Raw genomic sequence first — 72089 nt, 5'->3', positions numbered from 1 at the left:
CCACAATACATAATCTTTTTACTCTGATATTGTAGCCACTTGGGGTGGTTTCAGCTCTGCACTGGGAATTCCACTTTCCAGCTCCGTTCAGGAAGTAGAAAAGGGGAGTTCAGGCCCTGGACGGAGCCAAACATTACTGGACGGACCTCATTGACTATAGTGTCCGCCTGCTTTCTGCTCAGCTGTCCGGCTTTTGGACAAAAGAGAAAGCGTTGTATGCAGCACTTTATCTTTGGGTATAGTCAGCGGCATTTGTGGCACAACCTCCAGCCAGAGGTTCCAACGCAGACGTGAAAGCGGCCTTACTTATGTCAACGTTACAATCACACAGAGAAAGTTTCTGACAACTCCCCGGGGAGGGATTGTTTTTCCCATGAGTGGACACAGCCATAAAGCTTTTCCTCGGTCTCTCCTGGGACGTCTTCTACAATGAAGTTCTCCATGAAGTTACAAGTAATCATTCACAGGATTTTCGAGCAGAATTTCTGTTCTGCGAGTAGTTATGTAAAATATGTGGATTTGTGCCAGAAGTATGAAGCAACCTGACAGGAACCCAGATTGTGTTTGCAGATGGCTTGCATTTAATTATTAACCCCTTAAGGTCAACCACCCATTTTTCTTTTACATTTTTCAGCCTCAGTTCTTCAGCCATAAGTTTTCTTTTTCCTTCCACATTCCCTGGCAGTCGTTGCCGGCTGGCAGTGCGGTGATAGATGGTCGCCATTCAGACAGATGGTGGTTCTACTAGTAAAAGGCTCTCAAACCTCTTCTTCCGCTTGTGTAGAGCTTGTTGACCACTAGACGTCTCCACGACGCAGAGAAGAGATCTCACCTGTTACCTGAGTCTGAGAGCTATAAATGCTATTGATGTTGAATGATGGGGTTTGTGTCTTGATGCGAAAAGGGCTCTGGTGTTCCAGTCGGCCTCTGCGCCCGGAGCGGTGGTGAGTGGTTACCGTGCAGTGAGACGCGGGTCCCTCAGTGGATGGACTACAGGAGACAGGATGACGGTGGACACAGCAGTTCAAATGTATTTGCATATCTTCAAGAGCAGCTCGGGACAGCTTGTAAAATACACAGTTGTCATCCGGACAGGGTGCTCATTATCCTGGCTTCAATCCAGACACTTTATTCTCTGAGACTCGGACAACTCCTCCTGTCACTTGTGCAGCACTTCGATTCTGTCTTCCCAGCTGCTTCTGGCCGTCTTGAGGTCCTTGAGGTTTAAATGTTACAGACTGACATAAAGTACCCCATGCTGCACTCGCTCATCACCAACCCCATCCGCCCTCTGACTCTACTCACACTACCCCCTCTAGCTGTTCAAACTGACCTATCAGAATCCTGTGGCTGATCACCCCATTTTGTTTCCTCCAATCATACCTTTACTATTCTGAGCCAATCAGGGCTCTTTTCACCTAATGAGAACTAACCAATGACAGGTAATTATTGCCAGCCACCAGGCAGATGTCGTCTGGTTGCTCGGCGAAATAGGTGTAAGTCATCTATCACCATCAACACACAAGGTATTAGTATTTTGGCCAAAGTACATAAGCTCACAAGCCCCCCTCAAGGGTCCTCGTTATCTTTTTAGTCCCTACTCTAACAGGACAACTAAACCCAGGAATGGGAACCTGCCTACAAGCGGTGTGATGAACTCAATAAGGATGGCCCCACACTGGAACCTGGGGACCGCCTGTCTCTTCCTAGATTGGAATAGACAGGAACACCAACATGGGATACAATACACACCAGATGTCTGCACACCCACAAGTAGACACTGAAAAGGTCATTTTTCACACCAGGTGTCTGCAAACCTAAAGACCCCCCTGGAATCCCACCCAGAACCTCGCGCACGCAAATACAGAGACATCTGTGAATGAGTGTCAGACATCACCCATCTGATGGAGAAGGGACAAGGTGTCAAACATCACCCATCTGACGCAGAAGGGACAAGGTGTCAGACATCACCCATCTGATACAGGAGGGACAAGGTGTCAGACATCACCCATCTGACAGAGAAGAAACAAGGTATCAGACAAAACCCATCTGAGACATGAGGGATAAGGTGTCAGACATCAACCATCTGACAGAGAAGAGACAAAGTGTCAGACATCACCCATCTGACGCAGACGGGACAAGGTGTCAGACATCACCCATCTGACAGCCTAAAGGACATCTGATGTCTAGAACCACACCTGACAGAAGGGTAAGGGAAAAAGGGCCGAAGTACATGCAAACAAGGGAATCAGATGTCCAGACCTTCTTCAGGAAAGTTGTGGGATAATGATTCCAAACACCAGACTCTGCGAGACAACGACCAGCACTGTTAGGCTGGGTTCTCATGGGACAGAAATCCTGCAGCTTGGCCGCACCGAAAAGCCACAAGATTTCCGCAGGAGAGCCGCAGCTTCAAAACCCGTGGCATTTCGGATCATGCTGAGGCTATCAATTCCGCGCTGCATTACTGGTTCCACCCGGCTTTGCAACAACGAATTTTTGCTAAATCTTGTCCAAGAGGCTGGCTAATCCCGGGATTAGGAGCCACAGGAGGATTTCCCGCACAATAATTCCGCACTGAATTTCTGCAGCAAATCGGTCCCGTGTGACCCCAGCCTTATATATACCGACACATGGTGATCGGTGGGCTGAAGAACTCCACACCATCAGCCAGACAAATCAACCACACCTGCAGCAGTGTGCGCCCGGAAACCACAGGACTACAGGACCCAGGAGCGCAACGTGACAGATATGTGCCAGGATACCATACAGAACCTGTATTCCTCCATGCCTGCCCATATTACATCTTGTATCCAAGCTGGAGGTGGTACAACAGGGTACTAGAGCCTCCATGCTTGCCCGTATCACATCTTGTATCCAAGCTAGAGGTGGTACAACAGGGTACTAGAGCCTCCATGTCCACCCATATCACATCCTGTATCCAATATAAAGGCGGTACAACAGGGTACTAGAGCCTCCCTGCCTGCCCGTATCACATCTTGTATCCAAGCTAGAGGCGGTACAGCAGGGTACTAGAGCCTCCCTGCCTGCCCGTATCACATCTTGTATCCAAGCTAGAGGTGGTACAACAGGGTACTAAAGCCTCCACAAGCATGGTATTATATAATGCTATGGCATTACATCAGACTGCAGAAGTGATCAAAGTATTGCAAGTCCTTGTTCCCTCTGGGGACTAATAATGAGTAAAAATAAGTTTAAAATACTTTTACTAATTATTATTTAAAAAAATAAAGAGTAATAAAAGTTTAACAAAAAATAATTAATTTTAATTAGTAATAAAATTAAATAATTAAATATCTTTAAAAAAAAATCTAAGTAGTACAGAAAAAAAAGAAAGTTTGGTATCGTAGTAATCGGACTGACCCACCAATAAAATTATCTGGTCATTTTTGTAGCAGTCTGTACGCCTTAGAAACAAGACGCACCCAAAGATGGCAGAATTTCGGGTTTTTTTCCATTTCACTCCACTTAGAATTTTTTAAGGTTTTTCAGTACATTATATGGTACAGGAAATCGAACCACTGAAAAATACAACTCGTCCCATAATAAACGAGCCCTCAGACAGCGACGACGATGGATAAATAAAGAGCTATGAATTTTTTAAAGAGGATGAAGAAAAACTGCAAATTGAAAAAAACGTCTGCTTCCTTAAGGGATTAAGGAATCCATCACACCGCAGTGGAGTCTTACTGGCCACTTTGCCACTGGACACCCATACTTGCAAAAGCCCACTTGTAAATACCCCCAGCATGGCTCTTTTTGGTTGTTTTCCTCAACCACCACCATATTGGCTGCACAGTCCAACAAAGACAAGAAAAAACAAGTCTACCAACTGGACATCACCGTTGTCCTTCGTCTGGACCTTTGTTGCCCCATGGCAACTGCAGTTTCGGCCTCCTGGCCCTTTAAATGCAGCCTGCAGCTTTTTGCGCCATTTACTTCCAGCGCATCCTCCACAATATGTGGAGGATGCCTACCAGATCGCTGTTCTTTCCATCCAGAATGGGCGCCCGCGTACAGAAATGGCTCAGGAGACTTGAATTCTCTTTAAACACTCTGGCGCCTGCTAGTATTTATTTCATACACAGCAAAGTACATTACATCATCAAAGTCGATCCGCACCCCACCAGGGTGAGGGTCTAGGGTCCTCCTCCCAGTCACACTCGAAGCCTCCAGTGGTCCACACTGGAACTCAGGTTTGCAGCTCTTTCAGCTCTGCTGCGCTGTCAACTTTTCCCCTGGGTGTAGCAAGAACTTATACTTTTATGTTACTTCTGTAGTGGCCCGAAACACCTATTCCTGGCCCCTCCATGATTGTCATACATGTCATGTCTTTTATGTGGATGCACTGTGCAAATTGTTCTGTCTTCTGTTATGTGTATTGCTCAGCTGCAGCATGCAAGAGGTTAATGTCTGAAAGTGGCTGGGATATGTCTGAAAAAATAACAAGTCTGTCTCGTCGCGTTATGTCTACCTTCTATAAATATGAGTGATTGGGAGTGAGAGGGGGTCTTTTTATCAGCTTCAATGGTAGACAGGAGTAGGAGTGCCAGCCAGATGGGGGTACCTTCAGCCGCTATTAGTGTATCTTGATGCCACCAGAAAGCTAGGAGTTTGACAGGAGAAACGCCCCTATCACACCCCTACCTCCCCATTGGGTGACTTGTCAAAGGTTCTAGCAGCACAGTGTCTATTGATTGTTGCCCGCCGTGAATGGTTAGTAAGCATTCACGGCGGCCAACAATGAATACACACTGGCATGGATCTGCTGCTACCGGCGTGAAGGACAGAAGCATGACATACCAGTGTTAACAGCCGCTGAAGACACCTTAGAAGTAGCGTAGCTTCGGTCATGTGGAACACCTGCGTACAACGGCTGCTGATGAAAAGACAAGGAGCGGGGAGCAGAGGGCCGGGTGAGCTACCATTGCAGCCGCGAGCAGAGGCATGGAGACATCACAGCAGCAGAGTCCAGCAGACGGGCGGCCACTGCAAAACAGGAGCTGCCAGCAGAGGGCCAGGGACAGCAGAACAGAAGCAGGCAGCAGAGGGCCGGGGACCGTCCAGCAGAAGCGGGGAGGACTGTGCCATGCAGCAGAGGGCTGGGAACGCTGCAGCTGGAGCGGGGAGGATAGCGGCGGCCACAGCAAAGATGGAGCGGCCAGCAGAGGGCCGTGGAGCGTCCAGCAGGAGTGGGGAGTACTGTGCCGTGCAGCAGAGGGCCGAGAACGCTGCAACAGGAGCAGGGAGAACAGCGCCGGGGAGCAGAGGGCCGGCCAGCCAACATCATCAGCAGTGGGGATCACAGCGGCGGAGACAAATGAGCCGCTGCTGCCTTGTGAGGGCCAGGAACGCGACAACAGCAGCGACGACCACTCTGAACGGCCAGGGGGCGTGCCCAGGAATGCTGCAGAAGAAGTGGCGAGCACTGTGAATGGCCTGGGAGCCAGCGAGCCGGGGCACTACAGTTAAACTCTGCCTCCAGAACCTACAGGCAAGCCTTCTTTTGCAGCCAATTAGGTACAGGGGGCGTCACCCCCCTGTCACTCTTGACTCCACCAGGACTTCTTGGTGGCGTCAAGATACACTAATACCCCTTCAACCCTCATGTGGTGAAGTGATGAAAGAGGATGAAAGGTATCCTGATGCCTTCAACACCAGGAACCACCTCTAAGAAGTGATAGAAGTAAATGAGTCCGTCGTGCAGTGTCTACTGAGTGAGTGTCAGCGGAGAGTGGTGTCCCCCTCCGGAGTTATTCGGAGTCACGGAGTGAGTGTGCCCAGCAGCGGAGCATCACAGATAACGTAGACTGTAGGCCCGGTATCATCCCGAGTTGTTCCTCCCTGACCATTTACTGAAAAGCTGTTTTTTCTGCACGTGCGATTAAGCTGTATTTTCTACAACTATACAGTAAAGTTCACTGGTCACTGCCTGTTTGCAGTGATTGAGTTTTCAAGTTCAATTCATGTGTGTGGACTCTCTTTATTCTACCGCCGGAGAATCAATGCTGTGAAGGAACGGTGGGTGGCATCACGCATGACAACTCCTCTACTATACTTATTCAGGTAACCACCACCCGGCCTAGCAGTGCCTTGGCCGAGGTTCTGTGTGCCCCACTGGTGGAGGAGCCTGGTAGAGCCACCGTGACAAGTGCTTCCTCTACCCCGCCAGCTCTTCAGCGTGATTCTCATGTCCCGGTCGCTACTTGACACCACACTTACTGCCACACCCACAGTATATATATATATATATATATATATATATACTTCTAGGGTAGGGATTTAGTAATAGTGTCCCTCACAGTGGCCTCAGAAGTAATAGTGACACCCCCACAGTGGCCTCAGTAGTAATAGTGACCCCCACAGTGGCCTAGGTAGAAATAGTGACCCCCACAGTGTTCTTAATAGTAATAGTGACAACTATATCATCCCCAGTAGTGATAGTGACCCCCACAGTGGCCTCAGTAGTAATAGTGACATCTATATCAGTCCCAGAAGTAATAGTGAGCACCACAGTGGCCCCAGTAGGAATAGTGTCCCCCACAGTGGCCTCAGTAGTAATAGTTACCCCCACAGTGGCCTCAGTAGTAATAGTGACACCTGTATCAGACCAAGTTGTAATAGAGACACTCACAGTGGCCCCAGTAGTAATAGTGACCCCCACAGTGGTCTCAGAAGTAATAGTGACCCTCACAGTGGCCTCAGTAGTAATAGTGATCCCCACAGTGGCCTCTGAAGTAATAGTGACCCTCACAGTGGCCCCAGTAGTAATAGTGATCCCCACAGTGGTCTCAGAAGTAATAGTGACCCTCACAGTGGCCTCAGTAGTAATAGTGATCCCCACAGTGGCCGCCGAAGTAATAGTGACCCTCACAGTGGCCTCAGTAGTAATAGTAACACCTATATCAGCCCCAGTAGTGATAGTGACCCCACAGTGGCCTCAGTAGTAATAGTAACACCTATATCAGCCCCAGTAGTGATAGTGACCCCACAGTGGCCATCCTGCAGCAGTGCCAGTGGGTGATTACCAGCAAGGTAGCCTGGCACACCGTAAATCGTGACATCTGGTCACCTTAAAATACTCCTACTAGGGATGTTACCGATAATAATAATAATAATAATCTTTATTTGTATAGCGCCAACTTATTCCGCAGCGCTTTCAGGCATGGATAAATGCAAAACAATACAACAATTACAACAAATACAATATAAGGTACATTGGGTTAGACACAAATGGGTTGGGGGTGGTGCAGGAGGTGCAGGGGGTGGGGAACACAGGCAATAGGAAATTTCATGTACAGATCAGTTATTAGAATGAGTGTATATATATATATATATATATATATATATATATATATATATATATATATACACACACATATATATTGTTTCTAGGGAAGGGATATTACTGACAATGAGTGTATATTATACACTCGACGTCAGTAACATCCCCCCGTAGAAGGAGTATATATATTATTTCAAGGGGAGGGATATTACTGACAAGGAGTGTATATACATGCAGTGACCGAGGCTCAGGGCCCACAGCTGAGGTGATGGCAGGGTAGCTGTTAGGGATGTCACTGTGGCACTACCATCTCCTGCCCCAAGAGACGCGTGCAACCCTTTGCCAAGACCCTGGCCAGCCTCTCTGGGCAACGCTGATGATGCAGTTACCTGTAAAAAAACTCAGCATTAAAATTTTGGTATTTGTCACGGGTGACGCCACCGTTCCATCCACTGCGGTGAACTCCGACGATGGCGCGATAAATAGTCCACACACACAGGGCTGTACTTTACATAGACTGAACCGGGAAGGGTCGGTAAAGCCTTTCTTTACTAGAACACCCAGCAGGGATAATACGTGACAGTTCTTGGAGGATTGGCTTAGAGAACTTCTATCTGTGAGGAGGCAGGGAGGCTACTCGGGGTATCTTGGTGTAAACAGTCCTGGTTATCTGTAGGATCACTATCCCAGATGACTTCTCTCACTCTCTACCGGCGAACACTCACTGTTTGGTTGTTTGTTACGGCACTCTCTCAATCCTTCCATGATGACTTACAAACTCTGAACCAACTGGTGGTACGACGGGGTATTCTCTATTTTCAGTTAGAAGGAATACCTCTCTGCTTCCTCCATCTTGGAAAGGCCTAGGTGGGACTTTCTCCTGACTGTCACACTTCTTTCAGATGGATTGTAATGCACAAGGAGACATGCAGGCTCATCCAGAGACTGTCTAGACTCTCTGTCTCTACCTCGGTTGACTCCTTAATTAACTGTCTCTCCTTCTTGACTACAAAGATGAAGACCCACTTGCACACCTCGCAAACACATATATCTTTTGATGCTCAGGTGACAGCATTGGATACACACAAACTGTTACATTTTCCAGATATACCCAGACATTAACCTCTTAGATGCCGCAGCTGTGCAATACACATATTCACTGACAAGACACTTGCACAGTGCATCCACACTAAAGGCCCATTTAGACACAAAGATTATCGCTCAAAAGATGTCTTTTGAGAGATTTTTAAGCGATAATCGTTGTGTCATTTAAGTGCAAGGTGATCGCTCAAACGTTGAGCTCTCAGCGGAGAACACAGAGGACAAGCGGGGGGACGATGGTTCTCTGCATCCAGCTGTTCCCCGCTGGGAGCGTCTGGCTGTCATACAGCTGAGCGCTCCCAATGAAAGAATGCAGAAGACAAGTGGGGTGGCCCCGATTGTCTTCTGCATCCAGCTGTTTTCTGCACGGAGCGCCCAGGTGTTCTACAGCCGAGCGCTCCATGCCGGGTATGGAGAACAGAACTGGACCTCTCTGTTCTTCATACCCAGCCTGTCATCAGGGAGCAGGATACAGCGGAAACAATAGTATCAGCTGTATTCCGTTGTGAATCCCTGATAAAGCTCACTGATAAGGCATGCTGAAAGATGAGTGATGGTTTAACAAAAACTGCAGGATGTCAGTGCAGCTACACACAACGATTATCGCTCAAAAGACGGCTTTAAGAGATTTTTGAGCGATAATTGTTGTGTCTAAATGGGCCTTAAAGACATCACAATTATGGAAGGGCCGGACTTGTATACTTCAGGCCACTACATGTATATACTCCTTCTAGGGAAGGAATGTTACTGGCAATGAGTGTGCGTATGAATACGTATATATATATATATATATATATATATATATATATATATATATATATATATATATATATATATACATACTAGCTGATATACCCGGCTTCGCCCGAGTTAATTCGGTACTGGTGTTTATCTGGTGTTCACACGGAAAATCTTATGAAGTCGTGCTTACTTTAGAGATACCGGGAAAAAAATACGTTCACCATTTTGCATGGTTCATGCGTTACCCAGGAAACACCACGGCGAGATAACCATGCGACGTTTCCTTTATATAAAATAACATCAGGAAGTGAGAGAATTAGATTACGTACATAAAATTTGGATGTTAATTCTTTTGCGCATAGAATTGAATAATCGAGTTGGGACTCATTAACTTTTCCTATTTATGACATAATCCATGCTTGTGCCAAATTTCATGTTTCTACGACATCGGGAAGGTGGAGAATTAGTGGCGAGTCAGTCAGTCAGTCAGTGAGTCAGTCAGTGAGGGCTTTCGTCTTTATATATATAGTGGCCCTTATTTCTCTACTCTCCAACAGTTCATCTCCCACCCCCTGATCTCGCTCCAATCACCAAAAGAATGATCTGTGAAAATTTTTAACTCAATCAGACAACTGCGAGGCGACGCTCGTTGACCAGGAAGTTTTGAAATTTTTGCCTGAAAATTTATTTTTCAGATATATTTTTTTCTTAGATATTTTACTTATAATGACTTGTAAGCAGTAATGGAAATTAATGCGAGTTTTCATGCCATGAATGTGGAAGCTTATGCTGATGATGTCACCATCCTTGTCTCTTCTCAGGAGGAGGCAGGATGAGTGGTGTCCGAGGTTAGCAGGTATTGAAAAGCTTCCGGATCCCAAGTTAACTGGGAGAAGTGTGAAAGTCTCTGGCGGGAAGAAGGAAATCCTGATCTTAGTCTCTCAGACACCGTCCCAGAGCCCCAGGAATCAGCAAAAGTATTGGGCATCTATTTTGGCCAAGGTGATTACCCCGCAAAAATTGAGGGTAAGCTGAAAGGTGCCAGTCAGAAGGTTGACCAATATAAGGCATGGTCATTGTCCCTGAGGGAAAGGGTGAGCCTTATCAAAACTTCCCTGCTCCTCTTATTCATCTATTTGAGCAGCCTTTGCATTTTGCCAGAGCCTCTTTAGACATTGGTCTACAGTCTGTTTTTTTCATCTATTATGGGAAAACAGGCTGAACTTAGTGAAGTTGGAAGTCATATACCGCACAAGGAGACTAGGGGGATTGGTGGGTAGTCTCCTCAAAGACATGGTTTCAGCCTTTCTTCCAGAAATGGGAGATCGAAGGGTGTATTGAAGACTTCTGCACATCACACATGGGCATCTCCCGGCTTATGTTGCTCTGGCTCTGAAGCTTATCCCCCACTGGGGATTGGGGCTGGGAGATCAGAACTTTGTCAAGGTGACTCGTTGACGAGAGAGTCTTGGCCTCCTGCTTCCAAAAACCATTGGTCCTCAGGGGCTGCTCAGGCCAGGACCTAGAGGGGGGGATAATTTTGTTTAACTCTAAGAGGATCAGTCCTGTTGAAGTTTTGGGATTTTGTCTGGTGCTCTATTTATGGTATGTGAGGGACAACCTGAAGTACAGGAAAATGGAGGAAAGATATTGCCCCCATTAAGAGTGTGAATTCCCGGTGGAGACCATGGAGCATTTCCTACTTTAGTGCCCCTTTAATTCAGAGGTATATAGAAGGGTAGGGGTTTCTATCAGCTGTCCTTTCTTACCCGTAGTGGGTCTATGGGGACTTTAGAGTTTTAGGGTGACTACCCACTACAGTTTTTTTTCACTGCAAAATTCGCAGCGTTTTTTTTTTTTCTGCAGGGGTCTATGGGACTTGTAATGTTAAAATCGCGATTGCGCAAAATCGCAATTTACCGCAAAATCACGATTTTGCGCGATAGCAATTTTAACATTACAAGTTGCATAGACCCCTGCAGAAAAAAAAATGCTGCGAATTTCGCAGTGAAAAAGAACTGTAGTGGGTAGTCACCCTTAGGTGGTAGAGATAAGTACACTTTATATCTCGTTAGTCTAGTGGACAGGTATTATACCTGGCATGTGAGGTGTTTAGTATCGACGCGCCAGAAAATCCTCCCGGTGGATCTGATTAGTAGGGACGTTATTGGTGACCTGGTGAAGGTGCGCTCTTTGGAGTCTAACAGGATGGGAGCACCCAGGGCCTCTCAGCTGTGGAGGGGTTTCTCTGTTGGGGTGCCCTAACAGGGAACCTCCAATCTTGGTAATTGGGCTATAAACTTTCATATCGCATTAATAGCTTTTTGTTTTGTTTTGAGGAAAAGCGATAGCGAAGGAGCTTGCAAATGCAGAACCTGGATCTAAGTGGTGAGAGTGTAAATCCAAGGTATTGTAGAGTATTGTATGTAGGTGAAAGGAAAAAAACATAGATGGTCTGCGTTTTAGTGAATTCTCATTTTCTAATTTTGGTTAGGAAAAAAAATTTATTTTTTCTTTAAGTATATAAATATGTAAAGTTGTGTAAAATAATAATATAAGTATAGATGGACCCGGCATAGAATTTGACCCTTTCTTGCGATTTACATCCTTGCAAAAATTTGCCTTAAGAAGTTTTTTTTCTCTCCTCGGATTGAGGAAATCAGCAAAGAACCGAGTACCAATAACCAGTATCCAGTGAGCAGTATCCAGGGGGCGCTCTAATAACTATGTATAATATATCAGGGGCCATTACAGAGATCTCTCCCATCATCTATTTATACCCAGAACTGTAACAAGGGGGCGCTCTAATAGCTATGTATAATATGTTAGGGGACAATACAGAGATCTCTCCCATCATCTATTTATACCCAGTACTGTAACAAGGGGGCGATCTAATAACTATGTATCGATATATCAGGGTCAGTACAGAGATCTCTCCCATCATCTATTTATACCCAGGATTGTAACAATGGGGCGATCTAATAACTATGTATAGATATATCAGGGGTCAGTACAGAGATCTCTCCCATCTATTTATACCCAGGACTGTAACAAGGGGGCGATCTAATAACTATGTATAGATATATCAGGGGTCAGTACAGAGATCTCTCCCATCATCTATTTATACCCAGGATTGTAACAATGGGGCGATCTAATAACTATGTATAGATATATCAGGGGTCAGTACAGAGATCTCTCCCATCTATTTATACCCAGGACTGTAACAAGGGGGCGATCTAATAACTATGTATAGATATATCAGGGGTCAGTACAGAGATCTCTCCCATCTATTTATACCCAGGATTGTAACAATGGGGCGATCTAATAACTATGTATAAATATATCAAGGGTCAGTACAGAGATCTCTCCCATCATCTATTTATTCCCAGGACTGTTATAAGGGGGCGCTCTAATAACCATGTATAAATATATGAGAAGACAATACAGAGATCTCTCCCATCATCTATTTATACCTAGGACTGTAAGAAGGGGGCGCTCTAATAACTATGTATAGATATATCAGGGGTCAGTACAGAGATCTCTCCCATGATCTATTTATTCCCAGGACTGTTATAAGGGGGCGCTCAAATAACCATGTATAAATATATGAGAAGACAATACAGAGATCTCGATCATCATCTATTTGTAACCAGCACTGTAAGGCTGCCTGTCCACGGGAAAGATGTCATAGCAAGATCCACGGCGAAAAATCGCCTGCGGAGCTCGCATGACATGCTTTCCATAGGATAACTATGGAAAGCGCAGCCCGACATCCACAAGTGAAGAATCATAGCAATTCTCCGCTCACGTAATTAAAATCACGGCATGCCACGATTTTCTATAATGACCGCGGTGAGCCTTCCAATTAGATAGGTTCATCGCGGAGACCTTACAGTGCTCCCCCCTCCTCCCCCGTGGTGGAATAACGCTCATCACCTCCCATGGTAGCCTGTTCCACTCATTGGTAAGTTCCATAGAAGGGGAGGCACTGGTGTGAGAAACTTGCTGCTTTATTGTTTAAAAATTGTGCATATTCACAGAAATATCTGCACTGTGACAGCCCGTCAGATATTTGTAGATCGCTATTGACTCTCCTCTCAGCCTTCTTCTTTGCAAGCTAAACATTCCCAGATCCTTTAACCGTTCCTCACAGGACATGATTTGCAGATCGCTCACCATCTTGGTAACTCTTCTCTGAACTTGCTCCAGTTTGTCTATGTCTTTTTAAAGTGGGGTGCCCAGAATTGGGCACAATATTCCAGATAAGGTCTGCTAAGGCCTCTTTCACATGGCCGTAGCCGTAGGACCAGAAAAACATGAGTGCTTTCTTTGTGAGGGAGTTAATGAGAAGTTACTTGATAAATCTTCTGTAGAAGTTTGAGAAACCGATCAGGCACTGTACTTTCTTCAAATTTCTTGCAATGGGCCAATGCAGGATGGCTTTAGTCTTGCTAGGATCCTTACTTAAGCTGTCTTGGGAGATAATGTATCCCAGGAATAGTATTTGGGTCTGGTCAAACTCACACTTCTCTAGCTTGATGTAGTGATGATTCTTTTGGAGTTGTTTCAAGACCACGTAAACAGGGTCCAAAATTCCTCCAAATTGTGAGAGAGGATGATGATGTCGTCAAGACATGCCACTCTGAATTGATCCAACAGGTCTCAAAATACGTCATTGATAAAGTGCTGGAAGGTGCCGGGAGCATTGCAGAAACCGAATGGCATTACTAAAGATTTGAAGTGTCCATAACAGATCCGTACCAGATTATATGCTCCTCTGAGCTATGGTGCTGGCGAAAGCAGCTGCATATACCCTGGACAGCAAGAGTAACAAACAGAGAAGTCCTGAATCGTATAAGACCCGATATATCACAGGAGGGCAAGATGATCGGACTCAGACATATGTATTTTGGGGGTATGTCAAAAGCAAAAGAAAAGTCAAAGATGCTATTGGATGCCTACAAGATGAAAATGGTGAATTGGTTAAGAATGATGTTGAGAAGGCCGAACTTTTAAATTCCTATTTTGTATCTATTTTCTCTCAGAAAGTAGATGTAACATCAGCTGATCTTCCCTGTGCTATTGGGGGAATAAAAGAATGCAGGCTATCTATAAGCAGAGAGATGGTGAGGGAACACTTAGTTAACTTATGTTTAATATGTTTTTATTAAAGTTTTGATATATTTATACAAACATACAAGAAGAAAAAAGAAAACCAACCTATTGCAAGTTGTGTAGGACCGCAACACTGACTTAAAAATTTTGCAAAAAAAACAGGTGTCATTGCAATCAAAGCAGCAAACATCTCCACTAACAATCTTTCTGGCACGTCCTTAGCGACTGCACATATAAAATATGATATTTTGATGTGGCACCAGATCTTCCGGACTGACACTTCTACGTGTTTACAACAACAAATGCAAATTTCAAATATCATATTTTTAAAAAACTATAAAAACAGAGACTAGAAACTATAACCTTCAGAAACTCGGATGTGTTCCACAGTACTCATGCGTGCCCACTCAAGCAGAGCCCCTCTGTATCTTCATCACCCAGCTCCTCCATATACATGAGTTGGTTCAACTCCTGAACAAATTCCAGGGTTGGGGGAACGATGTTGCTTCGCCAATGACGTGGGATCACAGCTCTGACTGCGGTAAGAAAATGCCGAAAGAGCAGCGAAAGGGTCAGGAATGACAGACAGCAACGCCAGCTGTGGGCTGGCCTCCACCATGCGACACGCCCTCATACAGCTCAAATACTCTCTTCCGGAAAGGTTGAATGAGTGGGATATCCCACCAAATATGTAGCATGGTACCAAGCTCTGACCCACACCTCAAACACTCCTCTGGGACTGAGGGAAAAATGCAGTGGATCAGAACTGTACCACCTGGAAAAAAGCTTAAAATTTTTCTCCTGTGCCGCGCAGGCCAAGGGTAACTTGTGTGCAAATGTGAAAGCCCTCTCCCAATCAGAGTCCTGCAATTCCAAGGCCAGATCCCTCTCCCAACCTTTGACATACCATGGGAGGCCCCGTGTGAGCCTTTCCAGAATGATTCTATATATCTTAGAGAGGACCCAAGCTGGAAGGCCTGCTCACAAAAATAATTGTTCGATGGGTTCAGGGGGATTCCTGAAGAGACACGACCCCAACTGGGTCCTCCAGAATGAAGACAACTGGAGATACTCCATCCACAGCAGTCTCTGCTCCAGACAAGACGCCTGTAGTTCATTAAATGACAGAAAACCCCTGGAACTCCCGATCTGGCAGCACCGCGTATCCTCCTCCCTCCAGCCAAGGAAGCTCAATCTTTCCTGTCCTGGGGGGAAAGCTGTATTATGGAGTATGGGAGTCACTGCTCCCCTACGAATTGTCACATCTTCCCTGGTAGTCAGTCTGCTCCACACTTCTAAGCAATTCTGAGTAATTGGAGTATGAGGCAAGGCTATTGGTCTATCCTCCGCTGGGATCCACGGCAATAGTCGCAGGTGGGGCCAGATCAAAGTGGACTCCAGACCCACCCACTGCTTTGAGGCTGCATGATGATGCCAGTCCACAAGTCTAGTCTCCTCCTCCCCTGCGTTTAGTGCGTGACATGGTCCGGTAACTAATGTGGCTATCCCCCCCCCCCCCCCCCCCCACACACACACACACAAATCTGTGAAAGATTTGTTCAAACTGCTTAAAGTAGTGTGCCGGTAATCACTTAGCTAACTTAAATGAATTCAAGTCTCAAGGTCCAGATGAATTACATTACAAGGAAGCAGCAGATGTAATTGCTGAACCACTTGGCATAATCTTTGAAAATTCCAGGGGAACAGAAGAAGTCCCAGAAGATTGGAAAAGGGCAAATGTCCCTATCTTCAAAAAGGGGAAGAAGGTGGATCCAGGAAACTATAGGCCTGTGAGCCTGACTTCTATACTGGGAAAGATCTTTGAACAAATTATTAAACAGCATGTATGCAAGTACTTGGATGAAAATGGAGTAAATAACCAGGGCTAGCATGTGTTTGTAACAAACAAGTCATGCCAGACTAATCTAATTTCCTTCTATGACAGAATCACCAACTGGGTTGATCAGGGAAATGTGGTGGATATGGTATATCTTGACTTTAGTAAATCATTTGACAAAGTATCTCATACCATCCTTATCGAAGAAATGACCAAATATGTGATTGACAAGGCAACTGTTAGGTGGATTCACAACTGGCTGAGTGATCGTACTCAAAGAGTGGTCATAAATGGCTGCACATCCAAGTGGAAGAATGTAGTGAGATACCACAAGGCTGTGTCTAGGCCCAGTATTGGTCAACATTTTTAAAAATGATCTGGAGGAGGGAATTGATGGAAAACTGATCAAATTTGCTGACGACACAAAGCTAGAAGGGATAGCTAACACTAGGGAAGAGAGAGAGATCTAGAAAAGCTTGAACAGTGGGCGACGACTAACAGAATGGTATTTAACAAGGAGAAATGCAAAGTCCTACATATGGGCAAGAAAAATGAAGAAAGCACATACAGAACGGGAGGAATTGGGCTAAGCAACAGCACATGTGAAAAAGACTTGGGTATACTAATAGATCATAGACTGAACATGAGTCAACAATGTGATGCAGCAGACAAAAAGGCAAACACAGTTCTGGGATGTATTAAGAGAAGCATAGAGTCTAGATCACGTGAGGTAATTATCCCCCTCTACTCTCCCTTAGTCAGGCCTCATCTGGAATGTTGTGTCCAGTTCTGGGCACCCCACTTTAAAAAAGACATAGGCAAACTGGAGCAAGTTCAGAGAAGAGTTACCAAGATGGTGAGCGGTCTGCAAATCATGTCCTATGAGGAACGGTTAAAGGATCTGGAAATGTTTAGCTTGCAGAAGAGAAGGCTGAGAGGAGACTTAATAGCGGTCTACAAATATCTGAAGGGCTGTCACACTGCAGAGGGATCAGCCCTATTCTCATCTGTACAAGGTATGACTAGAAGCAATGGGATGAAACTGAAAGGGAGGAGACACAGATTAGATATTAGACAGTGAGGGGGATCAATGAGTGGAACAGGTAACCATGGGAGGTGGGGAGTTTTCCCTCAATGGAAGTGTTCAAACAAAGGCTGGACAAACATCTGTCTGGGATGATTTAGTGATCTTACACTGAGCAGGGGGTTGGACCCGATGATCTCAGGGGCCTCTTACAACTTTACCATTCTATGATTCCATGAACTACATTCGTGTGCATTTCTGTACTGCAACTTAACACTCATAAAGAAAAACTATGGCATTGGGAACAAGGAGCTTCTGGCCATCAAAGTGGCTTTCACCGAGTGGAGACACCTCTTGGGAGGAGTCCATCATCCAGTAACGGGTCTTACTGACCATAAAAATTTGGAATTTCTCCGTACTGCCAAGAGGTTATTGGTGAGACAAGTATGATCGACCCTGTTCTTCTCTAGGTTTACTTTCACTGTGTCCTATCGCCCCAGTTCCCAAAAGGAAAAAGGCGGATGCATTGTCCAGGATATTTTTGGAGCCTGAAGAGAAGTCAAGTACAGACCACACAATTCAGTCCAAAATTCTTTTTGTGTATCCTGCATTCTGAGGACCTCCTAACAAAGCTTAAAGGGGTTGTCCCGCGCCGAAACGGTTTTTTGTTTTTTTTTTAACCCCCCCCCCCCCCCGTTCGGCACGAGACAACCCTGATGCAGGGGTTAAAAAAACAAACCGCTCAGCGCTTACCTAAATCCCGGCGGTCCGGCGTCTTAATACTTACCTGCTGAAGATGGCCGCCGGGGTCTGCTCCCTCCGTGGACCGCAGCTCTTCTGTGCGGTCCATTGCCGATTCCAGCCTCCTGATTGGCTGGAATCGGCACGTGACGGGGCGGAGCTACACGGAGTCGGCATTCTGCACGAGCGGCTCCATTGAAGAGAGCAGAAGACCCGGACTGCGCAAGCGCGGCTAATTTGGCCATCGGAGGGCGAAAATTAGTCGGCTCCATGGGAACGAGGATGCTAGCAACGGAGCAGGTAAGTAAAAAACTTTTTATAACTTCTGTATGGCTCATAATTAATGCACAATGTATATTACAAAGTGCATTATTATGGCCATACAGAAGTGTATAGACCCACTTGCTGCCGCGGGACAACCCCTTTAAGGGAGTCGTCCTTCTAAGGATGTGAGGCTCTCTTTTAAGAATGGACTTCGGAGGTGAGAACACTAACTATACGTTCCTGAGGCTGATCGACACGAGGTCCTCAAACTGGTCCACGATTCCAAGCTGGCTGGCCACCTTGGGGTCACAAAGACTCTGGAAGTCCTGCTTCGTTCCTTCTGGTGGCTCGACTGCAGGAAGGCTGTGAAGACATATGTCGCCTCTTGCAAGGTATGTGCCTGAAACAAGACCCCAAGAGCTCGCCCTCTGGGATTCCTACAGCCTCTTCCGGTCCTATCAAAGACCTGGGGATCTGTATCGATGGACTGTATAGTGGACCTGCCCCTTTGAAAGGGATGACTACCATCCTTGTAGTCATGGACCGATTCACGAAGATGGCTCACTCCCACTGCCGAGCACCCCGTGGAGTTGATGATCCGGGAAGTTTTCAGATGACCGTATACACACAGGTATTTCCGTATGTTAGAAAGTCGCACATATAACGCGGCCGTGCCATGCATTGGATTTCAATTGCTTCATTCAAACAAACATGTTCTTTCTGCGCAAAATATTCACGCGAGAAAAAAACGGACCCGCTCTCTCTTTCTCGGCGTCTTTTGTAAAGATAGGTCTTGCTCTATGTTTTGACGTGATGCGCAGCAAGCTCCCATAGACTTCAATGGCAGCTGGAAAAAACGGAGGCAGTAATCGCTTCAGTGTTTTTTTGTATTCGCGCTGCGGCGCCGCTGTGAACGACTGTCAGAGTGCCAATGACGATCAGGAGACGAGCTGGTTAAACATTAGTTCATGCGAATATACATTGCGAAGGGGCGTATGCATCTACCAGACGGTCGTGTGAGGGAGCCATTAAGCTTTACGTATTATGCACGTAAAGATAAGCTCGTTAGGGGGTTATTGAGCCAGCCGTACGTCCAAGAGCGCTCGTCGCGGCGCAATGTGTTTGCGCATGTACAAGGGTGATGTACATTTGCGAGCATGTTTGTGCAGATCATTGTACTTTTAGCGCACGCAGAGCCAGTTCACACGTGTGCGACACACCGCTTCTGTGGATTAAAAGTCTAATTAGCCTAATGAGCTCCAGAGGTGTTCTTTTGCGCAGTGTCTCACGCTTCCCCTGCGTATTCGCGCACCTCCTTCAGACTTCTATGGCGGCCATTGTGCACAAATACGCAGGAACATACAGCAGATCCGAGGTTTTATCACACAAGCAAAACTACTGAGAGCGCCGGCAGTGAGGTCTGCGGGGGGCGTCCTCTGTGTCCGCGCACGGAAAGATCCACGCGAACACGGTCATGTGGAGAAGCCCTACTAGAGAGCGCAAATACGCCTGTGCGAACCAGCGCTTACAAGCAGCCTGTGAAGGCGACCGCGGCGCTGCTTCCCACGGGCGGAAGGGTATTGCATTTGTGCTGTTTTTGTGCGCTGCCTACTTACGTGCACAAGAACCACACAAGCCGCGCCCACGGATTACAAGAGGTAATTACATCACCTGGTTTAAACGCAAAACGCACGAAAATAGGATGCGGTGGATTTCTTGCCAAAAACACGTAGCTGAGCCCACTGACATCAATGGCTGCTATTCCCTGTGTATGGTGTGCGCAAATTTGGTACAGGTAATAAACAGCACAAATGTGTTTGTGTGAATAAGCCCCTAGGCCCGGCGCACAGTGTGTTGTAAAACGTAACATGTATAACGCCGGCGCATGGCAGCGTATCTCACGCACGTATCTCACGCACATATCTCACGCACGTATCTCACGCACATATCTCACGCACGCGGTCACGCGCAGTCTTCCTGTTTTTTGTTTCATTTCCCGCTCTGTTGCTTAGCAATGCTGCGTGTAAACGCCGCACATACGTGATCAGTTGTACAGTGTTTGTTACACGCCTGTACAGAACACTAGGCCCCAGCGCACGTAAAACGCGGTAAATTAGAACACACTGCGCTCATCTCTACACACAACTATATACGTGGGTGTGATACGCGTTATACGCTATTATGTTACGGCGGTGCGAATAAGCCGCAGGTGAAGAGCAGTGCGCCCCCTGCAGGCCGCAGTTACCAGACGAAGCCTGCAGCCCCCATACAGTCCGGCCGGCTGTGTCACACACTACTCCTTCCCCAGCAGCTGCTGCTCCTCTCCTCACCCTCCACTCTGTATCCCCAGGCCGCCCAGAAAGGGGAGGAGCCTATGGGAGGGCTGTGTATATAGCAGACCCTGGCAGAGGAGGGAGTGCAGCTCTGAGGACAGCCGGACAGCAGTAAGCTGGGGCCATCTGTGTGTCATGTCTGTCTGGGGGGCGGCAGGTGTTGTCGTACGGGGGCCCGGGGCCACTACTAGCCCTTGGTGGTCGCCCGTCTGCTGGTGACTAGAGGAGTTATGGAGCCGCCGCCAGTCTACTTCTGGGAAGTTGTTTTAGGGGAATCGCTGCTGCGGATTAACCCCTTCAGGGCTGCGGGGAATCACCGTCGTAAATAACCGTATTCACGCGGCATCTGATCAGCTGCGCACTTCTTCTGCAGCTTTCTGGCTCGTGCGATGCGTTTGCGTTCGTCATCGCTGTGCCGGCGGTTTTTCATGCGTTGTTCCACCTGTTGGGTCGTATTCGCACGGATAACGAGCCCGTTCGCCTGAATGCTGCGCGGCGTTAACTCCTTCCATGCTGAATCCTCACGGCTGCAGAGTTTAGTGTTGGGCCAGCGGCACACGGGCGAATGAGTATTTTTGCGTGTTCCGTGTTTGCGTGCCGTCTTTACTGTACATTTTGCGCGCCGGAGCCCGCTGGGACGGCCGGTTAGTTTGCGTGTCGTCTTTACTGTACATTTTGCGCGCCGAAGCCCGCTGTGACGGCCGGTTAGTTTGCGTGCCGTCTTTCCGTTTTGCGCGCGCGCCGGAGCCCGCTGGGACGGCCGGTTAGTTTGCGCTCCGGATGAGTTACTTACGTTGCAGTAAAATAGAGCGGCTGCGGGTCTTTTGCGCAATACAACTGCACGTGCAAAATACGTGTTTGTGAGCGAACCCGCTGAAGGGAACGGCGTGGACTGCGTATTGTGCGTGCAAAGGTAATCCTGCGCAAATACGCCGCTGTGACGCAGGCCTTGGGGCGGCTCCGGCTTCTCTGCGCGGTGTTAACCCTATCCATGCTGCATCCTCACGGCGTTCGGTCTCCTGTATGTCCGCTGGCCTCCTGCTGCCGTCTGGGGGCTCTCTTCTGTTTCCATTACGACAAATTTACGCGGCTGAGAAAACTGCGTGAGATTTGTGCGTTGTGGGACGCTGGCGCACGTGAAACCTGCTGACGAGGGTCGTACGTCCCGGACATGTGATGCGTTTGTGCCTGAAGAATGCCTCGTAGCTGCGGGTAAATCGCGTGTTCACGGCCCGGTACCGCGCTCGCCGTGGGTAGGTAGTCTTGGGGTGCGTTCACACATTAATGTCGCCCCGTAGCCGTGTAGGTGGCACTAAGGCGTGAAAATAACATTGATTGGGATGTGCTTATTCACACAAGCGACTCCTCTCCTCCAACGCGCTGCGAGCTCGTACAACGCCGTGTCCGCGCAAGGGATCCCCGTTATTTCTTACAGGAGTGTTTTTTGTTTTTTTTCTTAGGTAAAGGTCAATGGGACCTTCTAATGTTGATAAAAGGAACTCCCGCCCCGTCACCCCCCCCCCCCCCCCATCTCTTGGCCCTCGGCCGCCCTGCGTCGGCCCCCTATGTCTCCTTTCATCACCCATACACGGGTCACACACTTGTCACTTTTCTAAACCCCGTGAAACCCTTAATCTCTCGACCCTCCTCCTGCAAACTTAACCCTCTCGACCCTCCCCCGATCTCCCTTAACCCTTGCGTTAACCTTGGGCTGCATGCTCTATCTTGGCGTGTATGCGCATGTAATACGTGCCAAGATATTGCATGCTGCAACTTTTGTTTTAAGCGCAATTTGTTTCAGCGGCAACATGGCCGCCTATGGGGTCTTGGTGCAGTGAAACCCGTGCACGGAATACGGTATACAGCATACTCTTGTGACAGCCATTGACTTTAACTTTTTATCTGCCCCACTAAGAAACCCCTCCAGTCTGGTCAATATTTGCTGTACACCCTCTCCCCTCAGTCAGCATGGAACAAGCCCCTCACTGGTCATGACTGCTGGCTCTGACTGAGACATGGGTCCAACTGTCAGAGCAGCGAGGGAAGCGGTGTAGTCTAATGGTGGGCCGCACTTCTCCCATACCCCCCTCCCCAGTCCTGAGAACGGGCATGGTGGAGGAGTAGGTGTTTTCTCTCCCCGATGTACCTTCCAGATCCCTCCCCACATCCTCTTCTTCCCCTGTCTGCCTTTCCACTCCCAAACTTATCTTCACCAAGGGCCCCATCATAACGGTCGTCTTCAAAGGGGCGTTTGTAATTGTAAGTGTATTTTAAAGGATATATTAAAAAGTAGGGGAGAACAGACTGGTCAGGGCAAGGTTGTGGTCCGGAAAAAATTGGGGCGCAAGTCCCCCGATAGACACTTGACTGCCAGGTAGTCAGAGAAAAGGAAAGATTATGGAATTTAGCAGAACCTGGTGAAGGTTCCCCAAAACATTCCTTGGGGTAGAGCCCTTACAGCAGGGTGTCCAAAAAAGACGCATGTACCCCAATTTGTCCTTGGGTCCAAAAGAGGTGGCATCACCAAGGGGTTACTAAGACGTAGGGGCACATGAGTTATAATCTGTATCCCAGACTACTGATTGACAAAATATGCACCAAAATTGGGAGCTTTTAGACTTTTTATGCTGGACCATGGTGCATTTCTAATAAGGGGGTGGAGCCAAGCATCGCCCATCAGGTCTACTATAAACTGGCGCAAGCTATAGCTGAAACCTACACGAGCTGCCAGCTGGCGGGTGCGGTGTGACGGTGATGTCTGTAGCGCCAGTTTCAGTAAACATGCCCCATTGATGGCAGTGCTGCTGTACACCCTGATGGTAGGTGACGGCACACCGTGACCGCCTGGGGTGAGGCTGGTTTCTCATCTGTGTTCGGGGGTCCCGCTGTCCTACTCCATTATGGTAGCGAGAAAAGGGGAATCCCCTGGATTGATATAAGGGGGTCTGTTTGGTTTATGGGCCCTACTTGCAGTTTGCCTAATCCGCTGTGTGGCCCCCAGACGGGGCCCTGGTTACTACTATAACCTTCTCGGCCCGGACTGCTCAGTCGTTGCGTGTAAACTGTATATTTATGTACAAACATATTTATTACCCTTCTACATTCTGTAGACTCTCGAATGAAACTTCTTGGAGCCGCTCCAATTATTCGCTTTCTGATCCCAAAACTACAAGAGACCATGAGCCGAACTCTGAGCACCGGAACGTTCCAGAACTCCCAGCCCCTCAATTACCGGGCAGGAAGTAGAGTGCAACCCATAGACTCCGTGGGGCAGGAACAAGCCTACGAGCCGTCCACGGGTAAGTGTGCCTCTTCCGTATCCCTTCCAGTGTCTTGTATTCTGTTCTAGTCAGTCTTCGGCAACCGCTTGAGTTTCCAACAGTTCCTCTTCTAACAATCTCATTGGAGGAGTAAAGCCTGGCGTCGGCGGGCCGGAGTGTCCGGCGGCATCAACTAGCATAGAAGACGTCTTCGGGCTCCACCGGCACCTCGGCCCCTACAGGGGGATAGATGGCTGTTGGCCCGTCTTCATCATGTGTAGCCCTCCATAACCCCACTGCTCGGGGCGCCCGTAGACCAACTGGTCACACGTAGTTCTGTAGTGCCCACTGTTGGCTGTCTGACCTTAGATGGTGCTCTTCTGTCCCACCAAACTGCGAGCTTCACGTAGACCTCTTATTCTGCATTAGTCAGTAAGAGATGAGGGCCTCTGCGTCTCTAGATGTTTAGCATTCATTATTCTCGAATACCGAAGGGGGTAAAAAGGCTTAACAAACCTCACAGTGAAAGACTTGAGGCCCGTTTACACGTAACGATTATCACCTAAATGTGTTCAAACAAAGCGATAATCGTTCAGTGTGAAAGCAAAAAAGGCATCGCTCACTCTTCAGTCAGCCTAAAACCCTCGCTGGCTCCGCGTTCCGTGTGAAAGCTCCCACTTACCATAGGAGGTGAAGCGCTGAGCAAGAAGCGGGCGAGGAGCCGACGGCAGTCTCTTCTCAAATACTCCGCACAAGCGGTGACATCGGCACTCCTGCAATTGTTAAAAGACCTTCGGCCCGTGTAAGAGGCTGTTAATGTATAGCTAGACATGGAATGCGTATGCTAGAGAGAATACAGGGGAGCATGGAGGCTCTAGCACCCTGTAGTACTGCCTCTAGCGTGGATACAAGATGTGATACGGGCAGGCATGGAGGCTCTAGCACCCTGTAGTACTGCCTCTAGCGTGGATACAAGATGTGATACGGGCGGGCATGGAGGCTCTAGCACCCTGTAGTACTGCCTCTAGCGTGGATACAAGATGTGATACGGCTAGGCATGGATGCTCTAGTACCCTGTTGTACCACCTCTAGCTTGGATACAAGATGTGATACGGGCGGGCATGGAGGCTCTAGTGCCCTGTTGTACCACCTCTAGCTTGGATACAAGATGTGATACGGGCAGGCATGGAGGCTCTAGTACCCTGTTGTACCGTCTCTAGCTTGGATACAAGATGTGATACGGGGAGCATGGAGGCTCTAGTACCCTGTTGTACCGCCTCTAGCTTGGATACAAGATGTGATACGGGGAGCATGGAGGCTCTAGTACCCTGTAGTACTGCCTCTAGCTTGGATACAAGATGTGATACGGGCGGGCATGGAGGTATACAGGTTCTGTATGGTATCCCTGTGATTTTCCCCCCCCCCCCCCTCTTGTGTGTGCGGCCATGGAGTGTGACCATGTTGTGGAGGCTCCCGTGTGCGGCCATGGAGGGGTGACCGTGCTGTGGGGGCTCCCGTGTGCGGCCATGGAGTGTGACCGTGTTGTGGAGGCTCCCGTATGCGGCCATGGAGGGGTGACCGTGTTGTGGAGGCTCCCGTATGCGGCCATGGAGGGGTGACCGTGCTGTGGAGGCTCCCGTGTGCGGCCATGGAGTGTGACCGTGTTGTGGAGGCTCCCGTGTGCGGCCATGGAGGGGTGACCGTGTTGTGGAGGCTCCCGTGTGCGGCCATTGAGGGGTGACCGTGCTGTGGAGGCCCCCGTGTGCGGCCATGGAGTGTGACCGTGTTGTGGGGGCCCCCGTGTGCGGCCATGGAGTGTGACCGTGTTGTGGGGGCTCCCGTGTGCAGCCATGGAGTGTGACCGTGTTGTGGGGGCTCCCGTGTGCGGCCATGGAGTGTGACCGTGTTGTGGGGGCTCCCGTGTGCGGCCATGGAGTGTGACCGTGTTGTGGAGGCTCCCGTATGCGGCCATGGAGGGGTGACCGTGCTGTGGAGGCTCCCGTGTGCGGCCATGGAGTGTGACCGTGTTGTGGGGGCTCCCGTGTGCGGCCATTGAGGGGTGACCGTGCTGTGGAGGCTCCCGTGTGCGACCATGGAGTGTGACCGTGTTGTGGGGGCTCCCGTGTGCGGCCATGGAGGGGTGACCGTGCTGTGGAGGCTCCCGTGTGCGGCCATGGAGTGTGACCGTGTTGTGGAGGCTCCCGTATGCGGCCATGGAGGGGTGACCGTGCTGTGGAGGCTCCCGTGTGCGGCCATGGAGTGTGACCGTGTTGTGGGGGCTCCCGTGTGCGGCCATTGAGGGGTGACCGTGCTGTGGAGGCTCCCGTGTGCGGCCATGGAGTGTGACCGTGTTGTGGGGGCTCCCGTGTGCGGCCATGGAGTGTGACCGTGTTGTGGGGGCTCCCGTGTGCGGCCATGGAGTGTGACCGTGTTGTGGGGGCTCCCGTGTGCGGCCATGGAGTGTGACCGTGTTGTGGGGGCTCCCGTGTGCGGCCATGGAGTGTGACCGTGTTGTGGGGGCTCCCGTGTGCGGCCATGGAGTGTGACCGTGTTGTGGAGGCTCCCGTATGCGGCCATGGAGGGGTGACCGTGCTGTGGAGGCTCCCGTGTGCGGCCATGGAGTGTGACCGTGTTGTGGGGGCTCCCGTGTGCGGCCATGGAGGGGTGACCGTGCTGTGGGGGCTCCCGTGTGCGGCCATGGAGGGGTGACACTGTTGTGGGGGCTCCCGTGTGCGGCATCCTCCTGCTGGAGGGACACGTGGCTGCGGGACGCCCTGCAGACTTTGAGTTCTATGACGGGACCTGTGCCAGCGGTCTGTGCCAGTGGTCTGTGCCAGCGGTCTGCAGTAACCTGGCGGTAACCCGGTTTGTGTTTGCAGATGGTTTGCATCTCACTATTAACCCCTTAAGGTTAACCACCCATGTTCCTTTTACATTTCAGGCTCCCCGCTCGCACCGTGACTTATATGTCCTTCCACATTCCCTGGCAGTCGTGGCCGGCCGGCAGTGCGGTGATAGATGGTCGCCATTCAGACTGATGGTGGTTCTACTAAATGATGGATGGCTTGAGCCTGTCAGTAGGGGGAGACAGCTTATACTAAGCAGTACTGCATTCTGGCTCATAGCAGTGGGGGGCTACCGAGCTGGGACCCCCTGCCCCTCTGCTTGAGAACCCATTGTCCTTATTCCTATATAAGGGTTCTTGGACAGGATAGCCTCAGGCTTTACAGAGGGTACCCCAGGCTCCCCTCCTGAAGCACAGGGGTCCGAGGCTTCTAGATGGAAGAGAATGTGGTAAAGTGCTGGTGGCACGCTGGAGGTCGGAGCTGCGAGGGTGAAAGCACTTCTCTTTAACATAAAGAACCAGCCAGTATTTCCCCACTCTTTGGCTATCCTCACGCCCGCCTTGGTGGAGCGCCATCTGGTTGGCCGCACCTCCATCGTTAAACCCTTGTTACTCCAGAACTAGTTCACCCCTCTCGCTGGGTCGCACTCCACCCTTATCTTTGTTCTTCTAGATGGAAGGCCCTGCAGGGTTCAAGGACTACTTCTTCTCCCCCTATTATGCACTGGTGTCAGTCTGACTATCACCTAAGGCATATTTCTGATTTCAGCCGCACTTAAGCAGCGCTGCTGATTAGAGCCACCTGATTGGCTCTTCGGTACCACGTGACTACACAGCGTGCACGCGGATTGCCTTCAGCAGCCGTGCACTACACACTACACTTAAGCAGCACGGGGTTAGGTTTAGGGTTAACTAAACCTAACCCTAACCTGCACTTTCTCCGTCGGCTGTTTTTTGGCTCCTTCCTGTAGCTAAAGGCAGCCCCATATTAACCCATTCCAATCCAGTGTTGGGCATCATCCCACATCAAGTTTTGCCTACATGGCTCCAATGTCATAGGAGGGTGACGCCTGTCTAACAGTATGCAGGACAGCGCTCTGATGTGGGAGGAGGAGTGACGTGTCTAACGGTATGCAGGACATCTCTCCGATGTAGGAGGGGGGGGTGACGTGTCTAACAGTATGCAGGACAGCGTTCTGATGTAGGAGGGAGACGCCTGTCTAACAGTATGCAGGACAGCGTTCTGATGTAGAAGGAGGGAGACGCCTGTCTAACAGTATGCAGGACAGCGCTCCGATGTGGGAGGAGGAGTGATGTGTCTAACAGTATGCAGGACAGCGCTCCGATGTGGGAGGAGGAGTGATGTGTCTAACAGTATGCAGGACAGTGCTCCGATGTGGGAGGAGGAGTGATGTGACTAACAGTATGCAGGACAGCGCTCCGATGTGGGAGGAGGAGTGATGTGTCTAACAGTATGCAGGACAGCGCTCCGATGTGGGAGGAGGGTGATGTGTCTAACAGTATGCAGGACAGCGCTCCGATGTGGGAGGAGGGTGATGTGTCTAACAGTATGCAGGACAGCGCTCCGATGTGGGAGGAGGGTGATGTGTCTAACAGTATGCAGGACAGCGCTCCGATGTGGGAGGAGGGGGACGTGTCTAACGGTATGCAGGACAGCGCTCCGATGTGGGAGGAGGGTGATGTGTCTAGAGAGCGTACAGCAAGTTCCGTGGCAGTGATTATATCACTCATACCAAAACACCGACATAGACGGGTCCTCCTCCACCACGTCCAGACCCGTCCCTGATTCATGGAGCCGGCGGTAGACAGTCGGCTGAACACCTACAGCTCAGGTCCCGGGTTGTATAGAATGGGCTGCGGAGGTCACTGGCGGATCACGGAGGGGGAAAGGAAGGGGCGAGATGGGGGTCCGGGGCGCAACTAATATATATGAGCACAGAGTAGGAGAAAAACAGGTTTATTATCTCTAGAGTCAAATATCCCAGAGGTGGAACTGGAGACTGGAAACCAGTGTCCATGACGGGAGGATCACCGCACGCTACGTGGATGAAGGAGCCCCGTACGACTCGCAGGCATCTGCCATTGTCAGAGATATTCCATCTTAACCCCTTAGTAACGCCAATACGTCTTTTTACTGACCCTACTAATGGGCTGTACATACATCTTGTTAAGGCGGTGGCTTCGCTGACTGACAGCCAGGCTCCTGCTCTAACCGCCAGGAGAGGAGAAACCTCAAATCAGGCAGTTTAACCCCTTAGATGCCACAACCAATAGCAACTACTGGATGTAAGCAAATGACAGTAAGGGGGCTCCTTCTGTCAGCCCCCTGCACCCCACAGTGGGATCACAAGGTACTAATGTGTTCCCATGGCTGACCCTGACAAAGGCCCTGGTGTCTGCCATGTGGCTCACCTGTCTGACCCCCGGCTGCGGCAGTGTAGTACACTGATGCCATAGGATTGGTAGAATGCAGTACAGAAGTAATGCAGTGTACTCTTACCGACTGAACATCACATTTTCAAGTCCCCTGCAGGGACAAAAGTGTCAAGGGTTTTAATAAAGTTACATTTTTAAAAAATACAGTTAAAATAGTATTTTCCCCACAAGACTTTTTTAAATGGATAGAATGCAAAAACCCCCTTAAGCCGCACATAACCCGTATTACTTCATTCCTAACGGCCGAGACAAGAGAATATTATCTCATATGGTTGACATAATAAAACGATTAAATGCCAGAATGACTTTTTTTCGCCTCCCAATACCCGCCGCTCTTAAGGCCTTTTCCCCTGTCGGCTGGCAGCCTTTGCCATGCTTTGGGAGTTTTAGCCTACTAGGGCTTTTGATGGCGGGTTACCCCCATGTTCCCCATCCCTTCTGTAGTAGAAAGGGAGAGGGGTGGAGCAATCCAATGGAGTTGGAGGCTTTGGTCCCAGATGAATGTCTAGAGACCAGAAAGCTTTAGGAACGGTTGTGAAGAATGAACTGTGGTGCTACTGCCAACCAGGAGAACCCACCAAGGTGGGCACGGCCGGTGTGTGAAGAGCTAGAGAAAGAAAAGACTGGAGGCTAGGCGCAACTCTCCAGAAAAGATGGCGGGAGGGCAGGATACTTATCCAACTTTTCTTAAGTATATTTAAACAAAACCCAGCATAGAATACGCGTTTCATCCTCCCCTTCTCCTGCTGTCTCAGCCCCATCATTGGTACCTCCAGCACTTTTGGGTCCCATATCTTAGTCCCAGAAGTGATGCCCCACTCAGCTTGACTGAAGAAGGGGTTCTCCCTGAAACACACATCCTATGCTGTTTTTTTTGTTTGTTTTTTTTCCCCCAAATATACTTAATGAAAGAGAAGTAGCTGAACTCCCATGAGCCTCTAGCCTCGGCCCTGATCCTAATGAGCCCATACAAGTTTACCCTATATACATAAATACTATGTTGGTGCCAGGCCCACCGGGCAGCAGCACTGGATGTCAGTGACTGCAGAGCTGCTCCTGAGACCACTGAGTGACATCAGGGTACACGCCAACCTCACCGGCAGTTGGGTTACTCCATGTACGCCGTTGTCTAACGATTGGGGGGAAGATCCTGAAGATTGATGTGCAAAACACAAGTGTGACACAATATATCATTCACCCCTCTGTGGATCTACCTGAGACCTACCTGTACACCCTGGTGTCACTCTGTGTACCATCAGTGAGTGAATCCATCATGGTCTACTGCAGACTATCGGGTAGCACGGAGGACATTATGGCCGCCATACATCTTACAGATTGAATCTCTGCATATTCTTCAAGTGTCAGTATGGAATGAATTGTCCTTCAGTCTGGTAATATTGCATCAACTCTGGAAACATCGAGGTCCGTCCCAACTTACAGTGTTGGGGTTTGGTGTTTTGACTATTGGCCACTTCAGCAGAGTGTGAAGATGTTCATGTGTGCTTTATAAAGTGTAACCCGTCTGTTCTACCCATGAAGTGCCGGCTGTAATCACATCTCTGGTTCTTCCAGGACGCGTCATCGCAACCTTTGCTTGTTCTGGAGAAAAAGAGGTGAATGAAGCCATTCAGAGCGCCAAGACGGCCTTCAAAGAATGGAGCCAGAGATCGGGGATGGAGCGAAGCCGAGTCTTGTTGGAAGCAGCTCGTATCATCAGGGTTGGTGTTCATGAAGCTCTTACTGTAGAGAATAGCCGCCATTATCTGAAGCCTCATTATCTCCTCACACAGCAGGGTTTCATCACAAATACACTGGTGGCGACTAAGCTGCAGATCATTAACTTCTGAAGGTCCTTTAACAGGGATGTAAGCTGAGGGCAAAGACCTCTTGGAATTACTACTGCAGGGAAAGGAAGGATGGCAATATATGGCATAGGGACTGGTTTAGGGGGGGTGGAGATATGGTGGTGTGGGGGGGGGGGATATGGTGGTGTTGGGGGGGGGGGGGGTATGGATGAGGAAAAGGCCAATGAGAACACATCTTACCATCCTATATTAAACCATATTTCTCATGAACGATCTCCTGCCAGAGGTCTGAGAGTAAGAGACTCAACCGTACAACTCCGTTGGTGAACACCGCTGTAGAGGAAAGGAAAGTTCACCATGGCCATAGGCTGGGATTCTTTACTGTAAGAGCTCTGAGACTAGGAGGCGCTGCTACAGAAGCAGTGATGGGTATAAGAGTTCTAATATGGCCTGGATGTCATAAAGGTGTTTCCAGGCAGCGCCCGTAGTCCGTGCCGGGATACACCAGGGTCAGTATGGACCTCTATAGTGGCCGGTGCTTGTAATTGCAGGCTAAGGTCTCATTGAAATCAGCAGGAGCTGTGCCTGCAATTACAAGCGCCGGCCACTACACCAAGGTTAGAGCAGCTGCTTCCACTCCGACCCTGCTGTATCCTGGCACTGACGGCGGGCGCTGCCTGGAAAACCCCTTTAGTTCTAGGTACATGAATTATAAGGCCTTTTTACTTCTATGTCTGTGAGTAAAAGCCGTGGCCGGAGCGGCGCTGTAGGGCTGCTGCTTTGTGTTATCTGCTAAAGATGGGACAGAAGTTCTACATAAATGTATCACCTTTATTATCGAGCTACCCAATGACTCTACGCTGCTTAACCCCTTAAGGCCGGATTCACACAAGTGTATTTGTACAGGCGCCAAACACAGAAAATGTCGCCCATTGGTTTCCACCGGGACGTTTACATGCGCGGATTTCGTGTGCACAATTGGGTTGCAAAACAAATATGCGCCATGTGCTGTTTCTGCGCCAAAAAAGAACATCTTGAACTCCTTATACTAACTGCCGTCTCATTGGCTCAGAGCAGGACCGCGCGGTGTTATACGTGCGCAATTGTGCAGAGCGTGCCTGAGCAGAAAGTACAGTAAGACACGCTGATGCGCACAAATACACATCGCCCGTTCTGCAAATTCACTTGTGTGAATCTGGCCTGAAGGACGCGGCTCCTTATGTCCTTTCCTGGGTTTCCTCCCCACCGCCATCTTTATGGGGTCTTTAGGTTTTCCCATCAACCTGATTTGCCATTATTTCCATCTTGTGATATAATCCATTACCACTGCTGTTCTAGATGCCTTTCTATCCCTCGGCCCGATCCTGGAAGGGCGCTGACGCTCTCATCCCGCTGCCAGCCGGTGGGCGGCCCTTGTGTAGTACTTGGGGGTGCTGCTCACCGCGGTCCGTAGACTTCAATGGTCTCCAATCACTTTGTCCCTTAAATGTCTTTGTTGCAGGAGCGCAGCGAGGAGCTCGCCACCATGGAGACCATAAACAACGGGAAGTCCATCATAGAGGCCAGAGTGGACATTGATATTTCGTGGCAGACTTTGGAGTATTATGCCGGACTCGCCGGTAGCATGGCAGGTAGGAGCGCCCTGATAGTCTATGGACTTCTGTATACTATATATGAGTATCTCAGACATACGTAAGCGTATATTACAGTATAATTCTACTAGGTGCAGTAAATTACTGCCCGGTGACCAACTGTTAGGGTGGTAGGAAAGTAGGCCAACGGTATAAAGCCATCTTTACACACACACTATTTTTTTTTTTTTTACATTCTGCTCAAAAGGTTTTTTTTTTTAATCAGTTAACTTTAACCCCTTAATGTCACAGGATATAAGTTTACATCCTGAGCGCATATTACTTTCTGCAACAGCCCACGCCATCCCACAGTAGGAGCCGGCTATGACGGTGGGAATCAGTGAGAACGCTGATCCCTGCTGTTAACCCTTTACATGCCGCTATGAATGTAGATTACGGCATGTAAAGGGTTCAGAGGGAGGGCGTTCCCTCTGTGACGTCATCAGTCCTCCGCCACTTAATCACAGAGGGCTGATTATGTCCGGCTCTGCCATGGCCTGCGATCGCTACTGTAAGTGATAATGCATTGAGGTACAGAAGTACACATAACCTTTGTGCACAAAATATAGTTAAAGCAGTCGTGTGCAAAAAAACAAACAAACCATGATGCCAATCGCAGAGATACACAGAGCACCCATGTGACATCAGCCTTAAACTAGATGCACATGACTCTGAGTTGTGGCCAAGAATCCGACACCAGCTGGCACCCGTCTGTGCTGCGCGGTCGGTGGACACCACATGTCCTAGTCTCATATGTGAGACTGAGAAAATAAGACGTGCCGCAAACGTTTTTCAGACTATGGGCATTTGTGTGTGCCACCCCACGGGCTAAAATAGGTCAGACACAGACCAATAATACGGTTGTGTGAATAACCCTTTATGCATCTTCATCTTCCGACTGCTGAAACACATTGTGGTGGCAGATTTTGGTCAGATTCACAAATCCGTATGCGTACTTGCACTGTGTTTTTGCGCATCAGGCGTTGCGTCCTTTATTCTTGCAGCTTCTTCCTTTGTTTCGTGGCTCCTGGACCCTCTCAGCTGGGAGGTCACCACCGTCTCTCCATGTCCCACATTGATGGCTTCCTCTCCAGTCCAGCACTGATTACAGGGAGGGAGAGAACCGTGCCGACACACAGTACTTGGAGTGCCTAACCAGCACTCTGGCTGATCCTTAAAGGGGTTGTCCCGAGGCAGCAAGTGGGTCTATACACTTCTGTATGGCCATATTAATGCACTTTGTAATATACATTGTGCATTAATTATGAGCCATACAGAAGTTATAAAAAGTTTTATACTTACCTGCTCCGTTGCTGGCGTCCTCGTCTCCATGGTGCCGACTAATTTTCGCCCTCCGATGGCCAAATTAGCCGCGCTTGCGCAGTCCGGGTCTTCTCCTCTTCTCTATGGGGCTCCGTGTAGCTCCGTGTAGCTCCGCCCCGTCACGTGCCGATTCCAGCCAATCAGGAGGCTGGAATCGGCAATGGACCGCACAGAAGCCCTGCGGTCCATGAAGACAGAGGATCCCGGCGGCCATCTTCAGCAGGTGAGTATGAAGACGCCGGACCGCCGGGATTCAGGTAAGCGCTGTGCGGGTGGTTTTTTTAACCCCTGCATCGGGGTTGTCTCGCGCCGAACGGGGGGGGGGGTTTAAAAAAAAAAAAAACCCGTTTCGGCGCGGGACATCTCCTTTAAGCAAGCAGTCAGGGGGGTCTGGCACTGCCACATCCTCCTGAAGTCAGGTTACACAACACACACTTGTGGAAAACTGCTTCTTACCATCCAAAACTTACAATTTAACAGCCTTATTCTGTGTAAAACATGAACAGTATAAGAACGGCAACTTTTTTCCTTTCTATCTGCTGCAAAAAAATCTCCCCAACTGCGCAGTGATTTTATATTCACCTTCAAACCTAAAAACTGCCTAAACCTAAAAAATACAGCTACTTCCACATAAAGGCCTGGTGCAGCCGCACACGTGGTGACCTAACCGCTACAATGCAGAGAGGCAGAAGCGGGGTGCGGGAGCACAGCAAGGAGTCAGGAAGGGGTTAAAGACTACCTCAGATGACTCGGCCAATCTGAGGAATTAATAAGTCTTATTCTCAAATCTGAGACATTTAGTGGCTAAATCCGTGTGACTTCAGAGACGGACAGGGAGCTCAGGGGAGTCAACAAGGTTGTGACTGTTTTGGGGGGAACTTCCTGAACTGCACGTTGGTCGTTTTTTATACTGTGATTTCTCCAAATACGTCCAGTCAAGAAGAAAATCCCTAACCTCTTGTTTGTTCTCTGTGCAGGCCAGCATGTGCAGCTCCCGGGGGGGTCGTTCGCTTATACGAGAAGGGAGCCTCTTGGCGTCTGTGTGGGGATCGGAGCCTGGAACTACCCCTTCCAGATCGCGTGCTGGAAGTGCGCTCCGGCGCTGGCGTGTGGTACGTATGGAAGCCAAATGTATTCTACAGCAGCGATGGCCGTCCGACTCCTGACTCGGACCTGGCGGTGTATTATGTTGCATCGGTTAGAGGAAGTTTGTCCCCTACATTTGGCCTCGTAACCTAATAAACAGTTCTGTACGCCCCGTCATAAGGACCCAGCGTTACCCTTATCGTCACACTTTAGCAGAGGATAATCGGCCAATCCGTTTCTCCTGCGCCATAAACTGCATTATGGGGTAATGGAATGGAGCTGCTTCATACTCCCTGGGTGGCCCCTTCCTGCCCCGTTGGCGTATGCACAGCCTGACTCTCCAGCGGGCTCTCATAGAGATGAATGGGAGAGTGTGCACAGAGACCAGATGGGGGTCACCCTGTGTGCACGTGGGGACACGGCGCCGGAATACAGCGCTCCAGGAGTATGAAGCCGATCTCCGGACTCCCCATTCCCTGACCTGACCCCATAATGTAGTATATAGGGCTGAGCTGATGGCCCATTCCTTTTTAAGGTTTCTGTTGTATTTTCCTTCTGCTTGATATGTAGAAGGGGGTCCACGAGAAATCGTGGGGGGGCGAGTCCCTAACTTGTGCGAACAAATGTTCATGCATGCAAATATTCACAGGTGTGAAGCCCGCCCTCTCCGCAGCACGAAGATATGGAAACCGAACCAGATGGACGCCGTCTGCCCTCAGCCCAACATACTATGTTACTGGCAGCTCAGCTGTAACCCTTTCCAACAGCGGGCACCGGGTGTCCTTGTCTACATGTGGCAGGTTTTGGCTGTCTGTGATAGCTGACAGCTGGCCATAATGGCAGGGATCAGAGAACTCCGATCTCCGCCATTAACCCGTTAGATGCTGGAGTCAGTTCTAACAGTGACCTTTAAATGGACTATCAGAGGGAGGAAGCTCCCCTCCGTCACCTCTGTGATCATGGGGGGCCTGGGACCTTCTGAACGCCACCAGACCGGTCATAGATCTCCTATTAAGGCCTGCCCATAAGTGTATGATATATGGCAATACTTCAGTATTGCAGTATGTTGTACAAGTGACCAGACTACCGCTAGTCTTACCAGATGAACAAGTCCGGCATGCACAACCTTTTGTCTGGCGTCTCATGCCAGGTCTGTGCCGGAGGATCTGACCGCAGGTGTGACTGGATCCTCGGCTATACGTTAGTGAGACGTAACCTTCCTGTCTTTGTTTCCTAGGAAACGCTATGGTGTACAAGCCGTCCCCCTTCACGCCGGTCACAGTAGTTCTGCTGGCGGAGATCTTGAAGGAGGCCGGAGCTCCTGCGGGTCTCTTCAACGTGGTGCAGGGCGGCGCGGCCACCGGGGAGCTCCTCTGTAAGCATCCAGATGTGGCCAAAATCTCCTTCACCGGCAGCGTGCCCACCGGCTCCAAGGTAACCGCAGCCGGACGGCGGGAAACGGGTAATAACCAGGCTTTAAGAAATGTATAGAGTAATGGAGATCTAACAGACCTAAAGCAAAAACGCCAACCAACTAGTGCCCCCGCCACCCCTCCCCCCACCCCCCACTCATCCGCCTGACTTCTTACAACCGGGACTGAACATCCCAACAAACTATTCTTCCAGCTTCTGCCAAAACCAGATCCTAAGGAATATCAGATGGTGACTGGCATGCGTTACCCCACAATGTGTTCCTGCTGCTCCGGGTTTAACCCTTTTGCTTCCGGAGGTTTGGACATTTTTCGCATTCAGAAGTTTCACACTTTTGACCGTGTGATGGACCTTAGACTACATAACGCAGGATCTGCACCCCTAAGCCTTATACATACCTGCGGGCAGGGTGCCCGCTGGGTGCAGGTGCCCTGGTGCTGCAGTACGTAACACTGGGACAAATGGAAATCACTTTTTATTGCATTAAAGCACATCTGTGCCAAAAACTTCAACTTTCTAGAAATCATCAGTTCTTAAAAGGGGGTTGAAACTTGTCTGAATATTCTCCCCCCACCCCCACCCCACCCCCCTGTGGCCAAAACAGAACGAAGAGCAGATAGCGCCTCCCGCTGGCAGCTGTGGGTCCCCCTGGGGACAGTCGCCTGAGATGTTCCATAAACCTGCAGCCAATGACTGAGCTCGGCGATGATCGGCTTGTGGGTAGTGTTGGCTCACGGTGGAGTTCTATGTCCGACAACCCCTTTAATCCCAAGTTCTTGGCGCTGCGGTTGTGGCCCTGCTGCCTGCAGTACAGCCGGACATGGAGGGGTCTCTGTCCTTCACTGCTGAAGTGCCGTTCTGCACCTAGGAGATGCATCATGGGCAGGGAAAGGGTTAATATTGGGTGTGTGTAACCCTATATACTGTGCAGGCTCAGACTGGGCTGCATGGGTAGACCCCTAGCCCCCCACAGGATCCGCACATATTGGGTAAATGGGGTCTCCTAGTTGCTGCAGCTGCTCCCCAGACTGCAGTAGAAGGTGGTTTTTGTGTCCGTCTCCTCTGAAGTATGCGGGGCGGGGATCTGTGACCGGGGTCAGGTAATATCTATATCCCCCGGACTGACAGGATATGTGCATAAATATCTGACGCTGTCACTCTGCGATCATATGGGCGATTATGTTCGGAGCCGGGCGCTCTTGCGGGACTCTGAACAATAGTCGCCCCGTGTAAACGGTGCTCCATCTCTGCTTGCTGTCAATGGAGCAGGGGGGAGGAGGGGTAGAGCGCTCCTGAGCCGCCCCCACGCCCATGTCAGCTACGCTAGGAGCAATACTCTCTCGCATGTAACGGCACACGCTGAGCATCACGAGGATGTGTAACGCCCATTTGCCCGACGGCTCGTCCCGTGTGACGGGCACCAGGCTTGTGGTGGGTGCTGGAGAGAAATTGTATCCACATTAATTCTACTGATGTTACTTCTTTACCTGCTTCACAGGAGCTCCCCAACTTCACTTTGCCTTTCCTTTAGTCATCTTCCCCCTACATCCTACCCTATAGGTCCTGCCTCTGTCCTTGGTCCCCCGTGTCCTCCTCTATAGGTCCTGCCTCTGTCCTTGGTACCCCATGTCCTTCCCTATAGGTCCTACCCTCAGTCCTCTGTACAGTGTCCTCCCCTAATCCTCCCTTGGTACCCCATGTCCTCTGTACCCAGTGTCCTCCCCTATAGGTCCTACCCTCGGTCCTTGGTCCCCCGTGTCCTCCCCTATGTCTTCCCCCTACATCCTCCCTCGGTCCTCTGTACTAGATCTTTAGTTTCTCCCACAGTCTAATTTTCTTCATCTCCATGTTTCCCCCTTGATGGTGTGGGGGCGCTCTCCCACGGGACGGGATTGGTCCACATGGACATGTCTGTCACAATGTTCTCCTACGGGCCTTGAATTCTGCATCTGTTAAAATCGCCATCTTTATTTCAAAACCGCAAGATTAAATTGCGCAGCAGAAAAACTTTCTTAATGACGACGTGTGGAGTTGCTGCAGATTTCCAACAGACCGGAGAGTAAAGTCTGCGGGGGAGGGGGGGGGGGGGTACAAATCCACAAGACCTTTCACACAATGCTTTCTGGAGTTAAAAACGCAGCAAAATCTACGTCTGCGCCGCGTCCTGCGGACAGTTCGCCCCGCCTGGACGGTAACCTGATGGTTCTACAAGTGTTGGGGATTCCCTCTGCTCTGTCTACCCATCACATAATGAGCGCGACGCGTCCGGTAAGGGGGGTGGGGGGGCACTGTGATCTCTTCAGGGTGTTCGGCTCCAGATCATGTAGGCAGAGATGGAGCCCAGTAACTAACGGGATGCCTGGCTCCGGCGGGGGGTCTGACCCCCGCTGGTCATTGTGTAGGTGGCCGCTGGTCTGACCCCCGCTGGTCATTGTGTAGGTGGCCGCTGGTCTGACCCCCCGCCGGTCATTGTGTAGGTGGCCGCTGGTCTGACCCCCCCGCCGGTCATTGTGTAGGTGGCCGCTGGTCTGACCCCCCGCCGGTCATTGTGTAGGTGGCCGCTGGTCTGACCCCCCGCCGGTCATTGTGTAGGTGGCCGCTGGTCTGACCCCCCGCCGGTCATTGTGTAGGTGGCCGCTGGTCTGACCCCCCGCCGGTCATTGTGTAGGTGGCCGCTGGTCTGACCCCCCGCCGGTCATTGTGTAGGTGGCCGCTGGTCTGACCCCCCGCCGGTCATTGTGTAGGTGGCCGCTGGTCTGACCCCCGCTGGTCATTGTGTAGGTGGCCGCTGGTCTGACCCCCCCGCCGGTCATTGTGTAGGTGGCCGCTGGTCTGACCCCCCGCCGGTCATTGTGTAGGTGGCCGCTGGTCTGACCCCCCCGCCGGTCATTGTGTAGGTGGCCGCTGGTCTGACCCCCCGCCGGTCATTGTGTAGGTGGCCGCTGGTCTGACCCCCCGCCGGTCATTGTGTAGGTGGCCGCTGGTCTGACCCCCCGCCGGTCATTGTGTAGGTGGCCGCTGGTCTGACCCCCCGCCGGTCATTGTGTAGGTGGCCGCTGGTCTGACCCCCCGCCGGTCATTGTGTAGGTGGCCGCTGGTCTGACCCCCCGCCGGTCATTGTGTAGGTGGCCGCTGGTCTGACCCCCCGCCGGTCATTGTGTAGGCGGCCGCTGGTCTGACCCCCCCCGCCGGTCATTGTGTAGGCGGCCGCTGGTCTGACCCCCCGCCGGTCATTGTGTAGGCGGCCGCTGGTCTGACCCCCGCCGGTCATTGTGTAGGCGGCCGCCGGTCTGACCCCCCCCCCCCCCCCCCCGCCGGTCATTGTGTAGGCGGCCGCTGGTCTGACCCCCCCCCCCGCCGGTCATTGTGTAGGCGGCCGCTGGTCTGACCCCCCCCCCCCCCCCCAACCCCCACCCCCCCGCCGGTCATTGTGTAGGTGGCCGCTGGTCTGACCCCCCGCCCGTCATTGTGTAGGTGGCCGCTGGTCTGACCCCCCCCCGCCGGTCATTGTGTAGGTGGCCGCTGGTCTGACCCCCCCCCCCCCCGCCGGTCATTGTGTAGGCGGCCGCTGGTCTGACCCCGCCGGTCATTGTGTAGGCGGCCGCTGGTCTGACCCCCCGCCCCCGCCGGTCATTGTGTAGGTGGCCGCTGGTCTGACCCCCCGCCCCGCCGTCATTGTGTAGGTGGCCGCTGGTCTGACCCCCCCCCCCCCCCCCCCCCCCCCCGCTGGTCATTGTGTAGGCGGCCGCTGGTCTGACCCCCCCCCCCCGCCGGTCATTGTGTAGGCGGCCGCTGGTCTGCCCCCCTCGCCGGTCATTGTGTAGGTGGCCGCTGTCTGACCCCCCGCCGGTCATTGTGTAGGTGGCCGCCGGTCTGACCCCGCTGGTCATTGTGTAGACTTGTGTTCTGTAACCATTCTTGTGCATCGATGTCTTTTCATATCTAGAAGCTTTACTGCTGGCTTCACAGTTTTTAAAGTGCCAATAATTAACCGTTGGTCTTCCAGATCATGGAGATGGCTTCCAGGGGCATCAAACACGTCACCTTGGAGCTCGGAGGGAAGTCTCCTCTCCTCATCTTCTCAGACTGTGACCTGGAGAATGCCGTCAATGGCGCTATGATGGCGAACTTCCTCACGCAGGGACAAGTAAGATCTGCATAGGCAGTCGTTTAGCTGCTGGAGTAATGGTCTGGGGCCATCACATACGACAGTCTGTCCCCCCCCTAGTAGTGGTAGGAGGGACAATGACAGTTCAGCGATATGTTCAGGACATCCTGCAGCCAAAAGGCTCCCCCCCCCCCCCCCCCCCCCCACCCCTCCCCAAGCAGGATAATGCTCGGCCGCACACAACGGGGTCACAGGAGCCCCCACAACATTGTCCCACTTCAGTGGCTGTCCGATCACCAGATTTATCACCAATACAACATCTGTACGTCCATTTCCATAAACTACGAGTTTACATAATCTAGAGACTCAGTTACAGCGAATGTGGAGCGATATATAGAACCTGTATACCTCCATGCACCCTGTATCACATCTTGTATCCAAGCTACAAGTGGTACAACAGGGTACTAGAGCCTCCATGCCCATCCTGTATCACATCTTGTATCCAAGCTAGAGGCAGTACAACAGGGTACTAGAGCCTCCATGTCTGCGCGTATCACATCTTGTATCCAAGCTAGAGGCGGTACAACAGGGTACTAGAGCCTCCATGCCTGCCCGTATCACATCTTGTATCCAAGCTAGAGGTGGTACAACAGGGTACTAGAGCCTCCATGCCCATCCTGTATCACATCTTGTATCCAAGCTAGAGGTGGTACAGCAGGGTACTAGAGCCTCCATGCCCCTGTATCACATCTTGTATCCAAGCTAGAGGCGGTACAACAGGGTACTAGAGCCTCCATGCCCGCCCGTATCACATCTTGTATCCAAGCTAGAGGCGGTACAACAGGGTACTAGAGCCTCCATGCCCGCCCGTATCACATCTTGTATCCAAGCTAGAGGCGGTACAACAGGGTACTAGCGTGCGTGTAATAATCTTTCTACGGGAGAGATGCTGCTGACATTGGCTATATAATACTCCATCTGCTTATTACATGACTGGGGTTTGCTCGGCTCCTGCCCGGTCGGCACCCAGCATCTCCTCAGCCTCCTCCTCCCTGTGGAATATCCTGTATACTATGAAACTGTTTAATTGGCAATAAACAAGCTACGCCCTGCATGTATCTGACGCTGTATCTCCTGCCCCACCAGGTCTGCTCTAACGGCACTCGGGTCTTTGTCCAACGGGACATTCTGCAGAAGTTCACTGACCAAGTGCTCAAAAAGGTGAAGAAAATTAAAATTGGAGACCCCCTATTGGAAGACACCAGGATGGGGGCGCTCATCAACCGCCCGCAGCTGGACAAAGTGTTTGCCTTTATTAAGGGTGCCAAAGAACAAGTAAGTGGAATGTATAGAGCTAGTACTACGGACACATCGACCACAGCTGGTAACCCTTTAGATGCCGCTGTCAATCCTGTCTTTCACCCAACTCTTCTTGTTCTCATGAGATGCTTCCTTGAGATTTCATCCCATTTATCACCTTAAACCAGTCCTGAGTTCAGCATAGAACCTAAACCCAGAGCAAAGATACAAGAAAGTCCTACAAGTGAACCGATGGTCTAGTACAGGGGTGTCCACTCATGTTTACCAAGGGCCACATTAGCCTTGTGGATGCCTTCAAAGGGTCGATTAGAATTAGAAGCCTGCATAGTAGTAATGGGTCCCCTATAATGGCCCCAATAGTAAGTGACCTCCCTATTGGCCTCTGGCTGTGCAGCATCCCTACAGGTGTGTGACCTCTACCCTCGACATCTGTGCTTTGGGGGAGAGGTCGGCGGTCACCGACTGCACTACCGCCACCGGACCGGAGCTGCAGGCTGGGTGAGTGGATTGCCAATTGGATTGCTGCACGGCTGGCGGGCCACATAACCTGAGTGGCGGGCTGGATTCAGCCGCGGGCCTTGTGCTTGACCTGCTCTAGAGCATCCGGCAGTGCAGCGTTGTGGCGGTCCCCCGACGGCACCGGCAGTGCAGCGTTGTGGCGGTCCCCCGACGGCAGCGGCAGTGCAGCGTTGTGGCGGTCCCCCGACGGCAGCGGCAGTGCAGCGTTGTGGCGGTCCCCCGACGGCAGCGGCAGTGCAGCGTTGTGGCGGTCCCCCGAGGGCACCGGCAGGGCAGCGTTGTGGCGGTCCCCCGAGGGCACCGGCAGGGCAGCGTTGTGGCGGTCCCCCGAGGGCACCGGCAGGGCAGCGTTGTGGCGGTCCCCCGAGGGCACCGGCAGGGCAGCGTTGTGGCGGTCCCCCGAGGGCACCGGCAGGGCAGCGTTGTGGCGGTCCCCCGAGGGCACCGGCAGTAGCCAAGAATTCTCTTGTATAATAATGTTGGCAAAACTAGTTTCTTTATCCATTAATATACTAAGAATAACGTACAACCTCCGTGTGTTCCTCCTAGGGGGCCAAGGTGCTGACTGGAGGGGAGCCGTACGTACCAGAAGATCCCAAACTGAAGGCCGGCTTTTTCATGACCCCCTGTGTACTCGGTAATCTGCCAGTTTGTTTACCTTTAACAAAGTTGTCTAATGTGGCTGATAATGCAATATTGTAAAACTAAGTAGTGGCCCCTGCGCTGGAGGCCCGGGCGCAGCAACGGGCAGAGATCCGGCATGGAAGGCCAGATGGAAGTGCAGGACTTTTCCGTCCGGTTCCTGCACCTGTCTGGTATTTCCGCTGAGCGGACCCCATTAGTCAGGGAGATCCGTTCATCACTGTTTGCTTCCATTATGAGGCGGCTCTGTAATGCATCCAGTCGTGGGGACTGTAATTCAAAGGCTTTATGGAATTTTGGATATAAAGGAGGATGTTATTCCAGGGCTGGACTTTCCTTGTGAACTCTCAGCTAATTCGCTTTCCATCCATGGAAACCTATGGAATGCTGGGTATTCTGATGGTCCACACACTCTATTATATTGGCTTCTTGCCTGTTATATGCCGTTCCCTACAAATTCCTATCGTCTTTTACATGACTTAATGGGGATGTTCAGGGCTTTTACTATTAATGACTTAGCCTCTGGATAGGCTCATAATCCCTGCAAAGCAACTGATTGCCGGGCCGCCGACGGCACTGGCCACGGGTAGAGCTGCCCATGTTGCCGGGCCGCCGGCGGCACTGGCCACGGGTAGAGCTGCCCATGTTGCCGCTGCCTGGTTTGGTCCTGTAAGTGTAGAGGGGTAGCACTCCTGGGTTGTGCCGTTATGATGGGAGAAGATCGATCAATGACCTTAGATGATAAGTACGATCCGTCTGTTTCCTAGAAGCTGGGTTATGTTAATACCTCTGTGGTTTTTATATCTCTGTGATTTGATGCCACTTGGTGGCCAATCCTGAGACTGCTTGCCTTCGTATGGTTATACTAATGGATGTTCTAATAGGCTGGCTAGAGCACATGACGGGCAGTGCCAGAACCGGAAGGTCTGAGCCCCAGAGTGTAGCGGTAGCCGGTGCTGTGAGCGGACGTTGTTCTGTAGTGCGGTTGGTTCCTGTGTCAGGGCCTCCGCCACTAGATCGAGGTTCATCCTAGAGAAGTTGGAGCATCTCCAGTTGAGCGAGTCATACGGAAATTTAATACCTCTTGGAGACCGAATCTGTGCGGCTCCGGTGTGGTGCGGCCTGCCATGTGCTCTTTGCCTGTTGCTGTCTTCTCCTCGGCCTGAGATAAACATTAGACTGCTGTGGATATGCGTATTGGCATGGCTGCACTTCTTGGCTTATACCAGAGTATAGACTAGTCAGCTCCCCCAGCCTTCGAACCACGGGGACAGCGGCTGCACTATGTATGCATCGGGTGCCTGCGCTTAAAGGACGTTGGTTCTATTATCTATTTACAACTGGCCAAGTGGTGCTGGGCCCCCGGATTACGGAAGAGTTCGGTAATAAATCCCCCCGTTTTCAGCACGTCTGATTGGCTCTTCACTTCCCGCCGTCGCCCGTTTTTCCTTTAATGCTACAGGGTTGCGATTAAAAAAACCCTTTCAGACCCCAGACAGCTTGGGCTGGGAAACAGTCCCGGTTACATCAGACCATCTTGGGTGGAGGAAAGTCTTGCTCTTGCACCGCCAATACTCGGTGGCACTCAAGGTGCCAACATCCAGCCAACCGCTGGGGAATCCATTCCACCCTGGGGAATCCTCCATGCTGGGAGCTGCTACCCCGTTGGGGCATCCCACCCAACACAAGCGCGGTTCTCATTTAATTCAGTGGGAGCTGTAGTACCAAATCGGGCCACAGCAATGTTGACAGCGCTATCCGCTGTTGGCAATCTGAAGTGGCGGACTGCCAACCAACAACTGAGGTCCAGTCATCATTAGTCCCTAACGCATTTCCATTTCAACAAGATGAAATAATTTGCTGTGAGCTTGGCCTAACGAGTCCGTCTTATAAATGCTGCTAATCTTTAAAGTTCTGTGATTTTTGATCTCCTTGTCCTCAATAGGAGACTGCAAGGATGACATGACCTGCGTCAAGGAAGAGATCTTTGGTCCTGTGATGTCCATCCTGCCTTTTGATACGGAGGAAGAGGCGTTAGCGAGGGCCAATAACACAACCTATGGCCTGGCTGGAGGCGTCTTTAGCAGGTTTGAACTTTTTTTTTTTTTTAACTTCTACTGTTAAATCTATACATCCCGTCTCTCTGGGGGGGCAATTAGTACAGAGGGGATTAGTACCTCCCTTCTGTACTCTGAATGCATATCTACCTTGCCTGATATCTCTAATCTCTCCTATTTGGAGTAAAGCATCATTTGAGCGATAATTGTTGCGTGTAAATTAAGTCTTTCAGTGATGATCGTTGTGTGTAAATGCTGCCATGGTTTACTTTTTAGCCGAACAATGGATTTTATGCTCACCTAAAAGTCATTGTTCAGCCAGGAAGCTATAGCAGGAACTGCATGCTGTTCTCCATGGGGGAGCACTGATTACATTGTATTCAGCTTGCAGTCCCACGGCAGAACAAAGGGGCTGTATGCAGATAACAGACCACCTGCTGTTCTCTGCATACAGGTCTGGAGGCTCATCTTCATGTAAATTAAGGTAATATGCTGCTAATGTGCATTAGTGCCCATTAGTAACTTATCTTTTGAACGAATTTTGAGCAATCATCTTTGCATCTGCGGTGGAGAGGAGGTAACTGGTGTCTGTCTTCCATCAGGGACATCCAGCGTGCGCACCGGGTGGTGGCTGCGCTGCAGGCGGGCATGTGCTTCATCAACAACTACAACGTGAGCCCCGTGGAGATGCCTTTCGGAGGCTACAAGAAGTCCGGTACGTTATTTCTGCTCTATAGAGACTATTTGTACAGGTATGCCAGCAATTAAACCCCTTAAAGCTATATAACTTAAGTTTACATTGTGGACGGCGGGCACTTGCTGCAACAGGACGTAAAGTTACAACCTGTGCATGGCATGGGCTCAAACTGTACCCATGCCATCCGCAGTGGGAGTCTGCTGTGACTAACAGCTTGCCTTCTGCTGCAACAGCAGGCATGGGTGAGAACCCCAATCCCCACTGATAAGCCCATACATGCTGCGGCGAAGCCGCACTTTCCTGAGCGTGATATCAGGCAGAGGTACACAGCCAAATATCGCACTCGCCCATGTGAAATTGGCCAAGGGATTACAGGAAACCTGGCAGCAGGATTGACACCGAACCGCCACACCAGCTGTTGGATTTGTTAATCTGCCCTGGTGCCCACACTGTGGCTTTACTATGCTCCGTTAAGAAGTCTACTAACTAATCCCAGGGCTATGAAACCCATAAGGAAGATGTGGAAGAATGCTGAAGTAAGCAAAGCATAGAGGAAACCCTTATTACCATTTAACTAGAACAACTTAGAGGAAATCACACAATACGACGCAGACCTTCCAGGACAACCTGCAAAAAAAACCGTATGTGTCTCCACCGGTCCTAACAGTCTGGTCAGACGCTCCTCTCTACTGGTGGTCTGTCGGGTCTTGAGCCCGGTCACCATGTGTGCCCTCACACATCCACTGGTCCCAACACCCCCTAACAGTCTGGTCAGATGCTTCTCTCTACTGGTGGTCTGTAGGGGGCGGCCTGAGCCCGATCACCTTGTGTGCCCCCATCCACTGGTCCCAACACCTCCTAACAGTCTGGTCTGTGTATAATCCAACCACTAATGAAGTGAAAGGAGACCCGCCAGCAGCGTCACCAAGTCATCCCTTGTACTGTATTGTCTTATGAGTGTAATGTTGTAGGGACGTCACCACCTTGTGATTCTGCTGCATGTTCAGTAGATGGAGGGTCGGCTGCTTACAAGAAGCCATCTCTAAGTAAACTAACTCTATATGATTGTGTCCGCAGGCTTCGGACGTGAGAATGGCCAGGTTGCCATTGAGTATTACTCCCAGCTGAAGACGGTCTGTGTGGAAATGGGAAACGTCGAGTCAGTCTTCTAAATGGGATGGAGTTACCGCAGTGCCGGCTGTTCCTGGCCCATCTCCTCCAAGGTTCTCTTCACACCATGTGTCCGTACTTTTGCTGCGCAGTTAGACATCCTGATACTGGTCTACCGTTTGCCAAGAGAGACCCACCTTGGCTTATGTTCGCCCCATAGAGCCCACAGAATATAGCAGCACCGTGGTGTGAGCCGCCTCGGGCGACGCGTTTCATACAGTTATATTACATCATATCTCCTGAGGATTCCGGTTCCGTGCAGCAATGGAACGACTCCAATAAACTGATACATTCTATACAAGCGAGGGAGATGATGGCCCTTGTATCTTCCCTTTTGTAATACTGGATACATTGTATGTACAGCTTTTCTAGAACGTTCCGTGTCTCCGGCTCTATAACCTCGTCTGGTGGAACTGATATCACTTATACTTGTACGATGTAAAGAATAAAGTTAGCCTGCAGACGCCTCGCCTCCACTTGTTCTTTGGCTTCTGACCGGTGAGGACGGTCGCCGCCGCTGCTTATCTTGTAAGGTTGCGGATTACTGGCTGCGGCATCGGGGCGCTCTGTACTTTGCTCTCTGGAAGCGGCCGGTACTTTGACAAGACCATCTTTGGTTATTGGTTAACAGAGTGCAGTCAGCGCTCAACTTGTTAGTTAGAATCTAATGGACTTGTGCAACATAAAGGGGTGTCCCTGGCTGTTTCTATGGCTGACCTCCCCCTGTAAAGCTCCTCTGTCAGCACCATAAAGCGCGTTCTGGTGCTCCAAGGCGAGGGAACGGGGAGTCTGCGGGGGTAGTATTTACACGGTCGCCCCTGTTCCTGCACAGCGTCCCCACTGTACAGGGAATGGAGTATAGGAAAAAACCTGGCTCCCCGTTATCTCAGCTCCGCAATGCAGTTTATGCTGCTCAGAGACCCTTTAAATGGGCACTGGGTTTTTAAACACCTTGTGCTCCTATGGAAGCCAATGTGATACATGGAGAGCAAGTAGTGTAAGAGGAGACTTGCAGGTACAAGGGGAGGACATGCTGACGCCATGTAGATGCTCAGCTTAGGGGTGTTTGTTGTGTAACCCGAGACCCCCAAAGATGTTAGATCAGACAGTCGCCCCTGTGCTGGAGCATTATCCACCAGCCATCTGCCCCTCGGCTCTATGCTGCTGGGGGTTCCAGGTATCTGTCCAGTTCTAGAAGCGTCAGGAAGGAGATGACCTTCGGTGCAGACGGCTGGTTGAAAGAAAGTTACCTACAGTCTTATTCCTGAGTCTAAGGGAGATGCAAGGTGTCAGACACAACCTTGTAAGAGTCTGCCCAGGGCCCCAGTGGATAATGTCTATTTAAGCAGTATGGGACTCTTGTGCAGAAACAACGGTATCCCCAGTCGCATCCCCTCAGATATATGGAAGAGAGCTGTATTCAATGTCATCCCGGCTGCCACCTGAAGTCATAAATAAAAGTCACTTTTGCTGTTGCGCCAATTCCTGACTCATGGAGCTCCTTTCCAATGGGGAACCAGCACCCCGCTACACCACCAGACCGTACCGCGGAGCAGAGGCCGGCACCCCGCTACACCAACAGACCGTACCGCGGAGCAGAGGCCGGCACCCCGCTTCACCAACAGACCGTACCGCGAGCAGAGGCCGGCACCCCACTTCACCACCAGACCGTACAGCGGAGCAGAGGCTGGCACCCCAGCCCCCCACATGTCACTGTAGTGCAGCCGGCTTGTAGACGTCACCCTCCATTGACACTACCCTCCCACTCTGGTCACTACAAATGGAACCGGAGGCCACATTTATCACACCATGCCATAGACTCTGAGGACCAGAGGTACATTGGCTGGATATTCCAGCCAATCAGCATGGGCGTTTCACTGGTAAAGCACCGGTATTACTGAAGTCCTGCATTGGCAGCCCAGTGCCGTCGCTCTGCAGTACAGGATTCAGTTTTATACCTGGGCTGTTATCAGATTGTGTAATAAATTGAGTTACATTGTTGGGTCAGTTATTGGCAGGCCGTTGTACCATTCATGTATTTTATTGAGCACATTGAGTAATCGGCCAAAGTCCCGGGCGATGAGGTAAGTTAACCTCTGTGCTAATGACTTCTCAGAGGGCATTGGCCATAGAAGTGTAACGTCCCACTCAGACGGGTGTCACTTATCTAAACAGCATGAGCACTAATGTCACCGCTAGGGTGGTCAGCGCTCGTGCCGACAGGCAGTGAACACCGCTGGGTCGCAGGCTTCTCGCTCAGAGCTTCACCTTCTATATGGGAGAAGCATTTACATTCAGCGAGATTCCCGCCATCCAGCGAGGTTTTGTTTGCTGACTGATAGTCAGCGATAACAAAGTGAATGAATAGTAAATTATTTTTTGCATTTACATGGGACGATTATCGCTCAATTTTGTTCGTTTGAACTAATTTTGAGTGATAATCATTCCTTAAGATTGAAGTCTGGTTTCACGGGTGCTTTGCCTATTGCATAAAGGCATACACAGCCTGGTTACTGACTGAGCAACGTGTCTTAGGAACAATATAATGGGAAGAAGTGCCGTCTAGGGGACAAAATGGGGCATTACTTTGGAAGGGGTATATCATGGGCACTATTACTATCTGGGGCACTAAGGAGCATTGGTACTATATGAGGTACTAAGAGGAGGATTCTCATGTGGAGCACTGACAAATCACTATTATGAACTGGTTTGCATTGTGGAATCAGCCGTCTGTCTCCACACTCCAGATCCGCTGTAAATACCATCCAAACGCATTTTCCTGCTCCCTTGTGAAAACCAATTGTGGTTTCCGCGAGCGAAGGAAAAATCGCAGCATGTTCTATTTTTGTGTGGTTTCTGCACGGACGGCTTCTATTGAAGTCAATGGAAGCTGTCTGACCCTTGGCCTGTCTGCAATTGACCTTGTGGACAGGTCATGGATTCCGCGACATTGCCTAGCCAGGGCGGCTGCAGTACAGGTGAAGAGAAAATACAGGTACATGCGCAATCCGGGTCTCGCGTGTGCAGACGGCCCATGTAGCATACGAGGCTCGGATCTAATACTGCAGGGGGCACTATATTGGCTGGGCTGCTGTTGTAAAGCCACTCTATCTGGCATGGTTTGTCCTTTTAAAGGATTGTCCCACCGACTGGGATCACCCAGAAACAATGACTTACAGCATCATGTGTGGAGCGCCACCCGCAGGTACTGTAATGAACCTGGGGCTATTAGAAGCGTTTGTGTAGGTCTGTGGGGTGCCTGAAAAGCTTGGTGAAGTGCAGTTCTTGTCACATCTGAATAGGGGTATTCTGCCCCCAGCCTCTGCCTTTGTAACATCCAGGATGTGGCAATTAGCATGGCAACGGCTCATTGTATCTCCATAATGAAATCCCCAGCCACCATTGGAGGTTCTACTGGCGTCAGCCTCCCCATTGTTGGTCACACAATCCACTAACACCAGACTATAAATGTAGGGATCAAATACTGATATAGATCAAAGGAGAAATGAAGAACTGGGATGATGAGTCGCCCGATGTGCGCGCCCACTCCACCAGCCTCTCTGATGCCATGCAGGTTAGGGAAGCCTTAAGACTGTGGGCACAAATGCTACCTGTTGTCGGACGAGGAGCTGGATCTGACACAAGACGGCCCGTATGTCCTTGTGTTCATCACAGCCAGGATTCACCAAGTCTTCACGTTCCATCGGCGGTCGTCTTCCTGCAGAATGCGGACTTGTGCCATATGAGATTCGTCTGTGGTGGTCAATAAAAGCCCTTTTATCTGAAAATGTTTTCTTTTGCATCTCCGCGTGCCAAGTCCCAGAACGTTCTTATTTCCCATGGCCTCTGGGGGGCGGTATGTGTTATGTGTGACGCAGCTTTTATTGGCACCGCATTAGAGTACATACTTTTTGATCACTTTCATAGTGTTTTTTTAGAGACAAAATTACCAAAATAAGCACTTTGGCCCAGTTTTCTAGTTGTTTTTCTTTCTCGTAGTTTTTGCCGTGCGGGATAAGTAGTGCGTTCAGTTTACTGTACAGGTTGTTACAGATACGATATCAGTGCGCAAACAAGGGGGCTTTTTGTTGCTATCTCTTTAGTTATGTTCCTGTAAGGGGTTTGACCCAGAAGAGCTCTGATCACTGTGATGATGCACTGCAATACCTCTGTACTGTAATGCATTATCGCTTATAATAGTGACCGCGGGCCATGGCAGTTCTGGGCGCCATTGTCTGGTGTCCGGTGGCCAAGCTAACTTATCGGCCCTCCGCGATTACATAGCAGAGGATCCATGATGATACAGAGAGAGCTACATTAATCAATCTGCATTGCTTGTGGCATGTAAGGGGTTAACAGTGGGGATTGGGGTTCTCATAGATCCCCGCTGTTGCAGCACTTGGTCACAACCAGCTCCCACTACGGGATGGCACGGGCTCGCTGCTGTACTTGCGCCAGCCATAGGATGTAAGTTTATGTCCTGTTGTGTTAACTATCACCCTGCCAGAATGTAAACATCCTGTGGCATTAAGGCGTTAAGCCTGCAGCCGATGTCCGCCTGCTGGTATCACTGGGTATAACACAAGGTACCCCGCTACTACGCTCAGCCATCCCCCTTTACATGGAGAGCCCTGAACCACCTCAGACCGCCTTCACGCAGGACGGACGCAGGAGGGGGGGGGCGGACGCCGCGGCGTTTACAACACGTGAGGGAGATTTCACGGTTCACATTTCCACATCCGTCTGTTGGTCTTGTGTAACCCGCCCGCGGCTCCGGCGCACTCTCACCACAGAAGTTAATGTAGAAAACCGCACCAAAACCCACAAGCGCAGTCCTGGAGCCGGGGGGCTGCTGTTCCACTGCGGAAACTCTTGAAAATCCGCATTTGCTGATGTTTGTTAAGGTTGCCAGCGTGACCTCAAAAACAGGAACGACCGGACCACCAACACAACGCGCTCCGCGGACGAAGGCTGGTACGGAAAAATGGAATTAACCAAATGTCACAAGAAAAAACTAATTCTGTGCGTCGTGTAAGCTCCGCCCACCTACAGAAACACAACATGGATTCCGCACATTCCTGCGTGAAGATATTATCATATACAGAGAAGGATCTAATCAGTTACTTCAACTCAGCTACGGAGAGTATATAGCGCCCCCTGGTGAAGAAATACCTGCTTGTTATAGGGAAAGTTCAGAAGGCGGCATGTAAGAGGAGCGACGCCGTGAATAACTAGAGACTGAATACTGCGCAAATACGGAAGAGAGAAGACAAAAGCGTAAAACACACCGTGTGTATATATATATATATATGTGTGTGTGTGTGTATATATATATGTGTGTGTGTGTGTGTGTGTGTGTGTGTGTGTATATATATATATATATATGTATATATATATATATATATATATATATAATATACCTTGAACATCCACTTTATTAGACCCCCATCTGGTAGCGTTGGGCTCCTTTTGGCCTCTATAACCGCAGCAGTTCGTTGTGGTGTAGATTTCACTCGGTGATGACATCGTCCTGCAGCAATATCGGCCCCTGCGGACAGGAAGCTCCTTGTAGTTGCTGCAGATTAGATGGCGGTGCTGACATGCTCTGACCGGCTGACAGGAAGGGGTCAGTGATTCATGCTTCTTGCGCCAAATTCTGACCTCCCATCAGCACGGGGGAACAGAGATCTGGGTCCATCTGACCAGGAGATGTTTCTCCGCTGCCCATGATACAAGTTTTGCGCTCTTTTGCCCGCTGGAGTCTCGCCCTTCTGTTTCTCTTAGACACAATGGCGCTGGAACCACAAGATTAAGGAGTCTTCCACATGGGATTCTGGACCCCTTGAATTCTGGCAGGGAGATTCTCATTTTTTCTGACCGTCTCTGTGCAGATAATTCCGCCTGGAATGGTTCAGCGGATCGGTCAGACCTTTGACCTACTGAATGCTGTTGCATTTCATGGCCCGCAGCAATAGAAGGGTGTTAGGGCTCACCACAAACCCATGTGGCATTCTGGGTTATAAAAGCTGCTCTCCTCTACATGTGGACCAATCACGTGGAGATGGGGAAGGAGGGCCACCAAGGAGAGACTGCAGTCGTAGCGAATCACACAAGTCACAGTGGTGGCCGTGCCGGGAACATAGGGCAGCCTCATGCAGAGAAGGGAGGTCACGGCTGTTGGAAGATACAACCCCACTCCTCCCACGACCCAGTCTAGGGTCAGATAGTGAAAATTACAGCACTGCTGCGGACTGCTCTAGTAAACCGAAAAAAGACCACTGCAGGAAGCATCAGTAGCCCTCCTAGCTAAGTGGCCAGGTGGCAATTGAGACCCCTGCGACCCCTATAGCTATGCCACTCACATGGCCCCCTTTTGCCCCCTGGAGTCAATAAGGTTAAAGAGGGAGCTGAATTCTGTTACAAGGACGTTCTGCCGTCTGCGGTTTCTCCTCTCGGTTTTCATCTTTCTATGTCCGTTAAGGAAAAGATTTGGAACTTTGAATTTGTGGAGCTGTTGTCTTTGTTGGAGGTTCCTGTGAGGCTGATAAGAACGAGGACGGGTCCGAGGAGGACGGGCATCGCCCCATTCCCTGTACTTTTCACAATTGGTCGCAAGCTTTTTATATTTTTTAGGGGAGCGGCATCCTGGGAAATGTTCCGATCTCGTCCAATGCACTGATGTTGTGTTGGGAGAACACGGGAATTTTGGAGGAACGCGTTGGTTCCAATATGACCAGAACTTCAGACAGAAGCTTTTTGTTGGTCCTACTTTAAGATGAGGTGTTAAAGATGGCGGTTATGATTGAATCTTATGGTCCCCCCTAAAGAATCCCTTAATTCTATAAGACCGTCAGTGAGCGCTGCAGTGCTGCGTAAGGGCACTTGTAACGCAGTGCAAGGGGCCGGCTCATTGCAAGTATAAACACAAGTGCTCCTTTTGCGTGGCGCCCACCCTAAAGCCCGCTGTCTGCCTGGGGAGCCGTCCACAGAGGAGTTTCTTTCCAAAAGCCACGGCGCCAGTAAAATTGGGGACCGGCTGCCATGGCTAATCAGATTCCCAATCCAACAAATAGCTCAGCTGTTCACTGACGGGTAGAGATGAGCGAGCACCAAAATGCTCGGGTGCTCATTACTCGGGACGAAATTATCGCGATGCTCGAGGGTTCGTTTCGAGTAATAAACCCCATTGAAGTCAATGGGCGACCCGAGCATTTTTGTATATTGCCGATGCTCGCTAAGGTTTTCATTTGTGAAAATCTGGGCAATTCAAGAAAGTGATGGGAACGACACAGAAACGGATAGGGCAGGCGGGGGGCTACATGTTGGGCTGCATCTCAAGTTCACAGGTCCCACTATTAAGCCACAATAGCAGCAAGAGTGCCCCACCCCCCTCCCAACAACTTTTACTTCTGAAAAGCCCTCATTAGCAATGCATACCTTAGCTAAGCACCACACTACCTCCAACAAAGCACAATCACTGCCTGCATGACACTCCGCTGCCACTTCTCCTGGGTTACATGCTGCCCAACCCCCCCTGCACGACCCAGTGTCCACAGCGCACACCAAAGTGTCCCTGCGCAGCCTTCAGCTGCCCTCATGCCACACCACCCTCATGTCTATTTATAAGTGCGTCTGCCATGAGGAGGAACCGCAGGCACACGCTGCAGAGGGTTGGCACGGCTAGGCAGCGACCCTCTTTAAAAGGGGCGGGGCGATAGCCCACAATGCTGTACAGAAGCAATGAGAAATATAATCCTGTGCCACCGCGATCAGGAGCTGCACACGTGGGCATAGCAATGGGGAACCTATGTGCCACACACTATTCATTCTGTCAAGGTGTCTGCATGCCCCAGTCAGACCGCGGTTATTTATAAATAGTCACAGGCAGGTACAACTCCGCAATGGGAATTCCGTGTGCACCCACAGCATGGGTGGCTCCCTGGAACCCACCGGCGGTACATAAATATATCCCATTGCATTGCCCATCACAGCTGAGGTAATGTCGTGCTTAATGCAGGTGGGCTTCGGCCCACACTGCATGCCCCAGTCAGACTGGGGTTCTTTAGAAGTGGACACATGCAGTTACAACTACGTGTGGACCGACAGCATGGGTGGGTGCCAGGAACCCACCGGCGGTACATAAATATATCCCATTGCAGTGCCCAACACAGCTGATGTTACGTCAGCTTTAATGCAGGTGGGCTAAAAATTAATTGGATTACATTGTAGGCGAGGGCCCCAAAAAATTGGTGCACCAACAGTACTAATGTACCTGAGAAAAATTGCCCATGCCCAACCAAGAGGGCAGGTGAAACCCATTAATCGCTTTGGTTAATGTGGCTTAATTGGTAACTAGGCCTGGAGGCAGCCCAGTTAAAATAAAAATTGGTTCATGTGCAAGATTCAACGCTTTAATGAGCATTGAAACGTATAAAAATTGTTTACAAAAATTATATGACTGAGCCTTGTGGGCCTAAGAAAAATTGCCTGTTCGGCGTCATTACGTGAGGTTTCAGGAGTAGGAGCAGGAGGAGGAGGAGGAATATTATACACAGATTGATGAAGCTAAAAGGTCCCCGTTTTGTATGGGGATACAGAACTATGCTTCCATCCGCGGGTGCAGCCTACGTATTGCTTAGGTATCGCTGCTGTCCGCTGGTGGAGAAGAGAAGTCTGGGGAAATCCAGGCTTTGTTCATCTTGATGAGTGTAAGCCTGTCGGCACTGTCGGTTGACAGGCGGGTACGCTTATCTGTGATGATTCCCCCAGCCGCACTAAACACCCTCTCCGACAAGACGCTAGCCGCAGGACAAGCAAGCACCTCCAGGGCATACAGCGCGCGTTCAGGCCACGTGTCCAGCTTCGACACCCAGTAGTTGTAGGGGGCAGAGGCATCACCGAGGACGGTCGTGCGATCGGCTACGTACTCCCTCACCATCCTTTTACAGTGCTCCCGCCGACTCAGCCTTGACTGGGGAGCGGTGACACAGTCTTGCTGGGGAGCCATAATGCTGGCAAAGGCCTTAGAGAATGTTCCCCTGCCTGTGCTGTACATGCTGCCTGATCTCTGCGCCTCCCCTGCTACCTGGCCCTCTGAACTGCGCCTTCGGCCACTTTGTCCGCCAGTTTGTCCGCCAGGGTCCTGTGGTATAGCATCACTCTCGAACCCCTTTCCTCTTCGGGTATGAGAGTGGAAAGGTTCTCCTTATACCGTGGGTCGAGCAGTGTGTACACCCAGTAATCCGTAGTGGCCAGAATGCGTGTAACGCGAGGGTCACGAGAAAGGCATCCTAACATGAAGTCAGCCATGTGTGCCAGGGTACCTGTACGCAACACATGGCTGTCCTCACTAGGAAAATCACTTTCAGGATCCTCCACCTCCTCCTCAGGCCATACACGCTGAAAGGATGACAGGCAAGCAGCATGTGTACCCTCAGCAGTGGGCCAAGCTGTCTCTTCCCCCTCCTCCTCATCCTCCTCATGCTCCTCCTCCTCCTCCTCCTCAACACGCTGAAATATAGACAGGAGGGTGCTCTGACTATCCAGCGACATACTGTCTTCCCCCGGCTCTGTTTCCGAGCGCAAAGCGTCTGCCTTTATGCTTTGCAGGGAACTTCTCAAGAGGCATAGCAGAGGAATGGTGACGCTAATGATTGCAGCATCGCCACTCACCATCTGGGTAGACTCCTCAAAGTTTCCAAGGACCTGGCAGATGTCTGCCAACCAGGTCCACTCTTCTGTAAAGAATTGAGGAGGCTGACTCCCACTCCGCCGCCCATGTTGGAGTTGGTATTCCACTATAGCTCTACGCTGCTCATAGAGCCTGGCCAACATGTGGAGCGTAGAGTTCCACCGTGTGGGCACGTCGCACAGCAGTCGGTGCACTGGCAGATTAAACCGATGTTGCAGGGTGCGCAGGGTGGCAGCGTCCGTGTGGGACCTTTCCGAGCAGGTCTGACAAGCGTGGGTAGCTTTTCAGAAAGCGCTGAACCACCAAATTAAAGACGTGGGCCAGACATGGCACGTGCGTGAGGCTGCCGAGCTGCAGAGCCGCCACCAGGTTACGGCCGTTGTCACACACGACCATGCCCGGTTGGAGGCTCAGCGGCGCAAGCCAACGGTCGGTCTGCTCTGTCAGACCCTGCAGCAGTTCGTGGGCCGTGTGCCTCTTATCGCCTAAGCTGAGTAGTTTTAGCATGGCCTGCTGCCGCTTGCTCACCGCTGTGCTGCCACGCCGCGCGACACCGACTGCTGGCGACTTGCTGCTGCTGACACATCTTGATTGCGAGACAGAGGTTGCGTAGGAGGAGGAGGAGGAGGGTGGTTTAGTGGAGGAAGCATACACCGCCGCAGATACCACCACCGAGCTGGGGCCCGCAATTCTGGAGGTGGGTAGGACGTGAGCGGTCCCAGGGTCTGACTCTGTCCCAGCCTCCACTAAATTCACCCAATGTGCCGTCAGGGAGATATAGTGGCCCTGCCCGCCTGTGCTTGTCCACGTGTCCGTTGTTAAGTGGATCTTGCCAGTAACCGCGTTGGTGAAGGCGCGTACAATGTTGCGGGAGACGTGGTCGTGCAGGGCTGGGACAGCACATTGGGAAAAGTAGTGGCAACTGGGAACTGAGTAGCGCGGGGCCGCCGCCGCCATCATACTTTTGAAAGTTTCTACAACCCTATACGGCAGCATCTCCAGGCTGATAAATTTGGCTATGTGCACGTTTAACGCTTGAGCGTGCGGGTGCGTGGCGGCGTACTTGCGCTTGCGCTACAACACTTGCGCTAGCGACGGCTGGACGGTGCGCTGACAGACATTGGTGGATGGGGCCGAGGACAGCGGAGGTGAGGGTGTGGGTGCAGGCCGGGAGACGGTAGTGCCTGTGTCCTGAGAGGGGGGTTGGATCTCAGTGGCAGGTTGGGGCACAGGGGGAGAGGCAGCGGTGCAAACCGGAGGCGGTGAACGGCCTTCGTCCCACCTTGTGGGGTGCTTGGCCATCATATGTCTGCGTATGCTGGTGGTGGTGAGGCTGGTGGTGGTGGCTCCCCGGCTGATCTTGGCGCGACAAAGGTTGCACACCACTGTTCGTCGGTCGTCTGCACTCTCAGTGAAAAACTGCCAGACCTTTGAGCACCTCGGCCTCTGCAGGGTGGCATGGCGCGAGGGGGCGCTTTGGGAAACAGTTGGTGGATTCTTCGGTCTGGCCCTGCCTCTACCCCTGGACACCGCACTGCCTCTTGCAACCTGCCCTGCTGCTGCCCTTGCTTCCCCCTCTGAAGACCTGTCCTCAGTAGGCGTAGCAAACCAGGTGGGGTCAGTCACCTCATTGTCCTGCTGCTCTTCCTCCGAATCCTCTGTGCGCTCCTCCCTCGGACTTACTGCCCTTACTACTACCTCACTGATAGACAACTGTGTCTCATCGTCATCGTCCTCCTCACCCACTGAAAGCTCTTGAGACAGTTGCCGGAAGTCCCCAGCCTCATCCCCCGGACCCCAGGAACTTTCCAAAGGTTGGGCATCAGTCACGATAAACTCCTCTGGTGGGAAAGGAACCATTGCTGCCCAATCTGAGCAGGGGCCTGGGAACAGTTCCTGGGAGTCTGCCCGCTCCTCAGAATGTGTCATTGTAATGGAGTGAGGAGGCTGGGAGGAAGGAGGAGCAGCAGCCAGAGGATTCAGAGTTGCAGCAGTGGACGGCGCAGAACTCTGGGTGGACGATAGATTGCTGGATGCACTTTCTGCCATCCACGACAGGACCTGCTCATACTGCTCATTTTCTAATAAAGGTCTACCGCGTGGACCCATTAATTGTGAGATGAATGTGGGGATGCCAGAAGCGTGCCTCTCTCCTAATCCCGCAGCAGTCGGCTGCGATACACCTGGATCAGGAGCTCGGCCTGTGCCCACACCCTGACTTGGGCCTCCGCGTCCTCGCCCGCGTCCACGTCCTCTAGGCCTACCCCTACCCCTCAGCATGCTGTATTACCAGTAGTGCAGAAACAGAACGCTGTAATTAAATGTGCCGCTTATTGGCCTGTGGTTGGAGGCTGACTTCGCTTACGGAACGCCAGGAAATAATTTTGCGCAAGCCTGCTGTAACACTTAGCTGGCTGCGTATGAATTAGGAGGACAACTACACCCAGCACAGACCCAGAACACTGAGGACAGTCCCAGGCAGCCCAAATAGATTTTTTTCCCTAAATGTTTTTGCAAAGGCCCACCGCCTATATTCAATCAATATATCTCTTCTCTCTCTGCGTCACCACTACTGGCCCTGGAGTATGTCAAATAACTGCAGACTGTTGCACTGTGGACTGGAATACAGCGGTGATGTAACAGCCAACACAGAGCCAGGAAATAATTTTGCGCAAGCCTGCTGTAACACTTAGCTGGCTGCGTATGAATTAGGAGGACTACTACACCCAGCACAGACCCAGTACACTGAGGACAGTCACAGGCAGCCCAAATAGATTTTTTCCCCAAATGTTTTTGCAAAGGCCCACTGCCTATATTCAATAAATAATATGTCTTCTGTCCCTGCCTCACAATATATGTGTTCTGTCCCTGCCTAACCACCACTTCTGGCCCTGGAGTATTACTGCAGGGCGCAATGCTCTGCACGGCCGATATACAAAAAAAAAAAAAAAGTGCAACACTGCAAAAAGCAGCCTCCACAGTACTGCACACGGTTAGATGTGGCCCTAAGAAGGACCGTTGGGGTTCTTGAAGCCTAAAATACTCCTAACGCTCTCCCTATAGCAGCTCCACCAAGACAGCACTTTCCCTAAAGTATGTCAGAACGCATCTGTGGCGAGCCGCGGGAGGGGCCGATTTATATACTCGGGTGACACCTGATCTCGCCAGCCACTCACTGCAGGGGGGTGGTATAGGGCTTGAACGTCGCAGGGGGAAGTTGTAATGCCTTCCCTGTCTTTCTATTGGCCAGAAAAGCGCGCTAACGTCTCAGAGATGAAAGTGAAAGTAACTCGAACATCGCGTGGTACTCGTCTCGAGTAACGAGCATCTCGAACACACTAATACTCGAACGAGTATCAAGCTCGGACGAGTACGTTCGCTCATCTCTACTGACGGGTTGACTGCAGGTTTTACACTGACTGTATCCCGGGGTCCTGGGGGCCAACAGGGAGATAATCTTGCTTCAGTTCGCATGTATCCTGAGGTTGGGGCCTGGAAGTTGCAGAAAGTGTTAATGTTGGGGTGACCTCTGGTCCTTCTTCTCAATTTCCTGGTTTCTGGCTGTCCCCTCTTGCTGTGGTTCCCAGAAGGATCCTCATATAATTGACCATTTGTCTCGTCCCTCTGGGGGGTCGTTAGCTGATGAGACTGGGGAATCCCTTTCATCTGTTAGTTATTGCACTTTTCGTCAGGCTGTTTCCTTAGTTCGGTCTTCTGGTGAAGGGTCATAGTTGGTGACAGCAGATATTCAGTCTGCGCTTTGGTGGCTTCCCATTTAGTTTAACTCTTTGGGCTTTCGGTTTAATAGCAGTTTGTATTTTGTTAGACGTTTGCCTGTGGATGGCGCTCTACCTTGGTTTTATTTTGAAACCTTCTCTACCTTTTAAGGCCCCTCCACACGGGCGTATTTGCAACCGTATTTGTGAGCGCAATACACAGAGAATAGAACCCACTGACTTCAGTGGGTTTGTTCACATGCATCTATTTTTCCTGTGCGTTTCGATCGTACAGAAAAATGGATGCTCTATTATCCTGCACACAAAATCACCATAGAAGTCAATGAGGATGTGCAAATGTGCGCAAAATACGCTGGGAGATGCATGAAACACTAAGTAACTGCACAGAAAAAAGAACACATCTGAAACTCAGACTGATTAGCCATTTCAATCGGTGCGCTTGTCTGCCGCACACAAATCACCATGTCCTGCGGGCGCAAAAACTACAGGAAAAAAGCATCGCTCATTCTGAAAATAAGCAGCGCTCAAGCAAACGCAAATACACATACGCTGGTGTGAAGGGGCCTTAGCATGGGTAGTTGTAGTAAAAACAATGGGGGGGAATATATTATTCCAGTATTAATGTATCTTGTCACCACTGGAAGCTAGGGGTTTGACATGATGCAGGAACGCCCCTGTCACACCCCTAGCTGGTGATTGGCTGGCTTCATGTAGGTCCTACCAGCCCTAAGGCAAAGAGTCCAGGCCAGGCAAAAATTCATGCATAGTGTGTCCGGGGAACAGCAAAAGTGCTCGGCTCATTAATGCACGCCCCCCCCCCCCCCCCACCCGCCGCTGTGCACCGCTGAAGCCTCCTGCACATACACTGGTGCCCCGCTGCTGCAGCCATTGCTCTACGCTAAGTAACCAGGGCCCCTCCGCCACTCTGAAGTGCCGACCGCTGGCGCTCAGCGCTCCCTTCCACAGCAGCTCAGTTAACTCCCCAGCGCTGCCACTCACTGCTCCATGGCACAGCAATGCTGTAAACTGAAGACCGGCCGCTCTGACCTTCCTCAACGCCATAGTCCGGTGCCCAGCAGCGCTGATAAGTCCCAACCGCCGCCTGTCACCTTCCCCCACACCGGATGCTGTTGCCTACAGGACCTGTGAGGGCCAGGACGGGAAGACAGACGGACAGCCAATCAAAAACAGGGAGCGGCAACCCACTGTTAAACACTCTGTATCTTGCCTCTACAACAACTTCCGGTGGTGTCAAGATACAATAATACCAATTATTTCTCTGTTAATGGAAATTTGTTATCCGTAATTTCCTTTATTTTTTCTAATTTCAGTGTTCCGCTGCTCACACAAAAACTGGGTTTCCCACTACATGCATTGAGTACCTTGGGACTGTCATGGATTCAGTCCGTTGGGAATTTCTCTCCAGTCATGCCCATGGGAAGGGCTTCTAGAAGCAGATCAGCTTGTGTTATTGCCGACATTCAGAACCCCTGGCGTCACATGTCTACGAGGCCCGTAAGGATCTGATTTTGGTTATTTTACGGCAGTATAGCGATAAGTGGCTTTTGTTGGGGGATTTTGTGTTATCCGGTGTTTTACAGCTTCTCACACGTCGTGCGAGTTTGGACTATTTTGGGCCAGTCGTCGGTACATGGATGAGCGACAACGAATGACGTTGTGTCCAATTTGGTTCTTTTGGAGTTATTTCCCATTGTGGGGTCTTCAGTTTTATGGGGTCAGTCTTGTGCCAACAAGAGGATTTTATTGCATACTGATAATTAAAGGCGCTATGTACGCCATAGCTTATCATCTACATCCGCTACGGTAGTTTAGTTTTCTGCGCTTGGATCAGGGCTGTTGGTATTCCGACTGTGTGTGATTTTCAGCTGGAGAAGCCTGCTGTAACACTTAGCTGGCTGCGTATGAATTAGGAGGACTACTACACCCAGCACAGACCCAGTACACTGAGGACAGTCACAGGCAGCCCAAATAGATTTTTTCCCCAAATGTTTTTGCAAAGGCCCACTGCCTATATTCAATAAATAATATGTCTTCTGTCCCTGCCTCACAATATATGTGTTCTGTCCCTGCCTAACCACCACTTCTGGCCCTGGAGTATTACTGCAGGGCGCAATGCTCTGCACGGCCGATATACAAAAAAAAAAAAAAAAGTGCAACACTGCAAAAAGCAGCCTCCACAGTACTGCACACGGTTAGATGTGGCCCTAAGAAGGACCGTTGGGGTTCTTGAAGCCTAAAATACTCCTAACGCTCTCCCTATAGCAGCTCCACCAAGACAGCACTTTCCCTAAAGTATGTCAGAACGCATCTGTGGCGAGCCGCGGGAGGGGCCGATTTATATACTCGGGTGACACCTGATCTCGCCAGCCACTCACTGCAGGGGGGTGGTATAGGGCTTGAACGTCGCAGGGGGAAGTTGTAATGCCTTCCCTGTCTTTCTATTGGCCAGAAAAGCGCGCTAACGTCTCAGAGATGAAAGTGAAAGTAACTCGAACATCGCGTGGTACTCGTCTCGAGTAACGAGCATCTCGAACACACTAATACTCGAACGAGTATCAAGCTCGGACGAGTACGTTCGCTCATCTCTACTGACGGGTTGACTGCAGGTTTTACACTGACTGTATCCCGGGGTCCTGGGGGCCAACAGGGAGATAATCTTGCTTCAGTTCGCATGTATCCTGAGGTTGGGGCCTGGAAGTTGCAGAAAGTGTTAATGTTGGGGTGACCTCTGGTCCTTCTTCTCAATTTCCTGGTTTCTGGCTGTCCCCTCTTGCTGTGGTTCCCAGAAGGATCCTCATATAATTGACCATTTGTCTCGTCCCTCTGGGGGGTCGTTAGCTGATGAGACTGGGGAATCCCTTTCATCTGTTAGTTATTGCACTTTTCGTCAGGCTGTTTCCTTAGTTCGGTCTTCTGGTGAAGGGTCATAGTTGGTGACAGCAGATATTCAGTCTGCGCTTTGGTGGCTTCCCATTTAGTTTAACTCTTTGGGCTTTCGGTTTAATAGCAGTTTGTATTTTGTTAGACGTTTGCCTGTGGATGGCGCTCTACCTTGGTTTTATTTTGAAACCTTCTCTACCTTTTAAGGCCCCTCCACACGGGCGTATTTGCAACCGTATTTGTGAGCGCAATACACAGAGAATAGAACCCACTGACTTCAGTGGGTTTGTTCACATGCATCTATTTTTCCTGTGCGTTTCGATCGTACAGAAAAATGGATGCTCTATTATCCTGCACACAAAATCACCATAGAAGTCAATGAGGATGTGCAAATGTGCGCAAAATACGCTGGGAGATGCATGAAACACTAAGTAACTGCACAGAAAAAAGAACACATCTGAAACTCAGACTGATTAGCCATTTCAATCGGTGCGCTTGTCTGCCGCACACAAATCACCATGTCCTGCGGGCGCAAAAACTACAGGAAAAAAGCATCGCTCATTCTGAAAATAAGCAGCGCTCAAGCAAACGCAAATACACATACGCTGGTGTGAAGGGGCCTTAGCATGGGTAGTTGTAGTAAAAACAATGGGGGGGAATATATTATTCCAGTATTAATGTATCTTGTCACCACTGGAAGCTAGGGGTTTGACATGATGCAGGAACGCCCCTGTCACACCCCTAGCTGGTGATTGGCTGGCTTCATGTAGGTCCTACCAGCCCTAAGGCAAAGAGTCCAGGCCAGGCAAAAATTCATGCATAGTGTGTCCGGGGAACAGCAAAAGTGCTCGGCTCATTAATGCACGCCCCCCCCCCCCCCCCCACCCGCCGCTGTGCACCGCTGAAGCCTCCTGCACATACACTGGTGCCCCGCTGCTGCAGCCATTGCTCTACGCTAAGTAACCAGGGCCCCTCCGCCACTCTGAAGTGCCGACCGCTGGCGCTCAGCGCTCCCTTCCACAGCAGCTCAGTTAACTCCCCAGCGCTGCCACTCACTGCTCCATGGCACAGCAATGCTGTAAACTGAAGACCGGCCGCTCTGACCTTCCTCAACGCCATAGTCCGGTGCCCAGCAGCGCTGATAAGTCCCAACCGCCGCCTGTCACCTTCCCCCACACCGGATGCTGTTGCCTACAGGACCTGTGAGGGCCAGGACGGGAAGACAGACGGACAGCCAATCAAAAACAGGGAGCGGCAACCCACTGTTAAACACTCTGTATCTTGCCTCTACAACAACTTCCGGTGGTGTCAAGATACAATAATACCAATTATTTCTCTGTTAATGGAAATTTGTTATCCGTAATTTCCTTTATTTTTTCTAATTTCAGTGTTCCGCTGCTCACACAAAAACTGGGTTTCCCACTACATGCATTGAGTACCTTGGGACTGTCATGGATTCAGTCCGTTGGGAATTTCTCTCCAGTCATGCCCATGGGAAGGGCTTCTAGAAGCAGATCAGCTTGTGTTATTGCCGACATTCAGAACCCCTGGCGTCACATGTCTACGAGGCCCGTAAGGATCTGATTTTGGTTATTTTACGGCAGTATAGCGATAAGTGGCTTTTGTTGGGGGATTTTGTGTTATCCGGTGTTTTACAGCTTCTCACACGTCGTGCGAGTTTGGACTATTTTGGGCCAGTCGTCGGTACATGGATGAGCGACAACGAATGACGTTGTGTCCAATTTGGTTCTTTTGGAGTTATTTCCCATTGTGGGGTCTTCAGTTTTATGGGGTCAGTCTTGTGCCAACAAGAGGATTTTATTGCATACTGATAATTAAAGGCGCTATGTACGCCATAGCTTATCATCTACATCCGCTACGGTAGTTTAGTTTTCTGCGCTTGGATCAGGGCTGTTGGTATTCCGACTGTGTGTGATTTTCAGCTGGAGAAGTTCCTGGACTTGGTGGGCCGGCGAGGAAGGGGCGGCATGACCGGAGCATCTCTGGGGATGGATTTGGTGGTGATGAGTGATCTGCTGTGGCGGTCGGTGTCCACATGGATGACGTGCGTCTCGGCCTGGTTTCCATGGGTTAGATTTTGTTACAGGTACGTTTTTCTCCTTATGACGGTCCAGAATTTATGGCTCTTTCTTCACACTTCTTTTTGTTTCAGGAGCGTCTGTCTTATTCGAGCATTTGTGGGATTTGGAGGTCGAGGCGTTCTTTGGGGTTGTCATTTGATTAATTATGTTATGGTAAAGCAGACCTTATATCGCTCCGATTGGGCTGACATTGGGCTGACTTCACCTGCTTTGTTTCATCCATACAAGCTTTGTGCCGTTGTCTGACTCGCCTTTGAGTCTTGTTTATTCTCATCTGCTTTCCGTCTTGTGTTTTTTGGGGATTCTCGTATTGGGGAGCTCTTGCCATGGTCCTGGGTTTGGCGGGATTGCAGCTTGGTCATACTTCAATTTTTGAAAAGCGGGTAACAAAACAGATTCCCGAGGAAAAGGTTGTTGGTTGCATATTCGCATATTTTTGCATGTGGGCGGCTCTTCGCTAATTCACTGTCGGGCTGTTCTTTCTAAATGTATGCCTCGTCTGGGACTTTTCCGTTTCCAGTCATTTCTTTCGCATCGGGGTGGTCTGAGTGAGTCTGTTATCAAGCATCCAGGCAGATGGTCTTCTTCTCGATACAAGCTGTACGTTCGGCCTCTTTGTATATTAATTCTTGCTGTTTTCAGGCTTCACTGTTCGGATAGTTTGACCTTCGAGTGTTCATTAGGCCCAGCGGAGAGCTGTGGGTCAGTTCTACAGAGCCAACTTGTCCGTGTCGCCGGAGGTGGACCGTGTTGTCTGGTTTAGTGTCCGAGGTTTGAAGCAGTGAGGTTTAAGAGATACCGTGTCTGGTTGTATTCAGCTGACTGCAGCAGCTGTTCATCAAAGTGATTCCTGACATCCTCCTCCGACCCCTTTCGGTGATGAGTTGTTTCCACTCACTGGATCTCCTTTCTTTGGATGTTTTTCTCCATCGTTCCATTCTCGGTATACTCTCCACACTGTTACATGAGAAAAACCCCTCGCAGTTGGCAGTGAGACCCCGGCTAGTCCAGCACTGATGACCGGCCTCGTTGGAAGTCGCTCCGATCGCTGGATTTTCCCATCTAATGTGGATTCACACTGAAACTGATCCACGGAAAACTTGTCACGTGATTTTTCGCTGCACTCCGTGGTCATGGGGAGAATTTTGAAGTGCCGATTTGGGAGGGCCAGGGGTCGTTCAGAGCGAGTGTGCATATAACATATCTATGGGTTCACATCGATGTTGGAGCCTCTTGTCAGCGGTTGTCACAGATCCGTCACAAAGTACCAGAAGAAAGAGACTGCCAGCAGCACGTCTTCTTCCAGCTGAAAGCTGGGCAGCTGAACGGAAAGCGAACGGACCCCATTGTAGTCAATAGGGTCCATTTGGCCAGCGGGGATTCCCCTTTCCTGCTTCCCAAATACAGATGTGAAGCCCCCCTGATATAAGCATGTGATAAGTAAATGGTCACTCAGCTTCGGGTCAAGTGTCTCTCGGGAAACTCCTACATCATACGGACCAGCGGTGACGATGGTAGATCAATGAGGAGCTAAGTCCTTAGATGCTCGTTTGTCCACTACTTCAGCTGCTGCGCCTTCTGGATGCACACCTGCTAATCTCCTGGGGTGACATCCCCTCTAACAACCACTAGGGGGGGTGATCCGGTGGGATTTCAATGACCATTTCTCACTAAATCCATCAGTGCCAACCAAGAACTGCATCTAGTAGATGACCTCTCTACCACAGGTCTCACGTGGCAGAAGTGCTGTGGGCACAATGTGATAGCCACCTCAAGTCCGCAGGAATCCGCAGGGGCCAGATCCGCACTGAAATGTTGCAGGATTTTGATGCATTTTTAATTGCGGAACAGCAGTGGAATCTAACATCTCCTCCCCTGGTTAGCGCTGTAGGGTGCGGCCATCAGAACGCCATGCGGAGCTTGTGCCCACGGGCAGCTCTAAAGCCACACGTAGGTCCGCTGCAGGAAGCTGCAGCCTGTGGAGCCATCTTTAGAGGCCGAATTCACATGGGAAATTGTGTGAGCAGAGCGGGCGGGCGCTTACACGGGCGACGGTCCTGCGCTGCGAGACGCACGGGAAAAGCAGCCATCGTTTTACATGTGCGATTTATTTACTGCGGAGCTGTGAAAAGCAGGAATGCGAGAGAAAGCTGGCGGAATGGCGTACTTTTGGTCTGTTGAAGAAGCGCTCGCTCTTCTCTGTGCGATGGGTTACGTTTTTGTTCCCATAGGGAATAATAGGTGAATTTCGCGAGTGTGACAATCAGCAGGGCAGTGACGCGACTCTCGCAAAATGCATCAAAATCGCGGGTTTGTGATATCAGTCGGAGTTTCGCGGCCCGATATTCCGCTCGCCTGTATAGAAGCGTCCTACACACGAGCCGTAAACACGGAATTTCTGCTTGTGGAGGCGCGAGCTATATTTCAGACCTCTGCTTCACAGGGCGCAATTCGACATTTTCTAACAACTGCGGCGGATTTTACATCCTCCGCCTGAGTACTAGTGTCGTGGAAGTCAACGCTTCAGTGCCGCAGCTGTTACATAATTAAAGGGCCGGCTACCTGCGGATTGCCTGTTGCTCTTCTGTTGCGGATTGTGGATTCGCCCCTGTCATGTCTGCTGCAGGGTGTACACCCGGAAAACAAGCTACACCCCAAGATGGGGGCATTGGGTCTGTGTTCCTTTTTCCTCCACTTAGAAGTTTTTAGGTACATTAAACAGTAATGTTTAAAAATACAACTTGTCCTGCAGGACAACCCCAAGACAGCAGGGGGCGGTAAGACTTTTTGATAGTAGGGAGGGAAAAAACAAACTAAGGGCTCCTGTACACGGTCGGGTTGGACCCTGCATGCAGAATCCCGCAGTGGACTGGCCCGACCTGGCGCCCGACCGGCGACTCCCGTGTACCAGTCCGGCGTCTCTTCTCTGTGCTTCGAATGTGCCAACTGGCGCTCCGCCATGCATGCGCAGTACACAGGACACTGCAGCATTGCTATGGCAATGACACAGCTCCTGTGGCCAATCTGCAATGATGATTGCAGAATGGCCGCGGGATGGTCGCCTTCCATTGACTTCGATAAAAGTTGTCAGTGCGTATGGGCAGCGGGTATATCCGCGACCACGGAGCACAATGGGCTCTATGCTGCGGATATCCGCGGTAAAATAGAACCTGCTGCGTTCTCTTATCTGCGAGTGGATTACACAATTCTGACCCACTGATGTGAGTGGAATTGTGTAATCCAATGCGATTGATCTGCGTATTACCGCGGATCAGACGCATGCGGAATCCGTAATTCCTATCCGGTCATGTGAGACCGACCTAAGGTAGATCGCTACCTTTTTATCACGTGACTGGCGACCACTCAACAAGGTCACTGCTCCAGGCTCTCGGTGACCGTTGGTCGCCTGGGAGCAAGGAGATTTAAAGTTTCCTGGGCTCCCCGACTCCTGCGCATGTGTCCGGTGTTTTGCCGGCGGTCGCATGCACAGAATACAGGAAAGTTCACGAAGGAAGATCGCGTCGGGGTTCAAATACGGAGGCCTCCAGTAACAAGTTTCATCTCCTCCCACTGATCGCATCGGTGAGGGGAGATGAAACTTCAATTTTTTTTTTACTTTTACGTGATCGCCATTATTGGATAACAGCGAACACGTGACCAGGAACCGCTCACCGCGGCCCTCCGTGAAATCTCCAGGCTCTTGGCTACGTTTTGTAGCCAGGAGCAGGGAGAATTTAAATTATCCTGGCAATCCACAGCTTTTGCGCATGCGTCCGCCATTTTGGCGACGGGCGCGTGTGCAGAAGCTGTGGTAAGGTCCACGGATAAATCCGGGGGCCTTATGTACGTACTTTCATCCTCCCTCACGGATATGATCCGAGGTATCCCACTTGAAGTTGGTGCTCCCATTCCACTGGGTCAGCTCTCATTTAAAGTACCTGGGAGTAAATATACCAACGGATCTATCACATTCCTTCACATTAAATTTCACCCCCTTTGCTGAAAATCTAGAGAGGGACCTGGGCAAGTGGAGTCCCCTATACCTCTTCTGGAACGGCCGAGTAAACGCAATTAAAATGGATGTTCTGCCCAAATTCCTATATCTATGCCAAACAATCCCGATCGGGCTCCCAAGAACCTTCCTGAAAAAAATCAGATCCTTGATTACTGACTTTGTCTGGAGGGGAAGCAAGCCACGCATGCGTTATTCTCTGCTGACAAGGGGAAAGGAAAGGGGAGGCCTAGGCCTACCGGACTTCTCCCTCTACCACAAGGCTAACATCACAAACTGCGCCCTCGACATTCTCAAAAGTAGAAGCTCTAGACTCTGGGTTGACATTGAACATGCGGGAGATATAGATGGCCTATACGAAGTCCCCTGGATCCCGCTTAAAGGGGTCAAATCCATCCCCAACATCTCTCCCTTCAGCCTCCATTTATTCAAAACATGGGCGAGTTTTGCTCCGCGATATGGACTTGTCACTATGCCAGGCCCTTTAACCCCGCTCATAGCAAACCCCTTATTTGAGGCAATCTCAAGCCAGAAGGGCCTGCTATCCATCCCAGTAGATCCAATCCCCAGAGTGAGGGACGTAGTGACCCAGACGGGCCTGAAGCCCATGAATGAGATCTTAGATCAGAACTCACCCCAGCCAGGATACTGACTTCAATACCTACAGTTGAGAGGCTTTGTGAGCTCGCTGACACCGAAAGAAAACCTGACGGCACCCCTAACGGAGTTTGAGCAACTCTGCATGTTGGACCTAAGCCAGAGGCACATGATCTCCACGCTTTATAAGTTGCTGCTGGATCGGGAGGCAGAGGAGGAGACTCCGAACTACAGAGGGGCCTGGGAACAGGAATTAGGGGAGAACTTTACTGATGAGGACTGGTGCAAAATTTCGGCCCTAACTCATAAGCTTTCCACAGCAGGCAAAATTCAAGACCTTAACTACAAGATAGTCTTAAAGGGGTGGTCTCGCGAAAGCAAGTGGGTCTATACACTTCTGTATGGCCATATTAATGCACTTTGTAATGTACATTGTGCATTAATTATGAGCCATACAGAAGTTATTCACTTACCTGCTCCGTTGCTAGCGTCCCCGTCGCCATGGTTCCGTCTAATTTCGGTGTCTTCTTGCCTTTTTAGACGCGCTTGCGCAGATCCGTCTTCTCCCTTCTTCTCCCTTCGGCTCCGCTCGGCAGCATCGGCATTTTGGCTCCGCCCCCTTGTACGCATCATCGCGTAGCTCCGCCCCATGACGTGTGCCGGTTCCAGCCTCCTGATTGGCTGGAATCGGCACATGACGGGGGCGGAGCTACGCGATGACGCGAAAAGGGGGCGGAGCCAAAACTCCGATGCTTCCAAGACCAGCCGAAGGGAGAAGATGCATCTGCGCAAGCGCGTCTAAAAAAGCAAGAAGACACCGAAGTTAGACGGAACCATGGCAACGGGGAGGCTAGCAACGGAGCAGGTAAGTGAATAACTTCTGTATGGCTCATATTTAATGCACGATGTATATTACAAAGTGCATTAATATGGCCATACAGAAGTGTATAGACCCACTTGCTTTCGCGAGACCACCCCTTTAAGGTGGTATAGGACCCCTGACCATCTTCAGAGGATTTTTCCACGTAGCCCCACACCCGCTGAGGTAAATGTACCCTGGGGATCACATTTTGTGGGGACAGCATAGGGCAAAGTTGACATATTATTTGCTAGGACAGCCAGAAAAATGAGCCTGAAGCTTCAGCTTGCGAAAGAACCTCCGATAGGCTAAGTCCAAGGAGAACCAGTTAATAGAAGGCGTGAGAGCATTATTCTGGTGAGTAGACAGTTCCTTAGAAGAGATATTGATAATCAAGGAATTACCTATTGTTGCTGGATCATCTTGCGTCTCTCTGATCTGGTCTGGATGTTCGGGTTTCCTCTTGAGTGACCTCTTATGTTTCCTGCCACCCCTTCTCCTCTTCTTGTATTCGGTGGAGATCTCTGTCGGTTGGAAACAGGAGGACATGTGCCTAAAAAAGTAGATTCCGTTGATATTGGAGCACCGTAGGCCGAATCATCAGTGGACTCTGATACAGTAGATGACCAATGGCGATATGTGCCCCTTCCACGGCGTCTGTTAGATTTTTGCCGATGTCGAGTTGGACCGCTGGGAGCCCATTGTTGGTTGTAGCCTTTAGATTGCCAACTGTATATATTGCCCAATCTGTAATCTTCGGAGTCACGGTGCCATTTCGATTTTTTAGAAGATTCAATATCCTCTCTATATTTGTGTAGAGAGGTATCAAGGCTCTTCAGGTAGATAGCAAAGGCATCCTCTATAAGCGTAGATCGAAGTTCTTTTTCAGTCTCTGTGACCAATTTAGTATGTTCTGCTATTTCAATGTGTAGGAATTCCAGATTGAGAAGGATTAGATCATAGGCATACTTATGGGAAATGCTGGCAAATTTTGTACAAAATTCTGGATTATTTGGTAACAATGTGGGTCGTATGTGTGACCTCTTGGAATACGCTGTACAGAGTAGTATTCCTTTAGAGTGGAAGCATGCAAACGTAAAGAGATGTTCTTCTTGTGAAGTGCTTCAAATTTCGTTGTAAAGCATGGCTGCTGGGGACCACAAGGAAAGAGGCCTCCGAGTCAGTTCCAGAAAGTATATGCTGGGCATCAGCCTCAGTGTATGTAAATGCAATGGAGTGCCCTGGAGCTCCACCTTTTAGGTGCAATGTTAAATCAAGATCGTCTGGCTTATGATAGAGTCGCACTTAATAGCATTGCTAGTGAAGCTCACCTGGTGGATGTCCACATCTGGCACACCCCAGGCCACGAGGGGTTCA

The 72089-nt window shown here is 50.5% G+C and overlaps 1 protein-coding gene across 1 annotated transcript; it reads left to right on the top strand.

The window, feature by feature from the left end:
• The first annotated feature begins 20468 nt into the window (after positions 1 to 20468).
• On the top strand, positions 20469 to 47276 carry LOC136572376 (4-trimethylaminobutyraldehyde dehydrogenase-like). The gene is made up of 12 exons (XM_066572896.1): positions 20469 to 20573; positions 23573 to 23761; positions 30597 to 30742; positions 32331 to 32460; positions 34761 to 34895; positions 36107 to 36303; positions 40307 to 40447; positions 41555 to 41743; positions 42797 to 42884; positions 44835 to 44976; positions 45549 to 45661; positions 46721 to 47276. The coding sequence occupies exons 2-12, from the start codon at positions 23581 to 23583 to the stop codon at positions 46813 to 46815; spliced, it is 1557 nt and encodes a 518-aa protein (XP_066428993.1). The 5' UTR covers positions 20469 to 20573; positions 23573 to 23580; the 3' UTR covers positions 46816 to 47276.
• Positions 47277 to 72089: the final 24813 nt, after the last annotated feature.

Source organism: Eleutherodactylus coqui, chromosome 7 (assembly GCF_035609145.1).
Source record: "Eleutherodactylus coqui strain aEleCoq1 chromosome 7, aEleCoq1.hap1, whole genome shotgun sequence".
Classification (NCBI taxonomy): Eukaryota; Metazoa; Chordata; class Amphibia; order Anura; family Eleutherodactylidae; genus Eleutherodactylus; species Eleutherodactylus coqui.
Note: the sequence above shows the minus strand (reverse complement) of the source record. Positions and strands in the feature narration are given on the sequence as shown.

Excerpts from the sequence above, each read along its gene's own strand:
- LOC136572376 (XM_066572896.1), top strand. The coding sequence starts at position 23,581 with ATGAAACTTCTTGGAGCCGCTCCAATTATTCGCTTTCTGATCCCAAAA. Across the intron at positions 32,461-34,760 it reads ACTCGCCGGTAGCATGGCAG|GCCAGCATGTGCAGCTCCCG; the intron begins GTAGGAGCGCCC and ends TTCTCTGTGCAG. Across the intron at positions 44,977-45,548 it reads GCTGGAGGCGTCTTTAGCAG|GGACATCCAGCGTGCGCACC; the intron begins GTTTGAACTTTT and ends GTCTTCCATCAG.